The sequence below is a fragment of the Pezoporus occidentalis genome, unplaced genomic scaffold, assembly GCF_034315485.1.
Source record: "Pezoporus occidentalis ecotype Australia unplaced genomic scaffold, CSIRO_AGI_Poc_V1 ctg16, whole genome shotgun sequence".
Lineage (NCBI taxonomy): Eukaryota > Metazoa > Chordata > Aves > Psittaciformes > Psittacidae > Pezoporus > Pezoporus occidentalis.
In genome coordinates, this window is record NW_026913425.1 from 2,609,455 (window position 1) to 2,681,543 (window position 72,089).

The window sequence follows — 72,089 nt, forward strand, 5'->3', positions numbered from 1 at the left end:
GCAGATTAGGAGATTTTGTGATCACACATCAATGCATCATACTAAAGAATTAATTTAGTTTATCACAAAATGATTCTACTGTGTTAAATTTGGCCTTCCCCTCCTCCCGCCCCCCCCCCCCCTTTTTATTGTTGTTGTTATTTATTTAGTACACCAGCGCACTTTTAATCATTTGATGTTCTTCTTTATGTGCTTTCCAATAAGAAGAGAAGCACAGAGACATTTAGAGCATTTTATACTACAGTGAAAATGAATGAAGGGATGTAAATTCATTTTACGGTATAGCACTATTCCCTTTGTACCTTAAAACTCAACGGAGTAACACTTCTTTTCTGTGTGTTAACCTCTTCTTCCATCTTCCACCTACCACATACCCCTTCTTTGCTTCACAGCTGAAGTGTACCTTGAGGGAATGTTGTCCCCTGCTTGGACCATCTAAAAGATGGTAAAGAATTATAGTTAAATACCAAAGAAGACTGCTGTCACTGGAGTGCAAGCTGTCCCAAAACCATTCCTGCAGGAAAAATCGGGTTTACATATTGAAAGTGAAAATAAAACAGAAGGCATGAAAAAGATTAGCAGATCCAGATATCCTCTAAACATTCCCCAAATCCTCCATCATGGATGTGTCAAAGGCAGGGAGATGTCTCAGTTCTCCCGTTGTACCAGCTAGATTTCTTCCCACACTCCAGACTGCCCCAACTTCTACATCCACTTGTCAGCCCTCAATGCTCCCCAGTCTCTCCAGAAATCAACTTTGCACAGTGTCATGGAGTGGCAGACGCATGTGTCAGGCATCTCTGGCACTGCAGAAGCCCTTTCCATGTGTGAGCAGCCACATACTGAGAGCACACAAGAGGATGTGTTTCCCCTTCCATATTTCAGCACATTAACAGAGTCAGGCAGCAGAGAGGCTCTGTAGGAAATCAGAGTAACCACATGTAAGTGAAACCTATTCCAACCATAGCTAATGAAAAATACCTATAAACACCATTACTGAGAGAGCTTGTCAACACCACCATGAAGAAGGCGGCTCACTGGTTCTCCTAAACCAGAGCCTGGACTCTCCTGTGAGCGAGCACTTTTTGGACCTGACTAATCCTATATATTAGGCTTGGTTCCAAAGCACTTCTGAAAAATGCAATTATGATGTAACCAGATAAATATTTTGTTTTAAACCTTTTGAACATCAGACAAGCCCCTGAGACTAACTCATGGTATTGCAACACATTTGGTAACACTTACAGGTTAGCATATACCTCTAGACTATTTAAAAACATCTGTGCTTGCTCATGGGATATGATACTCAGTTCAGAAATTGTTTAAGGTGTTTAAAAGGACACTTTTGAAAGATATTAATTCTGATTAGCACTACAATAACAGGAAGGGGGTGAACTCTGAGCAAAGACCAAATGGAAGTAATAAAAGATACCTGAATGACAAACACTGTAGAAAACAAAAAACCTCATGACAGAACTCTATATTAAAGGAGTTTGCTCCTGCAGCATCATGAGAGATTACAGTTCAGCAGGGTGTCTGGATCCTCCAGGCTGTTTTGCCTGAGCTAAAGACTGAGCATTAGATGAGCATTAGGTTCAGCTGAAGAGCTGAGAGTGCTGAGCACTTAGCTTCCAATGGCAACCCCAAAATGTGGCACCCCACATCTGGAAGCAGGAAAACAGAAACAATCCTATGGCGGCATGCAAGAGATTTCTATTCCACTTGTGCCAGCTGTTCTTTACTGTCTCACCAGGCAGCAAATGTGCCACAGGGTGGCAAAGGAAAAGGCTCTGGGAAATGTAGATGACTCAATCATTTTGTGGATGCCTAATGTAGATGACTTCATCCCCCAAAATAACTGAACCCAGAAGAAACCTTTAGCAAGCAAAGAAGGCTCCTGAATTCAGTGATTACAAGACAAATGGCATTACATTTGACAGGTGAGTTATTTCTTTAATGCCTCCTTAAAATCTTTTACATTATAGTCCCTAGACTAGAAGAACTTACAGGATGTTGTAAAAGAAAACCCTTCCTTCAGGAAAGTTATACTTTCTTGGGACGATTTTCCACCAATTGTTCCCATGGTACAAAGTTATAACATTGCACTTCTTTTACTAGCTTGGGACCTTGACCAATTTTCTTTTTCTTACACTGTAGAAATCACCAGGACTCATGGGTGCATGTGTGAATAAAACACATTACTTGCAATTGAGCCTTGTCCAAATTCTTCCTCCTTAACACACTCAATGAGAAATGAAACCAAAACAAGAAGAGGAAAACATGTCCCAGAAACGGTAGGGCCACTGCTGTTACTTCACATGCCAGTGGAGCCTCAGACTACAGCCTCTCATAGCTAAACTAGCCTTCATTACTCTTCTGTGGCCTCTTCTGAATGTAAGTCTATCCTCTGGACAGCTTACACACCCTGGAAATGAAGACCCTCTCTTTGTGGTGGAAGGAGGCAAAACAGTGATCTTCTTGTAATTCTTCCATTCCTTGCCTATTTCTCATCTGAATAGCTAAGTTTGCAAACAGATTCCCACAGCATCTGGGGATCAGTCAGGGGCATAGTTATGTGCACAGAGACAGAAAGAGCTTTTTGCAGCTCCCCAGACTGTAATCTGTCTCCTTGATCTACTCCCACTGAGTACCAGATAACTGTCCTGATTTTGTTCTCTTAGGAGTCTAGAGTCTAGGGGAACTGCTATGAGTTTCCAAGACGAGTTTCTGAAACAGAAATGGTTCTGCTCTCTCTCCCTCAGAAATAAAAGAGAAGGGGAAGAAAAACAAAAATAGGAAGGAAAGAGAGACCCACAATAACAAGTACAAGGCAGGGGTCAGTATACAAGGCCCAAAGCTATCTTTCTTTGCTGTGAAAATTAGGTATCTAGCACCTCTCAGATACGAAGAACTTAACACAGTTCTGGTCAGCTCAACCAAGGAAAACACCAGTGTCCCCAAAAACATTCCCTGTTTCCTCTCTGTCTGGCTGGTGATGCTTTCCTCTGGGAAGTGCTCTGGTTTCCTGGTGCCATTCCATATACTGATACCTCCCTGGAGGCTTAACTGCTTCTGTCACCTCCATAGTCTCCTTGACCCAGCATGCTCACTCCTTGTGCTTACTGTGCAACTAACAACAGAAGTAGAAAAAAGTTGGACCCAGGAAATTCTAGAAAGCATTGGCCGAGAAAATAATCAGGAGCCCACTAGGAATCCCTAGCCATCCTGGTATTGAACTATTCCAGCTTTCCAACACACACCTTTGGCAATTTTTTTTTTTTTTTTAATCAAATGAACTAACTGAAATATTTCTTACAAAATATTTCCTAGTTTAAATATTTTAAAATTGATTAAACTACTTTCTACTTGAAGAACTGGATCTCCATGCTATTAAAAACTCCCCTTGCTCTACTCATTTCCTTTTATTTCCTTTTTAGGTCATGGGTTTAGGATTTTTTTTCTTTATTCCCCCCCATTCTTTGAAATCAAATTGAGCACTTAAGGAAAGAAAGGTGATACTGTATTCTGTACAGTCTTCCTCAGAGTTTGTCAAAGAACTTGGTTAGTCAAATCTTGGCCTTTGTCAGGAGTTAACACTCTATTGTGATAAATTATGCTAGGTTCTGGAAGCAGATATATGGGCAGTAAGATCTGACCACTGCATTTATTCTCTAACACCCCTCACAAAACCATTTATCTAAAATTGCAAACCTATCTACAGAACCTGTGGATGAAGTTCTTAGATTAAGAAAAGGAAGAAAAATGCCATGGTTTCAGAAAGGTGCAGAGGATTGTAGTCCTAATGACAGAACGAAGAACAGAGACCGGAACAACCATTTCATAATGATGGTTCACTTTTCATTAACCTCTCAAAATGATGTCAGTGGTTTCAAATAAGTATGGCCTCACAATCTTCCCTGTGGTGGAGCAGTTATGACCTGCTATTGAAAAAGTGGCCTGTTTTCTTCATCCCAAGGAACTGCCATCTCATGATTCAAGCCAGGAAGATGAATCAGATGTTTTTGCGGTCTGTTTCCGACTTTACGTGACTGAGAGAAAATCATTCAGCCCCTCTGTGAGGCAATTTCCTCATCTGTGAAAATAAGAGTATTCCTGTTCATGCAAGAGACACTGCAGATACAATTGCAAAGTGCACTGTAAGCAACGGGACAGGGAGCTGCACTGTACTGAATGTGAAGATTCATTCTGTACAACCTCTGAGTACCTTACTGCTAACCAGCCATGTCTGCCAAGCCTTCAAGTCTATCACCCCAAAACTTTGGTGTCCATAATTGCTTTTCCACAGGCTTACAAACATGGGGCATGCTTCTGGAGCTATTATCAGAGACAAACTGAACTTCAGCTGTGTGTCCAAGACCTATTTTTTTTTAAGGTCTCCTGCTGGCTTTTTTCACTTGGGGACTTTGTCTTAGGAAAGGGTTAAGCTTTAGGAAAGGCTTTTTTGTGTTGTGTATGCTGTAACCCAGAAGGACATGCTGACTTCAAAACTCTGCTTTTCAGCAGCAGAATTGTAAATACGTGTGGCTTGCACTTCAGAAATGGCTACAGGGTTGAAAGCTGGGCTGGATGCTAGGAGGTTTTTTTTTGTCATGGACAATTATATTTGCAGTTATGCATGGTCATGAAAATAAATCAGACTTTATGCTTTGTGGCAAAGGAGAAAGCTTGTGGGACTCAGTTTCAAATGACCCCTCAATGAATCAGTTACCCTGAGGGGCAATACCGGCAGTTGCTGGTGGTGCACAGTGGGCTGGGTAGAAAAGGAGGATGTCTATCATTGACATACAAAAGGAAGGCAGTCAGTTTCACATAAAATAAGCACAAAGGAGATTAACATCGTCTACTGTTTGTGTATTAAGGGCCTGCTTTAACAGCTCTTGGTTAAAGAGAATAGCTCCTCAAACAGATGAAGTTTTATCAAGCCATGCAAATAATCACTCCAAGGCCTTCTCCGTGGGAAGATACACATCAAGGGAGAGATTCACCAGTCCACCCTCTCTGCATGGTTGTGTGTGTGTATCTTGCTCACATAGGAGCAAGTATGTGATTGTCGGTGTTGTTTATTCAGCTATTTTTCCCCATCAGTACTGCAGCTTGCATCTAGCCTTAGTGCCCTCTGTCTTCTAACTGCTGATCAGCAATTGAATATTTGAAATATTATTGCTAGGACATCTTGAATCTAGAACAGCATCCTGAAAAGGAAAGCAGCCACAAAAGAGCACATGAAAGTTTTCATGCAGAAAGGAAATGAATAATTGCTCTTGCATAAAAACAAAGCAAGCTATTAATCTTACCTGCAAGCCAAAAGAGGGAAATTGCAAAACAAAAAATACCCCCTGAAACGAACAAACCAAAATCTTGTCATCATCTGAAAGTACAGCCAACTCGAAGAACACCTCGTAGTGCAGCTCCAACAGTTGCCTTGCAAGAGGCACAAGTAAGAAGTAAGTCAACCTGCTCGTAGAAACTCAGGCAGTTGCAAAGGAAACAAGAGTTGCAGAGCCACTTCAGTTTTGAGAAGTTGCATCCTTTCTCCATGTTCTGCAAGTGCAGAAGAAATCCATTACGTTTTACTTGCTTGGGTCACTGCTGTTTTTCTACAGGCTATTCTGGACACTGTAAAGTTGATAACATCTATTATATGCTCTGTAGAATATGCCTTTTAGCTCTATATAATACGCATGCACATCATAACAAAAATACAGAGGAACATATATAGCTTCAGGTGGGTTAATCTGAAATGCTGTATCTTTGTGAAAATCTGTTGAGAGAGAGGATTCAGTGTACCAAAGCACAAAATATTAGGCAACATTTCTCATCAGAGGAAAACCTACCTGGTTCCATGCAACCCTGGCAGTATGGAACTGTCTTTCTCTTTTTATTTTTTCTTGTGATTTTTTTCTGACTGTGGTGCTTTACTGACACTGGCTAACCTCCTAGCTCCCTTGTGTCCACTATGCGCTTCCACCAAACCACATTTAGTGCTGTTCTCTGGCCATAAAGACATCACAATCTGACCCTTTGTGCTTATACTTCAGTTTGAGTTTTTATTAATCTGAATAAAAGATATGTTTTACTTTCCAGTTTATTGATCGGTTGTGTACAGTTCTTAGCTTGGGATAAAAAAATGTTTAATGAAAGCTGTGCTGCCTCCTCCCACATGGAGAGGGATGGATTCTGTAATTGCACGTGACACTATATGCTTCTGCTACTCCTCGGTGACCACAGAAGTAAATCTAAACAGATACAGACAATAACACTGCAGCCTACCCATGCTAAATATTATTCAAGCAAGCCAGTATCCATCCATGTGCTTCTATTTCTCATCAGCCTGCCTGGAGAGGCAGTTTTGGGCATTATAGCCATGCTCTTCTTCCTCATGTGGAAATGATAGGCAGCTAAAGTGGGTCATGTCTTTACCACTAGGTTCATGGGAAATTTTCTTCCACAGATGGGTCATTATATAATGGCTTTACTGCAGAGTAATGTACGATTACTGTTCTTGAGATACTAAAAAAAATCAGATAATACTGCTTAGTCCTAAGCAGTTATCAGGTTTTGCTTCAGTATGTTGGAAATCCTTTGCATAGCAGAAGCCTAGTACACATGTATATATAATTTAGATTGTATCTAACATAAAAAATGGTAACAGAAATTTGCTGATGAGGGTGGTGAGTCACAAGGGATTTACAAGTAAAGTTTATGTAATTTCTTAGGAGGAAATTATTTTCCCACTCTTAAATGAGTACAGAAAGATCCCAGAGAGAAGCACATCCACATAGGTGAGACAATATAGGCTGTAAAAGGCTTCCTGGAGGCTGGGAAGGGAAGGGCACTTGCGATACAGCTAGTTTTAGGAGGGCCGTGACAGGAAGGATGCTGGAGGACTTCAGTACTTCTGTGAAAAGCCTTAGCAGCAGTGTCATTTTAGGGCTGGAAAGGAGCTGAACAAGGTGGTAGGGCAGTGTCAGGCTCTGATCCAAGGCTCTGCTGCCTCCTGCACCCCCAGAGGGCTGAGCCTGTTCTGTCAGGATTCATACCCAAAATAGGAGAAGGGGTCCACACACTTATAAACAGCCAGTTACCAATACTGCAGAAAACACTGAGCTTTAGCAGTGTGGTGCACACTCAAAGGATGTAGAGGGAGACAGGAGGCTTCTATGTTACCGCTGTTCATTGCGTGAGCCTAAAGTTTAGCTCCTCAGGCAGGAACTGTGGTTGCTGAGAGCTGGTGGAGAGCTTATCCTGGCCACAGCTGTAACACAGTCAGAAAATGGTATCTTTATCTGTGCTCAAATCCAAAGCTAATGTAATCATCAGCAGTGCATTTTTAGCACGGGGTTATATTTGACCCTGTTCTCTGCTACCATCCCTTATTTGTTTAATGTCAGAGTGTGTTTGGAGCTGTACAATGGTAAAATTAAATATAGTCCCTGTACTGATGATGTTATGTTCATAGGACTGCTTTGCAGTACCCTAAGGACCTCTACAAAAAGTTTACTTCTCAGACTGCATGTAAGAAGAACTAATTTACCCAGGAACTTTTGATGAAGTCTGCAATAAGACAACAATGCAGTCTCAGTTATCAGCCCGAGTTCTTACCCTTTGTAAGTCTGAAAAACATTCACTTTTTGAGCTGAAAATGTTCATCTCTGCTTTCTGGTCAGAAATAAATTAGTGAGCTTTATCATTTCAATTGTCATTGAGTTATAGAAGAGTATAAAACATGTATCTTTTTTTGTGTTGTAAAACAAATTCTTGCCATGCAGTTGGGGTTATTTCAAGATAAACAACAACAAAAAAAAAAACATCTGAGATCTCAGAAATAAAATCTGGCAAGGCCCCAGTTCAGCTACAGATTGATCCCTCGTGCTGTCTTTGCTCAGGAAAATAATTTAGCATGGACAACAAGTTGAGTATGGGCTCACATCCCCTTCAGGTCCATGCTAAAGTTATAGTTCAGTGTGTGACAAATTATTGTGTGGGGTAGGAATGGTCTACTGAATTGTGTCCCAGCTGTATTTCTTGTCTGGAAAAATAAAATGTTGGAACAGGAGCTGGGATAAAACTAGGTTCATAGGACAGAGAAGAGACAGGGTAAGTCTGCAGTGAAGACTTGACCCAAGTTCTTGCTGTAGCTCAGCAATTCCTAGAGCTGCAGAATCTGGGAGGCGAAGAGGGAGCATGGCTGTGTCATGTGGGGATGCTGGCCTAGCACTGCCCACAAAATAGTCTCAAAATGCAGGCAGTCCAGGACAGACAGAATTATTAGATGCTTTTTCCTCTTCGGATCTTCCAGTCTTCCTCACCCCACAATGACAGACCAGGGAGCCAGTGAGCTGCTCTGCAAGAACAATTTTACCCCAGGACTCTGCATCTGCCCAGCAACCAGTTTAACTGTGTCAGTTTAACTTCAGCTCACGCTGCTGAAAAATCACAAAACAATCCTAAATTAACAATTCGATTTTCACTGTGCAAATCTAACATTTCTGCTGCTATTATGTCCCTTATCTCTGTTTACTTTTTAACAATTAGGACCCATAAATGATGAGCTAATGTGACTCTCTTGTTCACATTTAAAAAATAGACCACATTGTTATACAATCCATAAACACCAAAATGTCCCATTTTCTACTTTTTTTCATGGAGGAAGACTCTTGAGAACTTGTAGATGCTCAGCTGTCAGGGTCTGCTTTCCCAGGCAAGCTCAGGCTTGCTCCACTCCTGTACAGGATTTGGAACTATTTTTGTCTATCTAATGTGACTTTCCAAATCACAGCACTTTCTATCAGGATGTAAATCTCTGCTTTCAGGATGGTCCTCTTCATTTGGAAACCACAAGTTGTGCTCAACAAGCTAAACATTGGACCTGATGTGAACTTGTTAACTAACGTGACCTAAGCAGAGGCAGCATCAGGTTGCCTCCTCAGCTGGAGGTCACTTTGTGAAGTCTGCAGAATCCAAAAGCAATGTGAACAAAGCTTTCCTGTAAAACAGAGACACATTAACTCAAGGTTCAGAGTACAGAGCAGCTGTATGAATGGAAACCTCTGATTAGGGGTTGCAAAAAATGGTTAACATTTAGCCAGCTTATCTGCTGACAAAACATTGCTAAAGCTGTTCCTTAGGTTCTGATTTCTAAATGGTACATAACACAAGTAGGGTATCATGGGGCAATTTCGTCTGGGTCTCTCGGAGCTGAGCAAAACCATAACATATACACTGCCAAGTATATTTTGTTTAGCTTTAGCTTGTCTGGTTTTCAATTCTGTTCCCATCTTTGGTGTTCAATAATGCATATGAGGTATCTGTTCTTTCAACATTGGAATGAAATGGGGAGGTGGAAATGGTTTAAAACCTTTTAAATTGCTGAAACCTTGTTTGTGTAAGGTTTAAAAAGGCAGCTAAATAGTTCTGAGCAAATAAATTAAAACTCTGCTGAAGACTGATTTGAGAGATGAGAGCGTGCACTGCTGCTGTTAGCCCAGCAGCCTTGCATGCAAACATTGGAGCACACTTCTGTGTTTGAAGTGTTAACAGTGCATCGGTGAGGTGCAGCACCCTAATGTCGAATTATGGCACTTCCTCACCTGTCAGGAGGAACAGAGAAAAGCTGGAGCAATGCTGAAGGAGCTCAGTGTTGTCTTCCCCCCACTCAGTGGCTCAACACTGTTATATTGACGGTGCACATATTGTGTGTTCCTGCTGGGAGCCACCATGGTACCAGGTCTGGAGAGGGGACCCCAGTGCAATGTACTTGTCCTCACTGCTCTTTACAGCTTCTGCCAGGGATTTCTTCACATCAGGGGCTGATCTGGACCAGAGCAAGAGATGCAAGGCTCAGAGCTTTCCCATGCTGTCTGCTAAGTCATAGCACTAAGCCAGGGCATTAGAAACACTGCACAAAGCCGTTCAGTGTCTATCAGGTTTTTACCGAGCCTCCAGTTACTGTCTGTTTTATTTTGTTGTCTTTCCTTCTGCCTATCTCATGTTGCAGTTTCAGTCTTCTGGGATTCTTGCAGAAATGGAGCTGGCTTAAAAACTTACCAATTTGCAAAAAATTACCTCTTGCTTCTTGATCAGCTAATTGGACATACCATGCTGGGCTGAAGCAGATTCATTCTGCTGATTTGTGGTCATGGGAAATAAATAAATGCTGAAGTAGAAGTGGATTGACTCCACCTATGTGCATTTACCCCAAATTGCATCAGTGTGAGATTTCATAGAACAAATGTCAATGAATCAGGTCCCTTTTTGAATTGCTATTTCTAGGGTCACTGGCAAAATTTGCTAGGGTATTGGTTATCCCTGGCATGCTCAGGAGGCCAGAAAAACTTTTAGTTGAACCATGGTTATTTTCTCTGGGGTATTTTTCAAGCATTTGTGGTGACAATATGGCTGGGGCTGCAGAGAGCTTAGCACATCCCTGGGTACCAGCCTTGCTCAGTTGATCCCATTTCTGCATCCATAAGTCTGGATTTAAGCAAACTTCTGGGTCTGGTTGTTGATTTTTGTGTACTCAGTTGACAGTTGGAAGAACCACATGCTGGTTTTGTGGTTGTCTGCAGGTGAAGGATGCATGGCTGTTGTTGCAGTTGTCCGTGGGCAACCTGAAAGTATTAGACTGCCTGTGTGCTGCTGTGAGTGTGAATAGGCCATCATTTTAGCAAGTGCCATCCTACTGCTTCCTGTGCTCTCCCATCTGCCCAAGCTCTTCTCTTTCTGCTATGCTGCAGTCTCCCTGAAGGCAGGGAACTCCTGTTGGCTTTGTGGCTATTCTCTCTTTGGCATGGTGGTTCCAGGGGCACAAAAAAGACTGCCAGCTCCTGCAGTAATAATACTAAATGATTACTACTGCTGCCATTGCTGCAACAAGCAAAGGTGCAACCTAGGGGTCTGAGCTGGACTAAATGGCCTGGCCTGCTGTGTCCTGTCATTAAAAGAGGCATAATGGGAGCAAAGAAATTAGGTATGGCCCTGTGGAGTTAATATGCTTATTTGTTAATATGCTTATCAGTTAATATGCTTGCTTGCTCAAGAACAAGTGTTGTGAGCCTTGGCTAAGATCTGTAGATGTTGTGCTGGGTAGGTACTATAGTAGCAGTAAGAGGGAGAGTACTGAGGACATCTACACTAGCTCAGCTCCACTGTTCATACAGATGTGGTGAGAGGGCACAACCAGAGGTGTGGCCATTTTCTTCTGGAGGGCAGTGGGAAAAAGGGAGCAGATTAAGGATGGCATACGACTTCTTCCCAAAGGCAAAATTAGAATAAAGAAGAATACATTTGAAATTGAAAGACACTTTGAACAACAAGACCCAGAAGGAAGGAAAGGAAGGAAAGCAAGTGGATTTGACTTGGCTTTCAGTATTTCAACTTTATTGCTTTGATAAGAGATACAGAAAAATTGTGAAAGCTTAAAAACTCTCACAGGTTGAGAAAACGAAACACCTGCCCCTGAGTAGTCATTAGCATCTCTGTGTTGTGAACAGAGATCAATACTTCTTGTCTGCAATGGCAGATGATTCTGGCTTTTGCACTCTTAATGTCAGCCCTAATTCCCTTCTGGTTCAAAACTTGCCTGCAAGACTTTCCTGGGAGAAGAGGCACAAGTGGAGCAGAATGGGTGGTGTGGGGAAGAATGTGCCCAGCCAGCCTCTGTACTCAGCCCAGACCCATTCTGGCTATCACTAAAGGAGGTATGTAGGCAGATTTAGGAGGGAGCTTCACATGCCTACAGATGATGAGTGGTGGCCAGCGCAAACATAAGCTAGAGTCAGGTCTTCTTAGAAAAATGCAGTGTGAGGCTCATGTTCAGGAGCACTGAAGAAATTAATGAGGAAGATATTAGTGTCATTTAATCATACATCTTGCTGAATGTAACTTTCCATTCAGTATATAAATTTTTAAAGCTATCTTTATTGGGGATAGGATCTAAATTTGAAGTGATGCTACTGGTATAATGATCTGATAAAATGAAAAATCTACAGTGTTTTATTTTTCTTGTCTTTAACAAGGACTTTTCTGTAAATTAATGTAGGTACAGACCATGAACCTTGTGCCACTTCAAGGATTTTCTTTATTTAAAAGGCTGTTTAATAACTCTCCAGATACAGGAATCAAGCAAAAGCTTAAGACATCTGGCTGTGCTCAGTGTGCAAGCATGAAACAAGAGTGAGACAAAGAAGTAACTACTGAAGGTTAACAGGGACTCAAAAAGACACTGGACAAGAAAAAAACTAGTAGACAGAGGCACATCTAAGTCAGCGTATCCCCTGAGCTGAAGTACTGAAGGATGAGAGAGTGCTTGGGGGAGTATCATATGGCCTGCCATTCTCCTATGGAGACGGATCCCACTGATTTTCTGCAGCATATCCTTAATAAAAACAGTTATTTCCTCCCCTCATTTTCCCCCCAAAATAACAGAAACATGGAGGATTAAGGGAAAAGAACTCATGAGAAAAGCCAAGTGATCTCAGAACAGAATATGTTTCTGGTCAAATATGTTCTCCTGGAATATGGAAGACCCAGCTAAAAATCCTTCTTCACTGCTGAGTAAAGAACATGAATGCTGAATCAACCACAGTCAAGAATGGGAGCCCCATCTTTGGACTGCCAATTCCCTCTTCTACATTTGTGTTTTTCTGCTGTGGTTTTCACAAGGAACATCAAATGCCTTCAGTAAATTTTGCTGCAGAAATGGCAAATTGTGGTAATCACATAACTTTGTGCTGGACATGAAAGAACGTTTCTAGCCCTCTTCCAGTATCACACAGTATGCTAGAGATTGCAAGGGACCTCGAAAGATCATCTAGTCCAATCCCCCTGCCGGAGCAGGAACACCTAGATAATGTTACACAGGAATGTGTCCAGGCGGGTTTTGAATGTCTCCAGGGAAGGAGACTCCACAACCTCCCTGGGCAGCCTGTTCCAGTGTTCCATCACCCTCACTGAGAAGAAGTTTCTTCTCAAGTTTAAGTGGAACCTCTTGTGTTCCAGTTTGTACCCATTACCCCTTGTCCTATCATTGTTTGCCACTGAGTAGAGCCTGGCTCCATCCTCATGACACTCCCCCTTTATATATTTATAGACACTTATAAGGACACCCCTCAGTCTCCTCTTCTCCAAACTATAGAGACCCAGCTCCCTCAGTCTTTCCTCATAAGGGAGATGCTCCACTCCCTTAATCATCTTCGTTGCCCTGCGCTGGACTCTCTCCGGCAGCTCCCTGTCCTTCTTGTACTGAGGGGCCCAGAACTGGACACAATATTCCAGATGGGGTCTCACCAGGGCAGAGTAGAGGGGAAGGAGGACCTCTCTCGACCTACTAACCACCCCCCTTCTAATACACCCCAGGATGCCATTGGCCTTCTTGGCCGTAAGGGCACAGTGTTGGCTCATGGTCATTCTGTCGTCCACTAGGACCCCCAGGACCCTCTCCCCTACACTGCTCTCTAACAGGTCGTTCCCCAACCTATACTGGAACCTGGGGCTGTTCCTGCCCAGATGCAGGACTCTACACTTTCCCTTGTTATATTTCATCAAGTTATTCCCTGCCCAACTCTCCAGCCTGTCCAGGTCTCGCTGGATGGCAGCACAGCCTTCTGGCGTGTCAGCTACTCCTTCCAGCTTAGCGTCATCAGCAGACTTGCTGATAGTACACTCAATTCCCTCATCTAAATCGTTGATGAATATATTAAATAATACCGGTCCCAGTACTGACCCTTGAGGCAATCTGCTAGTTACAGGCCTCCAACTAGACTCAGCCCCATAAACTACAACTCTCTGGCTTCTCTCCTTCAGCCAGTTCGCAGTCCACCTCACTACCTGATCATCCAGTCCACACTTCCTCAATTTAGCCGTGAGGATGCTGTGGGAGACTGTGTCAAATGCTTTGCTGAAGTCAAGGTAGACCACATCCACCGCTCTGCCATCATCCATCCACCGTGTTATTTCCTCATAAAAGGCTAAGAGATTGGTCAAACATGATTTCCCCTTGGTGAAGCCATGTTGACTGCCCCTCATAACCCTCTTATCCTTGATATGCCTTAAGATGGCACCAAGGATAAGGTGTTCCATCACTTTCCCAGGGATGGAGGTGAGGCTGACCGGTCTATAGTTACCCGGGTCCTCCTTCTTGCCCTTTTTGAAGACCAGAGTGACATTTGCTTTCCTCCAGTTCTCAGGCACCTCTCCCGTTTCCCAAGACTTGCTAAAGATGATGGAGAGTGGTCTAGCAATGACTTCCGCCAGTTCCCTCAGCACCCGCGGGTGCATCCCATCTGGACCCACGGATTTATGGATGTCCAGATTGCTCAACTGATCTCTAACCCATTCCTCATCGACTAAGGCAAACCGCTCCGTCGACCTGACTTCATCTGAGGTCTCAGGGGTACAGGGCTCTTCAGGACTGCCTGCAGCAGAGTAGACAGAGACAAAGAGGGCACTCAGTAACTCTGCCATCTCTGTATCTTCTGTCACCAGGCACCCATCCCGTTCATCAGTGGGCCTACATTGCCTCTGGTGTTAGTTTTGTCTGCCATGTATTTGAAAAAGCTCTTTTTGCTGTCCTTGACCCTTCTCGCCAGGTTTAATTCTAAGGATGCCTTAGTCCTCCTAGCTGCCTTCCTACATCCTCTAGCAGCAGCCTTATATTCCTCCCAAGTGGCCAGCCCCTCCTTCCATGACCTGTAAACTCTCCTCTTCCACTTGAGCATACCCAGCAATTCCCTATTTAGCCACGCAGGTCTCTTGGCCCTCTTCCTTGACTTCCTACGTGTCGGGATGCTCCGATCTTGAGCTCGGAAAAAGCAATCCTTGAATGCCAACCAACTATCTTGGGCCCCTTTACCTTCAAGCAGCCTTGCCCATGGGATTTCCCCTAGCAATTGCTTGAAAAGGCCAAAGTTTGCCCTGCTGAAGTCCAGGGTTGCAATTCTACCTGGTATTCTACTGGTCCTACCACACAAGATCCTGAACTCCACCATCTCGTGGTCGCTGCAACCAAGGCAGCCCTCAACCTTTACTGCTTTGACCAGACCCTCCTTGTTAGTGGGGATGAGATCCAGCAGCGCTCCTCTCCTGGTTGGCTCATCCACCATTTGCAGGAGGAAGTTATCATCCATACACTGGAGGAACCTGCTCGACTGTGGCTGGGTTGCTGAGTGTTCCTTCCAGCAAACATCAGGGAAGTTAAAATCCCCCACGACAACCATGGTGATCTGATATAATTGACCTCCTAGACACAGGTAACTTGGATGAAGCTTTGTGTAACCTCAATTTCACTTATGAAACCACGCCATGAGCTTACAGACCTGCCTCATCTTCCTTGCATTATTCAGAACAGCTGCTGTGCTTACATTGTCCATATCTCTGGTCCCTAGGAGTGCAAGCAGCAGTTTTTATTGGAAGCACACTAGATGATGGCAGTGAAAAGTTCCATCCCTGCAATGCTGCCAGGTCTGTTAGGAAAGTGGTTTACTTTAATTGCTTTTGAATTTTCCCACAAATATCTGCAGTGACCACAGGCTCTTATGGTCTGCTGGCTATGGCATCTCTGGTTTCCCAGCTTTTATTCCAGATTGGCACAAATGTGTCCTGGAGAAAACTTTTGCTGAGATATGCCTGCTTTTGCATATGATGTCGTCATGGTCCATTCACTCCATCTCACTAGTCTTCAGAGGCAGATCATGCCTTGCCCCAGTTGTTCACCCTCCTGACAGAACAATTGGTATGAACACTTGCAGTTTGTTGTTTTATATAGCTTGTTCTCAGACTCTTTTTAACCTCTGTCTTGAAATTATCTCATAACTACTTTGATTGATGCTTTCTGTGTCATTCAGTTGCCTGTATTTCTTTCAAGTAGATGATGTCATATTTTTGGTGAACTGCCATGCTTCATGTTATGATTCCCTTTGGAAAAGAAGCCAGCTAAGTACATCTCAGTCTCCTAAAGTGTATATTTAAATGCCAGCTCTGCAATATCAGTGGCAAGTAATGAAAGCTTCCAGAAGCTGACAATAATGGCTTTAAAAAATATATCTAGTCATTCGTGGTCACTTCTGTTTGAAGGCTTTCCACAGCTGGACATACTGGATGTATTTCCCATGTACTTTTCACATATACGTGGTCCTGCCAGCCCCTGTTTCAGTGTGGCCTTGAACACAGAAGCCACCTAATGCCACTTCTTTAGCCTCTGTCACATCTTTCTGTAGATATCGCAATATTTTGGGATGGGTAGGCAGTCACTGACATTTGGAATAGCTATGCCATGTTGAGGTAACTATATAGCACATTTGTGTAATAGTAATCATGAAAGTTTACTTAAATCTAAAGGTTCTGGGGGAAAAATGTGGAGTAAGTTTACCAGTGCTACTAGCTTGTAAACTGACTGAATCCTTCCAGTGTGGCTGTGTTTTATTACTTCTGTCTCTGCAAAGCAAGATCATGGACCTTGTATGGTCAGTGGATTCCTGCATGTGACACCGCTTCCAGCTGCAGTCCTGCACTCCTGGATGGTCCCAGAAGACAGTAAGAATTTCTGCCACAGTTTGCAGCAGCCTTCTCTAAGCTATCATTGTATCTGTGCCACCAAAACCTCATCTGCTATGATGCAACTTCCTAAGAATCTTGGTTTTGCAACTTTTTGCTAACACTGAAAGTCTTGCTCTTAGTTTTTACCCCAAATGTCATTCTTTGCCATTTCTATCAACCTGATGACATCCCAAATATGGTGAATTAGCTCTGATGACATTTACTAATATCTATCTTTGGCACTGCCTGCCAATGATGTTTTGCTGATGTCACATCAGTTTATATTTCTCCTTTTGCGTGCCTTTGATGTTGAGTCCTTTTAGTGCTTTGTTTGAAGCATAAGAGTCTCTGGCAAATAGCTTGTCTGATTTCTAAGCAAGAAGCATGCTACTCATCCATCTCTTGGCTTCTGTAACAATACAATCTCCTTTTCCATTCTCTTTGTGGCTCCCATTGTTAGTTGTTTTGCTCTTGTAATGGAACTGATTTTCTGGGAATCAGTTCCTATAATAGCCAAACTGTTTTATCTATTATCACATGTAACAAGTCTGGAAGACATCCTGGTACATCAAAAAAACCCCAAACATAATAGCAATTTACAAGCCTTCTGTCTGCCTTGATGGAGCAGAACATTCAGTTCCTCCTGCTACACCTTCAGTTTGCCATTTACCTATGAGAGAAACTTCAGGGTTGTTAGGGTCACATTTTCATAAAAGTGAAGGCTTCTTTGTTGTCTTTGTTCTCTACCTGAAATCCCAGCCGCCTTCTTTCCCTGCATCATGTTTTTAAGCTACTCTCTGTTTCTGGTTTCGTAAGCATGCTATAATACGATTATAATTTTCTTTGGTTTGTTGCCATTTCACTTTCTTTCCTTGCAAAAGGTTCAGGGTACCTTCATGACATAAAATAGGGAGCCATGTCCCACTGTCTTTTTGGCTTTTGACTTCTAGTTTATCCCAGGCTTCAGCCCTTCTCTTGCATCTGATACTCCACTGAGCTTTACAGGCATCTTCTGTTCATTTGTGGTTGGTGGTTTCCTTTGCTGTTTTGTGTTGCATATGTACATGTACTCGCTCCTTGGATGCCTACTTGTTTCTGTTTTGTTCCTTTCTTTCCCACGTCGGTACAGCTTTTCCATCATGGCACTCCTAGTGTTTTCTCTGTAGCTTGTCTCCTCTCTTGTTTGTGTATGCTTTCCTGTTTAGACCACCACATTTTCTTCGAGTGTAAAATTGCCCATTAGCCGTGCCCAAGACCATCAGTCTTGGTGGAGTTAAACAGCTGCTTGAATTGTTTTACTTTGAATACTGTTGCATTTCATGCTGATTATGAATCTAGTCAAAACTGCTTCACCTTTTCCAAGCTGCTTCTTGCTCAAGTCAGTCCTTCTGCGTGCACTGCAATTTGATCAGTCTCTCTTCTCTCTCTTTGTGAGCATTGCCACTGAAAAGATAGATTGCTGGTTTATGTCTTTGGGGAACTGAGTATGCTTTTTGAGCATTTCTAGGAATTTGGATGGAGCCTTCTAGTCTGCCACTGCTGAATGCTACTGATTCAGCAGGTGATAGCCTTTCCCACCATTCTAACGTTATAGCCAGCTCTTAATTTTGCTTTCCTTTCTAGCCAGCCCCTTGCAGTCTTCTAGTTTTACTAGCACAATCACAAAAAAAAAATAGTTTTGCCAAAATAATTGGTAAATTCATCCCTTTTCAAGAGCATCTGCTTGGGAACAGGAAATTGGTTGCTGCCACAAGAACCACTTTCTTTGTTTGAGGAGGGTTGCTTGGACTGTTGGGAGCACTTTGGATTTTTTGGGAGGTTTTTTTCATCCATGATTTGTGTACTGTATTGGGAAGTCTTCTGTCATTGTCAGCTGTATTTTCCTGAAAAATGGCTGTGTCTGAATAAAGACCACAGTCCCCTTCTGCTCCCTCAACTGAGGGACTGAGTGCAAAATTGCTATAGCTTTATAAAGAGAATGAATAATGACTGCATCAAATTCTCTCAAGACAAAACCTGCAGGGAAAATTGAAGGTGTTATTCCAAACACTACAATATTCCCCAACCTGCTCAAACTGGGCAATTCTATGCTGTCGATAATTTAACAATGCCTCATAATGAAACAGTTTGGTCGCTTTGCCTACAGAACAGTCCATGTACCAGCTATCTCTAACGTCTGTAATATAACAAATTATATAACAAACGTAACCAATGTTGCAGGAGACAACATTACACAATAGGTTTGTAGTGTTCTGCTAGAAGTGCTTAAAAAATATGATAAACATAATTAAAAAAATAGTCTAAAATGAATCTGTCTATTATGAAGGGGAGTAAAAGGCAGAGAGCCTTAAGAAGTGCTTCCCACTTTGTGGAAAACGGCTCCATTATCAAGGCAAAAATGTGTTTTACAGAAATTCTTTCCCAAATCTCTATGATAATCATGTTGTGATTAGAGCAGTGTAGTCACATTCATATAATGCAGGGAATTCCTCCTACATTTCATCTGGGTAGCAAATGAAGGCTCCCATGCTGCTATGCATGTGCTATGTGACATTCCTAAAGTGCAGGGTATGAATAGCAATCTAAGAACATATAATTCCCCTTGCTTAGGCCCTGAACTCTTGCAGGGTGCTGCTGCTCCACTGAAGGTAGCAGGCTCAGGGGTCTGAAGAAATCAGGTAAGTTCTATGGGACTCAACAGAGCATCTTAGAGAAACACTCCAGGCTTTTTGCCTGTATGAAACCCCAAGTACCAGGAACCTCCAATGTAGTCTGCACGTCACTCTGTGGTAGCACCCATTTTATTGTGTGGCTGAACTCATCAGTTTCTGACAGCAGTCCTAGCCTTTCAACTGCACTTGACTGTAATCTGGTGTAATCTTGATGGTTGCTAGTGAATCAGCCCCCTTGGGCAGGCTTCCTACACATCACCTAAACTGGTGAGCAGATAAGCATGTTTGTGAGAAACTGTAGCTTACAGCTGCCTACTCCAACAGAGAGGTTTTCTGGGTTGGTTAGTGTTTGGTTTAAAGTTAATGTTATTTTGATCATTTATGTCATGGCACTGTTGGCGCAGCTGCTCAGGAAGGAGAAGGTGGGACAACAGCTTCCCACCAACCTCCGTCATGCTTCTCAAAGTAAGAAGTACATGGTGGAACAAACCTTACCCACCTTCCAGAGACTCTTCGCCTCATGCTAGAGACTCTTGGCACTCCCTCTCTGCTTAATAGCAGAAAAAAACATTGTGATATTCAGGGCATGAACTTCTATGCCTGTAAAATTTTCTCTGTAGTCTATAGTCTGGATTACAAATGCCAGGCAAATTATAATAATATCTCTACTGCTTTTAGATATTGATCCCTCAATCTACTTTGTAAAGAAAATAACAATTACTGTAAAGAATATTGGAGATTGCAGCCTCAAGAGCCTTCCAGCTACAGCTGGAGACTGGGAGACGGGCTTATCTTCTGACTCATAACCCAAACAAGCTCCTCAATGCGCACTGTACATGGGAATAGATGAGAATGCTCTGGAGGAACAGAGCCAGGAAGAATAGTACTGAAGGTAGATAAGGTCAGACCAATTCTGGTAATAAAGCCTAATTAGTAAATCTGCAATGGAGTGTTTCAATAATGTAGGCTGCATTGCATCAGAAAAAGGAAAGACGGCGTACCACGTGTCTAAGGGGATGGAAAAACCCTGAAGGGATGAAGTCAGCATGACTGAAGAACTACCTTTACTTTACCATTGAAGGGCTGCATATAAGACCCATATCAGACACTTAGGGTTTTATTTACTCACCATTTTTCACCAAACAGATTCTGGGTGGAGTTTATCCGGAAAGGGAGACATCAAATTTTGTTCAGCATGAAAAGGATGTCTAAAGGTCTTAGACATAGGTCTAGATTGAAAGTTGATGTCCCAGCAAAAGCTTTAGCTTCACTTTAAAAAGATTTCCAAGACAAAAGTGAAAAAATATGTAAGTGTTTGAAAATGTAAGTATAATATGTTCCATTGCAATGAAGAGGAAAAATATTAATGCCATTGTCTGAAGAAAGATAAAGTATGAATTGTACAAGTCACACCAGAGATCCATATCAGATTTGGCATCAAACATTACTGAGAGTAATAACATAGCAGTATATTTCCAGCAAAAGTAAAAGTGAACAAAGGAATAATTAACGAGTGTCTGTAATTTATATTTGTGTTTGCATGTCAACAGGCCTGACTTTTCACACTATGAAGGAGTGGGAGTGAGAATAGCAACATCTCTTTTGCTTTATATTGCAGTAGTATTTTTATGAAGCCCCCCACGTGAGTCCTCCCTGTGATGGCTGAGATGCAGCTGCTCAGACCTGTGGCTGTGAAGTAAGATGAAAGACATTATTTAGTGTTAAGAGATGACTTCAGCACATATGGAGTTACAGACCTCAGTGTGGAGAGGCTGGTTGCCCTTTAGTACTATCTGCTTGCGGTACTTGCAGCACTGCAGACAGGACTGTGGTGCACAGCACCATGTAGAAACTCAGCACTGTGTGATCCCCAGCCCAGAGACAAGGGTGACCCTTCGCACTCTTCACATCATTGCCACTGGGACAGCAGCTACAGGTCATGCTTATAGATCAGGATCCCAGCGACTGAGTGAGACTCTGTCCTAATGAATAGCAAAAGACTGTCCCTTCCCCTAGGAATTTATTTTTTCCATCAGGAATGCAGGCTAGAAAACCCTGCAGACTAGGGAGATCAGGATGAGTGAAGAGCTGAAGAAATGGTGAGATTATGTAGGGCAAAAAAAGCTCAGTATGAACAGAGAGTGAAAGGATTTCATGAAGCCCTTTTCAAAGCTCTGTGTTTTCTGTTTCTTTTATTAACACCTAGGTAGCATCAATTATTAATTAACACATGAAATAGGGAAGCTTTTGTTAAAAAATCCACAGTCTTCATTCCTTTTCACTCAAACCACTAAATGCTACTGAAACTTCCCCTTTTGTTCCATCAGACCTGCAAGATCAGAATGTCACTTCTAGCATTTTTAGCTAGAGTAAACCAGAAGTCTATTTTTTAGCTACCTGCTGCCTCTCCTCCCTTTCTACCTGCCTGTAATGATGCTACAAGCATGGACTTTTCCCACAAATTTATAGGGCAGTTCAGATCAATATAAATCAAGCAGACGTGATCTGCAGCAGTCTTGGTGTGCATTTTTGTTACAAAATAGGAACTGGTCAGACCGGTGTTAAATAGAGAAACATGAATTTGGAGCAATTATTTTACCGTATTGATCTGAATGTTGATCTATAGTAGAGTTGGCAGGGAGGGTTTTTTTGATGAAAGGTTTTCAGGGAAAATTCATGACTTACTGACTCATGAGCACTGTCCTGATCCTTGCAATCTAAACTTTCTTTCAAGTAACTAGTGTTGAGAAAATATGGGACTCCTACTTGCAAGGGGACCAGCCATCTCAATGGCAGAGCCTTTCTTTCAGAACATCCAGGGAAGGGGATACTTGTCTGGGCAGCAGTTGACCCTGCCAGCTGTGATGGGTGCTCCAGCCTGGATTTCTGGGCCCTCCAGCTGCGAGCACACCCTGTCCTTGGGCCTTTCTGAGGAGGTACTCAGCAACAGGCGAAATCAGGTGATATTGCTACAGTTTCATTTCCCTCTTTCCAGGAATCCGCAGGCTCAGGGTATGAGCGTGACAATGAGCTGCAAAGTGGAATAAGTAGGAAGATGTATTTTGTGAATTCCAGGAAGACTTAGTCACGAGTTTCTCCCTGGACAGCATACCATTTGGATGTCTACCCGCCAGCAAGAAAAAAAACAGGTACAGATTTAGAAGCTTTTATTGGAAAATCAGATTCAGAAGAATTTACTCTGTCAAATGACAAGTTGTGAGTAGTAGTGTTGACTGACAGTTGAGTGCTGATGCTTACAGAGACATTTAGGCTACATCTATGCAGTCTTGATTATCCATGAAGGGAGCCTGGAGCCTCTGATCAGCTGGTGTGGGGTGACTCATGCTCATGCTCTTCATGATCCAGCCCCCCCTGGAGCAGGCCAACTGCAGCAAAACTCAGAACAAACCTTGTCACCTTCCCAGTGCCCTTCATATTCATTTGCCAGTCTGCCCCTGTGTCCTCACTGCCTGTGCTTCCTCACTGCCCGTGCTGCACTCTGCAAGGAACACATCATAAAAAGGCAGAGCACACCATAAAAAGGCAGCACACATCCATCATGACTCCCTGGCAAAGCTGCTCCCACCCTATTTGCACCCACAGCTTCTTGGAACTTGACAGAAAGAGCCTTTCACTGGAAGAGCCTCAGCCTGGGGGAGTCAGGGGAACACTTGCTTGAGGGGTACTACCCAAGAGGGTTCAACTCTGGCTCCTAGGTATGCAGACTACACTTGCTTTTAGCTTTCCCCAACACAGACTCACTTGCTAAATAACCTCAGTTTTGATTAAAACCTGCAGCAGTCCTTCCCTTTTACAGAGAAGGTTTGGGGTTATGGATACCAGTGTCTGTTGCTGCTGGAACTAACCATGTGAGGTCTTCAACCCAGGATGTAAAATGTACAAAGATGGAAGGCGACCTATAATGTGCCTGGCTGGGAACTGAGAACACCCTTTGAGCCGCATCTCCAACACTTCAAAGGCACTTCCTTGTAAAAAAAGTGTCAGACTTAATGGAGCCATTGATTTAATGGCTGAAAAAATCCATTGTGGTCACACAGGTGATAGATCATTGCAGTGCCACTCTACTGGGAATGTTTATCTACATGATTTACATTGCACAGTCAGGGTTACCCATGATGAGGGAGGAGCTGCTGGTAAGATCCATGTCCATGCTCCAGCCAGTGATGGACTCTAGAGGGCATCTGGGATGACTTTGACCACTTCAGCCCCAGCTTTCCCCTCTGTGCCCCTGCAACATGCTAGTTGTTCTTAGTACCAGTTCAAAATAAGACATATATTTAAAGAAAGAGCCTTACCAACCCATGAGCATGGTGTTTTGGTCTCAGGAAAGCAGCAGTTTGTTGTGCATGCATGGGACATAGGCGAGCCCAAGACTTACATAGATAATGTTGAAAGACTGTTGGGCTGAGGTGGTGAACCCTTGCACAGCTCACATCCTCATGGACTGCATGGAGCAAATCCTGGAGCAAAGTCCTCATCCACCAGTTCTGGGTTTCTGGGAGGGGTTAGCTGATCCATGACACAAAGCAGCTCAGAAGCAAATTAGCTTATATGCTGCCTGGGCAATCATTGTGTCAGGGCTGGAGGGACAAAGGTCCATAGGAACCCATGGTGAAGTGCCTTCTTTAGTACCCTTCATCCCCTTTGAAAACCTGGAGTCTCCAGTCCCTCACAAGCTAGAAATCCCTTAGTTGGGAAAAAGTTTAGCTATGCATGCCTTGAACACACTTGTGTGAAGAATGAGATGGAAATGTTGCTTTTAACAATGACCCCAAGATGATGTACATATATGCTCTCCTCGTCCTGGAGAGTAGCAAAACCTTCCCCCTCCCTGTCCTCTGTTCAGCTGGAGACCTCCAGGAGGAGGGAGAGCTTTCCTTTAGGTCTCTGGTGAGTCACCACAGTGAGTTCATGGTTTCCTCCAGCGTTCTTGTCACAGCGTTCTTGCCCTGCTGGGACCAGAGGGGGCCATTAGCCCCTCCGCCCCTCCAGGTGCAGCCAGGGTGCTTGGCAGGGGTACTCCTCAACTAAGCAACTGCCCAGGCTTTCTGATTGCATTCCCAATGGTCCAGGTGGCCGGCACAGCCTGACTGAGCATGCCACCAATCACAGACCCTCCCCAGGGTCGCTTCCCATCTCCCGCACCTTCCTTTCCTATAATTAAGTCCCCTGACTAATTTCTGCTCATTGTTTCGCTCACAGCATTGAGTCAAGCAGCTGTACCTGAAGACTATCCAATGCTGCACAGCAAGGTGCCTTTCTCCCATGTTAATGAAAACAGGCCCCTGTTATCAACAAGCCACTTCCTGACACTATATGTTTGGCTGTATTTGCTATACTGAAGGATATTATTCAGAAGCACATACTGTATATGCTAACCATTACAGTTTAAGACAAAGCAAGTACAAGATATTCACAAGAGCAAAACCTTTGTTACAAAAGAAAGCCTAGCTGGAAAATTGTATTTCCAATTAAAAGACTTGTAGTAAAACTCAGCTGCTGGGTGGAAGCACAGGTAGCATTTTCCGAGTCATTATTGAGCCAATTTACCAGCATGATGCGAAGGGGTCATAGCACTTTATCATGTAAAAGAGAAATAAAGCAGATCTCGATCATATGGTACTCATTAGTTTGATGCAAAAATGATAGTTATTTTTCTTAGGTGAAGTCAGTACAGTTTTTTAAATGACTTCTCCTTTGTTTCTGGAAAAAAACACACCCTAGCCTACGTTGTAATTTTGATTTCAAATGTACTAAGGTGAACTAATGTATGGATTGTCACCTGCAGCAGGCACCACTTAACACACATCTTTCACTGTGGGTAGGGCAGTAAGGGGGAATGCTGTTCTCTGGTGCACCAGGGGAGATATTGCATTACTGCAATCACTGTGAAGTGGCAAATGTTATTTTAATGATGCCCAGCTTGGTAGTTTCCCAAGGGTGAAATCAGTATCTTGATGGTTAAGCTGAAGTTACCATTATGTTACTGAGAACATATGTATAACCTCATTGACAATACTCAGAACACTGTGCTGAGAAACGGAAATCTCTCTATTGAAAGGCTACAGACATCCAATTCATCTGCAATATAGAAAAGACATGTTCATTTAGATTGGAAAGCAGCAACAAAGTAGAGGTAGCTAAATGTTCATTATAGGTTCCTTAAATGTTCATTATAAATGAACATTTAAATATGTTCATTAAATATAAATATGTTCATTTAATGTTCCTTATGCTGCATTTGAGCATAAGCAGTAAAAGGTCACTCTGTCTCTAATTGAATTTCCGTTGTGGCAATCTACCTGCTGTCCTGTTTACAAATATAGAGTCATCTTAAGCACTTTTTGCCATGTGTGCTAACATTCAAATTGTGCTTTTTATTGCACTTGTGTGTTTTGTAATTAAGTAACTGTGGTACCAGAAAACTACTGGTCAGTTTATAGCTTTACATTGCTATGAATGGACTATTTGTTACTGAATTCTTTCCTAAAGTCTTACATTTATCTCACATCTTCAGAATATTTACTTGAAAAAACCCTGTTCCATTTGAATCTGGGGGGCACCTTCTTGCAGCTGGTGCTAGGGACTTCTGAGAATAAGAGTCCAGGTTTGCTCCTTCAGCTCAAAGCAGGAATTACATTTACAAGGTGCTTTTAGAAACACACATGAGTTGCAGTGTGACTGGCTGACCCTGCTCTGCCCACAGATGTCATGTTGTGGGATGGAGAGGATTGTTTCTGATTTCTTTATCAACTTTTAAAACTATAACTTTAGGAACAGTGTTGGTTTTCCAGATTTCTATCATCTGGCTTGCTCCTTCTTGTTCTTCTTAAACTTTGCACTTCGCACTGTTGAAATTCCTTGGCACTGAGGATGTGAAGGTAGCCAGAACTTCCATAGTAAGGAAAACACTGGTTAATGTCCATATGAAAGTCAAGGTCCCACAGAAGTTCTGTCCAGGTAGAATGACATCGGCAAGAAAATCCTGCAGGAATATGCTTCTAACTATGGTGAGTGATCATCTCTGAAGAATTATTACTAATGGTTGGAAGGTATGGTGTGCTTCCCTTCTGTGAAATGCAGTCAACTTTCTTCTTAATTTGCCATTATCACATTTACAGTCTCAACATAACTTTTTCCCAAGCTTTTCCCTAAGGACTCATCAGATTTTCATCCTCACAGGGAAGAAAAGGATACATCCATCTATCCATAAGCTAACACGGTATCCTGTTCCAAGCCCATGTAAGTGAATGGCAAAGCTTCAACAGTTTGCCACCTTATGGGAAATTGGTCTGGATATGTATATTGTTAAGAAAAAGCAGGAAACCTACAACTGAGATCAGCTAATGAACATAAATTTCTGGAAACTGCTTATTCAGAACATCTTTACGTTTTCTAATATCTGTGCTGCAGTACTTAATGTTAAAATGTGGAAAATCTTTATAGTTCAGCAGAAAAAAAACTCCACTGTCCTTTGATAGCAATAGACTGTCATGTACAAACTTTGGGTAAGGACTTCCATTCTGGCATCCTTTACTCAGGTTAGATTAACTCATTAAACTGTCTTTGGCCTTACACTGATTAAGGTCATGGCTAAGTCTTAATATTTTGAAAGTATTATTTCATGGTCATTAAGAGATGCAGAAAATAACTTTGCCAGCATTTATACAGTTATTCTTGTAGGGTGGTATATCTTATCAATCAAACGTCATGTAGTGATTTGCATCTCTCACCAAAAGGTAACGTATTTGTAGGAATCCTTCATTTGCCACTAGAAATTCTGCTATTGCCAGGGACATGTTTGCTTCAGGGATGAGGAGGTAAATTTGAGCTGAACATGGACAGTATTTTTTTCAAACAAGGAGGTGAGAAGGTGATATAGACAACTGCCAAGTCACTGTTCAGACAGGTAAGAGTATCATTTTATAACCTTTTATTTTAAAAATGTGCAACTTGCATTAACAAAAAGAAAAAACAAAACAAACAAAAAAATTAAAAACCCAGCACCCAAAACCACAAAATTAACCCAAAATGCTCAGCCATGAAAGTTGCAACATACAGATCTTGCAGATTTTTAAGAACAAGCAATTTTTTTAGGAAACATGAGAAGGAACAGATTGTTTTATAGCCAACTGCTTCATAACTGCATTACTGTAACTTTTTTGGCTGAATGGTGACTGGCTGGAAATCACAGTAATGCCACTACACCAGTAAAGTACAGGACTTGGTAGGTATTTCCTTGGCTCACTGAAGATGGTAGCCTTTTCCTGCAATCCTCTTTGCCACCAGAATCATCCTCTATAGTGGTAAGTTCCAAAAAACTGGCAACAAAATCCAGTTAAGCATCCAGATGAACTTCTTTTCATACGAAAACTTTTAAAAGTAAAATCAGTAGTCCTAGGCAATAGTTAAAGTGAGAATGCAGAAGTTGAAAATAGAGCTGGTATATGAAAATACTTCTAATGTTGTTTGAACTGCAACAGCTGTTCACCCACTGGTAATATACATGAAACACAATCAAAAAAAAAACAATTTTAACAAAATTTTCTTTCACTCCCGCACCATGCTTTAAATGCATGTTTTGTAAAAAAATTTACATTGTCATCTGAAAACCACTGTCTTGTCAGGAATTTGACACATGGAAGGCGGCTCAGCCTGACTCAGAAAGAACTGAAATGCAAGTCCCAGCTCAAAGTCAAAAGCACTCCCTCTGCAAGTGTGTGTGTACCTGTTAACTGCTTATAAAATGTAAGTAGCTGTTATAATAAAAATAATAATTATGATACAGAAGTCCCATAGCAAATGCTAATGGTTCTGTGTGATGAGGAAAGCAAATGTTCAAGTAAATATTATGTGAGCAGAAACCAACTTAAATCACCTCCTGATCACAGGATGATCCCAAAAATTAGAAAAGACTGTCTTTGTGCCATCTAATAAACTCACCAGGTAATAACTGATCAGGGGATTTTGTCTAAAAGATTTTTCCATTAGAAAATGTATTTTTTTGTCATTAAATGCTTAAAGTGTAGCAAAATTCAGCAGAGAGAAAACACTTTGAACAAAGTTTGATAATCTTCCAAATAATATTTTCAATACAGAATTTGTTTGAAATGCAATTATCTTGTTAACAGAAGATTTTTAAAACCTTTTTTATTGCTTTATTTCTGTATTTCCTCACAAGTCAGTAGTTATACATAATGTTATATAAAAATGCACATGCGCAAACAATTCAGAAGATACACACTTCAGAAAAAATAAATATTGCAACAAAAATATTTAAGAGTCACATTTCAAAGGAAATTTGAAAATATTCGTATTTCTGAACAAAGAAAGTAGAAGCAGATTTTGAGAAGAAGATTAATTTCCATCACTCTTGTGCAAGCTGTTCCTGCAGTTCCCTGAGCTCTCTGTTTCTCAGCACTGCAAACCCACACAGAGGAAAAGAGCAATGTCTGAAAGCCTGTTGATGTTTGAAAACTCATGTATATTGAGTCACCTTTGACTTTCTTATTCACTTTCCATAGGCACTCGTGCATTTTGAGTGTTAGTGTCATGAATACTGGGGAACTAGATGATCACACTGCATCACTCACCTCTCTCGAAGTGTAAGAAATGTCAGCTACAGCTGAAGTACTTGTAAGCAGGGAGATCATGTGAAAAGCTATTTTTCTTAGGACTTGGGCTTTCTGTAGATGTGATGGCTTTATGCAATTGGCAGTGTTTTGTGACATGTCCAGTCCTCACATGGGGCCTGTGATTTCGTTGGCCAGTGACAAAACAATGGCTCACGTGAGCTGGGTGGGTGTGGGTGACAGACAGTAAACCTTTGTAGGGAAGTTTGGCACATGTGTACCTGGCAGGTCTACTGCAATTAATGATTAAAAAGAGTCACCATACTACTTAGTCTGTAAGGTGCGTATGAGCAGGAAAAATCTGTAAAGTCTTTTTGCCTCCCCCCCTCAGCTGAAGCCCCAGAGCATTATAGCTACCACAGGGAGAAGAAATCCTTCAATTGAAATACAATATTCACAACTTGAACAACCTGTTCTTGCTGTATATTTGAAGTTTAGATTCTTTTGTCTGAAATTACTGGATTCAGAAGTGGACCATCACATCTAAACTATTCTTGATGTGTAAGTGTGAACAGTTTTGCAAAGCTAAATAAACTTACCGATTACTCCTTGGACAAAACAGCTGAAAGTAATTTTCCATGTATTTCTGTACTTGCTGGCTGCTGTGTTATACATCGTTGCATTAAGCAACGTAACTTCTGAGATCTTGATGCGTCAATAACCACATACAAGGTAAAAAATGTACCACCACTGCAGTGGGTTGACCCTGGCCAAACTCCCAGCCATACACTCACTCACTCCCCTCTCCCACAGGATAGGAAGAAAACAGAATGTGAAGAGACTCGTGGATTGCGATAATGTTTTTTTTTATTAGGAGAGACAAAAGCCACATGCACAAGCAAACCAAGAAGAGGAATTCATTCACTGCTTTCTGCTGGCAGATGGATGTCCTGCTGCTTCCTGGAAAACGGGACCTCAGCAGGCATAAGGGTTGCTGTGGGAGACAAAAAACATGACTTCAAATATCCCTCTTTCGTCCTGTCCCTGAGTATGTGTTGGTCAGTGTGATGTCAAATGGTCTGGGATATTCCTTTCAGCAGTCGGGGTCAGCTCTTCTGGCTACGAGCCCTCTCAGCTTCTTGCCCACTCCCAGCATGCTCTCTGGATGGGAGAGGGAGCAGAGACAAAGCCTTGGTGCTGTGTTCAACCATATTCAACACATTGGTGTGTTATCAAAACAGTTTTAGCTACAAATGCAATATGGGCTGCTATGAAGAATGCTAACTCCACTCCCACCAGACCAAGTACAATCACAGCAAAGGAGCCTTGCTTACCTGCAGTGTGCACACTGCTGCTTGTAATGGTGCAACATAGATTCAAGAAAACAGGAGCCTGCTGCAGAAGCCGTCACACTGTCATATCACCATTTCTTCCCTACCATATATTACCCACTTGTAATATTACACAGTAGCACTGTGACATTTCTTCATGTAAGAAAGAAGCCTGCCTTGAAAATAGCATCCCTTACATATACTCTCTGTGTCTTCTAAAACACAGTCATTTCTTTGGCATGCTGGAACCTCGATCTTTATCTTAATACCAAGCAGCACTCTTGGGATTTCATGAACCTTTGTCAGCAGCATGTGATTAAGAAAGAAAATTTAGCTGGCATTCTGGGGAGACAGAGTATGTCTTGCAGCAGAGCAGCATCTGCAGCAGCTATGATGGCTCTGTGGGCAGGACTTAATAAAACCTAGTGTGAAACAGGCAGCTGTCCTGGCAAATGTGAAGTGGAAGGAAGATGCAGCCATCAGTCAAACTATATTTTTACAGAATACTTTTTCACGCTGCAAGCAGACACATTGGACAAGTAAAATATACCTGAACTGCTGTAGAAATCAATGCAACACTAAACATTACTATGGAAAATGCTCCCTCAAGAGTGACAAATGGTCACAGAACTGTCCATTTCAGTGTTTTATTCCTTGTAAAAATTTTGGGCAGTACAAATATAAAATGCTTACCTGCTCTGCCTTGCAGAGCACTCCCATCACAAAGGCAGAAATCATAGTCAATTACAGGACAATACACAGAAATACAATAAGTGATCCTGTTCATCTTCTCTCTTCCACCTGAAAAACAGTATATCCAGGAAGGCCCTATATGGTATGATAAAAAAAGGCTAAAACACCTCATTTGAAATGCTTTTCCAGGCTGGAGAGCTGAACTGTAAATTTTAGTGCCCCCTGTTCCTTGACACTGTCAGTCAGTGACATCCGTGCCTTGTTATTCTAAAGGAGGGTAGAGGGGTTTAAATATATTTGCTCTCCTATTCATTTTCCATACCTGTATTTTGTTTCTTACTGCACTTAACATGTGCAAGATACTAATACATTGCATCTAGGAAAGAAAGTTGAACTTTTACCTCTAAAATAACATATATACCAATTATCAGTTTTAAAAGGTTATTATGAATGGGGAATTTTGTTCACCCTTCCCTCAACACTATACCTACTAGACATGAGACCATTACAAGGGAATAAGTCACTGATCAGCCTACCTGGCTGCCCACAGTTAGCAGTGAGTTCACAACATGTCTTCAAGCCACAGACCTCATATATAACTATGTATGTTTAAGGGTCAGCTTGACCCATTGCTAGTGGTTTACTGCACACCTGCAACTCCTCAGCTGAAAACCCAAAATTAAGCTATATCAGATATTTAGAACAGTATAGATTGCAAAGAGAAAAAAGTTAAAGGAATGTTCACATTTTCTTCACCCCAAGCAAAATTCAATGGTAGGGTTAGAACTGAACTCAGAAGAAAAGCAAGGAACATTAGGTGCAGTTTGAGTGTCTGTACAGTCTAATTCTACTGTAGCAACCCAATGAGTAAAGAAGACACTGGAAAACCTCAGATCTATTGTTACAAATTTGTTTCATCTGCCACTGCAGACTTTAAGGCTTAATCTTCATCACAAGTCAAGTTTTAATAGGTGTGGAATCTCTTTATAAATGTACTTTGCTATCACTGGACTTTATACTATGTGTAGAATTGGAAATCAAAAACTATTAAGAGTTAATTTTACTATTCAGTGTCTCATGTGGCAAGAAATTACAGTGAAATTATATTCATGAAGATCATTTGTTGAAAGGAGCAGTCTCGCGTTAGTTGAAGAACTGAAGTAACAACTTACTGAAGGAATTTCAGTTGCTCTATGACAACACGAACTAAATAGCATAAGCCTTATCAGGAACCAGGAAGCATGATGAATTAAGGATCTTAATGAAAAATGGTTAACAAATAACTGCTAAGTTGGCAAAAAAAAGAACAGTACAGCCAATTAAAAAAAAAAAAGGAAAAAAAAGTGCCCAACACAAACGCCAATCCAAAAAATTAATGAAACAAGAAATTAAACTACTTGAGTAAATGCCCTGATGAAGAAAGCTATAGTAGCCATTACTCATTAACTCACTTGTAATAAAAAATAACAATAACATGCTAATAGCCTTTGCAAGGGGTGGTGATTTTGCAGTTAAGGGACCTTTGCAGGTCAGAATGGCTTTTCCTTGTGCAACTTCACACACACAATCACAGTTGGTGAAAAAGTTATTTCTGTTTTCTAGTTGTTTTCCACTCTACCAGACTTTGACATTTTTGAAGGAGGAGCCACATCCTGTGTGCCCTTGCACAGGGTTTGGCACCTCCAATGTGACTCAAGTACCTCAAAAGTGTTAGGGGCCAGAGAACACAGAACACACAGGAGGGGACAAACAGCAACAGCATTCCAATGACAGTGATCCTCCCTAAATATCTTGACACTCCTGACAGTTCTGTTCTTAAGCCAACATCATTGTCCCCTTTAGTTAGGGACAATCCAGAGAGGAATGTAATGTTAGGACAGAACAAACATATCTAATGTCTAATGGACTTTCAGAAGGAAAATAGGTCTGCCTGAAGCATCCCTGCACGACCTTTGAGGCACTTACTCGTTTCTAATTCTGAATGAACAGCACAGGTTTCTTTGAGAGGAATGGTTTGTTTTCCTGTATAAACCTAGAGGATCTAAATAATGTCTGCACTGGGTGGGCTGTACTCCTAGCCTAAATGTGAACATGTAGGTTTCCTTTCTGTTAGTTTTGACGGTTATATATCATACACATTGCAGAGCCTTTGTTTCAATACTGTGTGGAAGGGATAAAGTTAATAATAGTGTTCTGGGAGTGATACTCTAGAAAAAAACAATTAAAAGAAAAGAACTAGTTAAGGTTCTTGTCTGTCCTCCTATATGTAGCAGCACATCTGGGAGAGCAAGATGTGTTCTCTGTAGTTCACAGGTTTTTCAATGTCCTCTGGTACAGGCACCAATTACAAGTATTTTTATGTAGTGAAGCAACAGCTATGACAAACTGGAAGCTTGTAAATGCAAAACCATTTTATGAGTGGACACTAAAGCTCCTTTCCAGTTGGACTGCCTGGGGTGGGTGTCCAGCATGCAGCAGACAAAAGGAGTTTCCCATGAGCCAGTATCATCAAGACCTGTCTTTCCCTTTAGCTCCAAAGAATAGAAGGTGTTGGGGGAGGAGGCAGTGGAGGTTGGCATTCCAGACCTCAGCAGCCTGCTGGTATGTGTCTGAGGATGCAGGTTGTCCCCTCTTGCGGCAGGCAGGGATGAGGAAAAGACTTGTCTTGGTTAAATGCACATTGCTCCGGAGTTGTACTAAGGTCCCTGTTCACTAGGAGACAAGCATCCCCCAGCAGCTGACTGCTTCCCAGCTGCAGCTGAGAATGCCAGAAAAGGGTCTTAGTGTCCCCCAAAGGCAACTTCTCTGCTTTTCCTGCTGTACTATGTAGCTCCCTCCACATGGAGATGCAGCAGTGACAAGTTGACAGCTTTCTAGCTCAGTCTTTCATGTATGATCTTTTTGATGGCTGCTATAGTCATGGAGTTACCCACTAGGTGGGAAAGATATCCTCCTGTGCTGGTGAAGTTCTCCTGCACTAGCTGAAGTACAGTGTCATCATGCATACTTCAAGCCTCAAATGCACAGGGTCAAATGCCTTTCACTGATGCTTAAATCACCACCTTTTACTCTGAGAGAAAACATAGCTCGTTATTGTGGCTCAGTTGACGCACATGAACTTGCTCCTCCCAAGGACTGAGATCTGCACTGAATCCTGAGTGGGCAGAGCACAACCTCAAAGTGTCTAAATGGCTGAGATAATGTTTTATTGGTTTCCTCTTGTGCAGCGTTTGTACAACAGGAGGGAATTGACAGCACTCAGTGCAATGGGCTGCATGAGAGCTCTGGATGAAGATATGGTTGCCTCCTTCTCATAGCCAGCTGTTGTTGTTATGTTTACCCTAGACACATAACACATACTAGGTCTGTGGGCTAGCAGCAAATTTTTCTTTAAATTGCGTTGCAGGACAGAGCTGTGGGTTCACCCACTGATGCTGCTTTTGCAAATTCCTCAGCCTTTCTTGTCCTAAACTCAAACTACTGCACGTCCAACCTCTCCCTCAGAGTGCTTGGCAGCTGGTGGTTGATTCTCCAGGATTTTCTCCGTGAACCCTTCAGATGCAGGACGTGCATTGCTACACATCGGACACTTCCTCATGAGCCTTTTCTCAATTTGTGCTTGCCCCTTCTAGAGGTCTAGTCAGTAGACTCACTGGAAACCTCCCAGATGCTCAGGCACTGGGATGCAGCTAAACTTCAGTTCTTGAGGTTCCCAGTTAGCCAGGGACCACAAGTGGAGGACATAGATATGGCTCATTAGAATAAATGTTGCCTGTGAAAAATCACTTTTACCTGTACTAGCTCAGCCCAAATCACCTGGTCCCAGAAAAACACTTTCTGTACTGAAATCACTTTTTGATCGAGTGCAAGTTCGCTATTTGCGCGGTGTCACATTGTCCTGGGTTCTGCTGTAACAGATATTTTTCTCCTTCTCTGTAGCTGGTGCAGTGCTGCGTTTCAGCTTTAGTCTGAGAACAATGCTGGTAACACATCGACATTTTTAGCTGTTGCTCAGGAGCGCTTACCCTGATCAAGGACTTTTCAGTCTCTCATGCTCTGTCCATGAGGAGGGGCACAAGAAGCAGTGAGGAAGCAGAGCCAGGACACCTGACCCAAACTAGCCAAAGTGGTATTCCATATCACTGCACATCATGCCCAGTATATAAACTGGGGGAGTCATCAGGAAGGCCCAGAACGCTGTTCGCGTCAGGCTGGGTATCGGTTGGCAGCTGGTGAGCAACTGTATTGTGCATCACTTGTGTTTATTGTTTTCTTTTCCTTTTCCCCTTTCGTTTTTATATTCTCTTCCCTTGTTATTTCCCTTATCATTGTTATTATTGGTGGCAGCAGCAGTGGTTTGTGTTATACCTTAGTTACTGGACTGTTCTTATCTCAACCCATGGGAGTTGCATCCTTTCAATTCTCTTCCATATCCCTCTGTGAGCAGGAGGGAGGAAGTAGCTGGGGGAGTGAGCGAGAGGCTGCATGGTTCTGGGTTACAGGCTGGGCTTAAATCACTACACAAATCTTCTCCAATATAACCAGATAAGCCCTTTTTTTCTGGTGATACCCTGTCTTCCTTCACAGATCTTCTACACAGGCTAAACCCTGAAAGCCCTACTTTTTCTCAGTCCTGGAAGAAAGTTCCATGTCCCAGAGTCAGTGGTCTCTGATCTTTGGTCTCTAGCTGTCCATGTTTCCTGTGGTACTTCCATCTCTTCAGTTAAAAAAAATTCAGTGAAGCCCAACCAACTAGAGACATGATTATCACAGCCATAGTTTACAACTGTCTGATGGCTGTGATGGGTGTCCTCCATCACATGCCTGCATAAACAGTCAGAAAACAGTGCATTTGGAGCTGATTCTGCCTTAACTAGTACTTCATAGGAAATAGACTCAATGCAGCTGCTTCTTTTCAGGTAGGCATTAGCAGCACCCTGTGGCTATTGTTCCTAGCTATGCAGGAGGTATAAGGTGCAAGACCTGTGTGTTGTACATCAGCCTTGGATGTCACTAAGGTCCCAGCTACAGAACAGCTGTGCTACAGAATGCAGTGATCCCACTGTGTGGCTGGTACTTTCATGGGAGCATGGTGTCGGGGAAGCAGGACCTGTTCTTTGTGTCCCCTGCCTTTATAACAGGAAGTGGACCTTCTGCAATGCTTCTGCACCATTTCTTGCCCCAGGCACAGGACAATCCTCCAGCAAGTCAGCAAAGACACAACTATCCAGGTGGACCCTATCAGCAGCAGGACCTGCTCTGTGATGACATGGGCAAGACACCAATGAGTCATCTCAGAAAACAGCCGTTTGCTCAGTGGGATGCCTTCCATCCTTTGGGTTATCCAGTGTGAGGTCCCACTCCCTCTGCATGAGCTCAAATAGTTTTCCTGCACTGTGAAGGAAAGCCACAATGGGCAAGAGATGAGGAATAGGATGCATAAAGTTGTAGGATTTTGAAAGCACCTTGAATAAATAATTGTGTCTCTTCCTCTGCATCTTTATAAAGTGGAGCCCTTTATAGCATCCGAATTTGATCCACAGCTTTGGACACAAGAATATGCATAGTAGACAGAAATTATATGTAATAAATTTAGATCAGGAAAAAACATGCCCAGTTCCTTAACTTACACCCATCTGTTGCAATGTACCTTTGATATAAAACCAATTTCTTAAACACACACACACTTCCCAGCTTTCTGCTGGATTCAGCTCTTTTACTTCAAATATGACAAATACTCATTAAACTCAGATAAACTTAAAAAAGAGCCTCCAAGCAACTCTGACACTGATGGTGCATGTTCCTAATGAAGAGAAACTCAACTGAGATTGACTAAGATAAAGGGTATATGTTGATGTGACCTGACACCAGAAGCATTTCTGTCACAAAGTGAAGGCTTTTTCTGTGCATGGCAGTGTATGCTTACCTCTGTAAAGTTGTTTGTAGCAAGATCTATATGGGAGTTGTCTCATTATTTACTGTGAGAAGACCCCAGAGAAAGACTTGAAGGATAAGCCACAAACTGCTATCTTTGAAACTCCTGTACTTGACCTTTTCCTGAGATAGTCCCAACCTTAGGTCTACACACTAGATCTAGTTCCAGTCTCATGCTTAGCTCCCCATCTTATAACTTATTCTTCTGATCGTCTCATATGATTCTCAAAGATGTTTCAAGACTACACAAAACTGGTTATATTCTTTTTGAAGAAATGTACGTAAGTTCTGTCTTGAATTTCAGCTGGAGATGGAGTTCAAAGTAATGTGATTTCCATGATGCCTCTGTAAATACATGCGTGGTACATACAGGTAGGTATGATACACATGACAAACACCTATAAAACTTTCTGCTGCTAGTTAATACCTTGTGTCGAAATAAGCAGTTAGGAAAATCTGCCATTTTATTTTGTAAGTAGACAGGTTTTGGTAAGCCAGGAAACAGCTGTGATCTCCAAGATAAGGAGTTCACACCTGTGGGGTGAACCTTTCAAGGCCTGCCAGTGTAAATCTCATTAGTTCCTTCCAACTGCCTTGTTGCACATCCTTGTTTTCATGGGAAAAGCAAGAAGATGGTGTTTCTGCAGACAGTACTTTGTTGGCTCCAGCCACATAAATTAAGTGGTTCACTATAAAGAAAGAATACCTTCAGACCTGTTTTGTTCTCTGCCATTGTCAATGGCATACACACACTAGAGATCATTCTGCTCAAACCCTACTTTCATTTTCCATGCCTAACCTAGAATGGAAATGAAATAGCTCTCTTCCAGCTGATGACTGTATCATCTCAAACAAATGTTTCCAGTTCCAGATCACTGGAAGACACAAATCTCTCAAGAAAATATCTGTGGCTAGTCAATTAAACTAGTCAATCTCTATGACGGCAGGGGCTAGATTGGAGAAAACCAAGGTACCATTAGTGATGGTACTATTGCCATCTCAATGAAGGTAGATTTTCAAAGCATTACCTAGAAGGTAGTGGCTTGGTAATGAAGATTCACAGATAGATATCCATGTCTCTTAATAAAGAAAGTAGAAAGTACAGTTACATACCACAATTCAAAGGATGGTCTCGCACAAACAAAAGAAAGGAAAAAGCTTGAGACTGCAGCTGGAATGCTTTTATGTGCATGTGCGTGTCTGTTATCAAGAGCTCCTATATATGAATCTTATGTGTGGCCCAATTACACTAGGGATTTGTTCTTCCCCTGTTTAACTGGGTTTTAATGAGGAATCTCTGGAGAAAGAAAAAAGTGACAGATTGTCTGTTAGCTACTCCTTAATCATTCTTTTGGAAAGTATAGAACAGTTCTTTAGAGAGTAGGGAGCACGTTTTTTGGATGACATATTTTCCATACATAAATATTCAGGGAAGAAATTTGAGATGTAAAAGCAACAAGTGACAATGAGTTCATTAAACTGAAATGCCAGTGAGAATCAGAGTGATGACTCTATCCAAGTTAGAAGTAGGTCATTGAAATTACTCGTATCACAGGACTGAACCTGAGGGGGACCTGGATTACTGCCCTCACAAAACAAGGGACTGGAACTTCATTCCATGCCACTTGACAATATGCAGATGTAATCACGCAAAAGTCAGAAGCAACATGCACTGTAATTAATGCTGCATTTGGCAAAAACCATACAACGAAACAGTAAGATAATTTCTCTTCATTTTCCTTCTTTATTAGATTAAAAAAAAAAAGTGTACAAAACTAAATCAGATTTACAGGACATACTGTGACTGATATCAACTAGAGATCACTTTTCAGCTGTACCTGTTGGAGGAGCTGACAACCATTCTTATAGGAAGTGGTTTGATCAAACTGAAGTTAAAACTTCCTTGTCAGGCCCCTTGCCCTCTCACATAATGTAGATGTCTCCACAGTCATATTGTTGCTTCAGATGCAGACCCACACAACTATTTAATAAAAAAAGAAAAAAACCTCCTGCAAACATGAAAGAACTCCTGAAGATTAATTCATCCTTCAAGGCTAATGCTCTTTGCTAAACATCCCAATGTGTTCCTCATAATACCTGGACCATTTGTTGATCTTCGTAATTTGATGATGACTCCATGGCAAGATTATATCTGTATATGGATTATAAAACACTCAGTGACAATGAACAGATGTGTGAGAAATTTAACCACGATCAGCCCTATGCATGCTCTTTGATCCTTCCTCAGTGGGGACTTGATTGCATTTTGAGACACATCAATAGATGATTTTTAATCCACCTAGCATGATCCCCATAAATTGCATCATTCAAGTGTTTTAATCAAATTGTCATGCAGGATGTCTTGAAGATGTCAGCTGTTGTATCAGTAGAGTTACCTGTACCTATAGGTCACGAGATCAATAATCATGTCAAACAAGACTGTTGCCTTTTTTTGACAAGACCTGAATTCAGTGAAAATAGGAGTAACATAAACTTCTATAATTTGTAACATATTAATTCAGAGCTAATTAATACAAAATGAAATATGAAAATATTCTGTTCTGATAAGGTAAAAAATGAATCCAAACAATTAATTTTAATTTTTCTAAATGCAAGCTCATTGAAATAGATGCATCTCACCTGATTGCATCCAGTTTTTCATCTAAATGTATCAGAATATAATTTTTCAGTGGAAGAATGTTTACTCTGAACTTTTTTGTCCAGCTGTGAAACCAAAGTTCTTAATACTAAAAATAGCATGGAGGTAAAAGATGATTGAAACAGTTTTCTCACAAGTCTATCATCAGTATCGTCAATACACCGTGCATGGTCCCTCAAGGAAGCAACAAAGATGTTGAACAAGACCGGTCCCAACACCGATCCCTGAAGGACACCACTCTTTACATGTTTTGGTGCTCTTGCATAGCAGAGCCTGGGCATGAGAAAAGTACCCAGATTCCATATGGAGTGCTGTTATTAACATTGTCCTTTCTTGCAATTTATTTCTAGACTTGCAATGAAAAGCCTTGAATAATCCAGGCCCTAGGACAATGAGAAGAGCATGCAGCAAGCTCACTGCCCCGGACTTCAAGAAGGCAGACTTTGGCCTGTTCAGGAACCTGCTTAGTAAGGTTCTATGGGATATAGCCCTAGAGGGCAGGGGGGCCCAAGACTCTTGGTTGATATTCAAGGATCACCTGCTACAAACTCAGGAGTGTTGCATCCCAGCTAGAAGGAAGTGCAGCAGGAGGGCCAGGAGACCTCCATAGATGGATAAGGAGCTGCTGAGGAAACTTAGAGGGGAAAAAAGAGGCTTATAAAAGGTGGAAGCAAGGACAGGCAGTCTGGGAAGAACACATGGATGTTGTCCAGGAAGCTAGGGACCAGGTTAGGAAAGCTAAGGCCCAGCTAGAATTAAACTTGGCTAGGGGTATAAAGGGTAACAGGAAGGGATTCTACAGGTACATTGCAAATAAAAGGCAGACTAGGGACAATGTGGGTCCCTCTCTGGAAGCTATTGGGAGAACTGGCTACCCTGGATTTGGAGAAGGCTGAGGTTCTTAATGACTTCTCTGCCTCAGTCTTCACTGGCAAATGCTCTGACGACACCACCCAAGTCTTGGAAGGCAGGGACTGTGAGAATGAAGACCTTGGGCCCACTGTAGGGGAGGATCTGGTTGGAGACCATGTTAAGAACCTGAATGTGCACAAGTCCATGGGTCCTGATGAAATCCATCCGCGGGTCCCGAAGGAGCTGGCAAATGAAGTTGCTAAGCCACTGTCCATCATATTTGAAAGATCATGGCAGTCAGGTGAAGTTCCCAAAGACTGGAAAAAGGGAAATATAACCCCCATTTTCAAGAAAGGGGCAAATGGATGACCCAGAGAACTACAGAGCAGTCAGTCTCACCTCTGTGCCTGGCAAAATCCTGGAGCACATTCTCCTGGAAGGCATGCTAAGGCACATGAAAAACAACAAGGTGCTTGGTGACAGCCAGCATGGATTCACTAAGGGGAAATCCTGCCTGACCAATTTGGTGGCTTCCTATGATGGGGCTACGGAACTGACGAACAGGGGTAGAGCAGTTGATGTCATCTACCTGGACTTATGCAAAGCGTTCAACACTGTCCCACACAACATCCTTGTCTCTAAAGTGGAGAGACATCAATTTGATAGGTGGACCACTTGGTTGACAAAGAACTGGCTGGATGGCTGCACACAAAGAGTTGTGGTCAATGGCTCGATGTCCAGCTGGAGACCAGTAACGAGTGGTGTCCTTCAGGGATCGGTGTTGGGACCGGTCTTGTTTAACATCTTTGTCGGTGACATGGACAGTGGGATTGAGTGCGCCCTCAGCAAGTTTGCTGATGACACCAAGCTGTGTGGTTCGGTTGATACGCTGGAGGGAAGGAATGCCATCCAGAGGGACCTTGACACGCTTGTGAGGTGGGCTGATGTCAACTTCATGAAGTTTAACCATGCCAAGTGCAAGGTCCTACACCTGGGTCAGAGCAATCCCAGGCACAGCTACAGGTTGGGCAGAGAAGAGATTCAGAGCAGCCCTGCGGAGGACTTGGGGGTGTTGGCCAATGAGAAACTTAACATGAGCTGGCTGCAGTGTGCGCTCACAGCCCAGAAAGCCAACCGTATCCTGGGCTGCATTAACAGGAGCATTACCAGCAGGTCAAGCAAGGTGATCCTGCCCCTCTACTCTGCTCTTGTGAGTCCTCACTTGGAGTATTGTGTGCAGTTCTGGTGTCCTCAACATAAAAAGGACACGGAGCTGTTGGAACAAGTCCAGAGAAGGGCCACAAGGGTGATCAGGGGACTGAAGCACCTCCCGTATGAAGACAGGCTGAGGAAGTTGGGTCTGTTCATCCTGGAGAAGAGAAGGCTGCATGGAGACCTCATATCAGCCTTCCAATATCTGAAGGGGGCCTATAGGGATGCTGGGGAGGGACTCTTCATTAAGGACTGTAGTGATAGGACAAGGGGTAACGGGTTAAAACTTAAACAAGGGAAGTTTAGATTAGATATAAGGAGGAAATTCTTTCCTGTCAGGGTGGTGAGGCACTGGAGTAGGTTGCTCAGGGAGGTTGTGAATGCTCCATCCCTGGCAGTGTTCAAGACCAGGTTGGACGAAGCCTTGGGTGAGATGGTTTAGTGTGAGGTGTCCCTGCCCACGGCAGGGGGGTTGGAACTAGATGATCTTAAGGTCCTTTCCAGCCCTAACTATTCTATGATTCTACATTCAGCCTTGTTTAATAAGAATCTTGTTTATTTTTGCCCCTGAAACCTGTGCCAGGATAGGACAACAAGGCAGAGGAGGAGGAATTGAGAAAGTTACTAAAGTGGGATAACAAATCCAAATAAACAAGCACACAGCCCTCCAGACATATTTTTAAAACTTACCTGGTTTCCACACCACAACAATCTGATTTAGAAAACAGAGTTTCAATTCTACAGGCATGAAGCAGCCTGGCAAAGAGAAAGGGAAAGACTAGACAGTCCTGGGCAATAAGTGGGACGTTAGGCACGAGCATAAAGCTGCCAGCACAAGTCTGGAGCCTTAGCATACAAAATCATTCTTGCTCTTACCATCTTTCAGTCACAGCACTCAGTGCACAGAACAGTTCAGATTTCTTCAGTGTTTGAAAGAAAATCTGTTTCTTTCAGCCAGAGAAACTAATACACTAGTACACTAGCAAGCAAAAGGCTGATTCCTCCTAGATAAAGGGATTTCATATATATATTCAAAACCCCCAAACCAGATAACTGGCCTTCCTGCCTTGTGGCCAGACAGGAAATATGTAACCAAATGAATGAGATCTGTAAAGGTATTTCTGGTAGTGCCTGCCTAGGAATAACCAGCTGTCACTGGCCCCAGATCTGAGGTGCTAAACCTGTTTTGCTGGCGCTTTACTTTCAGCTCAATCACCTTCACAGGGCTGTGGAGCTCTGAACTGGTGCAGGCTTGTTTTACTCACCCACATTTGTTCAAAAACTAATCTGTGAAAGAGTAACTTGTCCTCGCAAGATTACTAGAAGCTCAGATCCATGGTGCAGGTCATGAGGGAAGTATTACTGCTGTGCTCCATGACTCTGACACTGAGTAGAAATGTGCGTTGGGTCCTCACACCTCATCTGTGTGAGATTTGTGTTGTGGGTTGAATTGATGGGGCATAGAGCCATAGGTGTTCATAACTGCGGTCTCCCCTGCCTTTCCTTCAGGCCAACCCTCTGAGGTTCTTTTCAGCATGACCATAAGCCAGCGTCCTGAGAGATGCCCACCCACTGCTTGCTGGCTCAAGCTGCTGCCAGCACTGGCACTGCACTAGTGGGAGCTTGGTGTCACTATACAGCATCTACAATATCACTGTATGGAGGGGATTAACAGAGAGTGTAAGGTGGGTGGGATTCAGCAGCAGGTATGACATCTCCCTCAAAGTGAGCATTTTTGTTGGGAGGGGTCTTCTAATACTTATATTTGTGTTGAAACTGATGCAAACACACTATTTCCCTGTTACTTGCACACATTAATCTGCATCAATTAAAACAACATTTTAGCATAATATTTTACAGGTCTAAATTAAGATTCAACTTAAACTAAACAGTCAACAGTAGTGGGCTCTTGGTCCATGCCAGTATTCCCTGGCTGAAGGGCAGCTGAATCTGGCAGTTCACTGATGGGGCACAGTTTGCCTGTTTCCCACTCTGCGCATAAGACATGGAGCTAATGAAGGGTGATAACACTTTGGCATAAAGCCAGGGACAGCCTACAGGCCCTATCTCCCATTGCAGCAGGGAGGGAGCACTGAAAAGCAGCTCCAAGAGTGGGCAGAGGTTTGCTGCCTGCTCCCGCTGGATGCAGCCCAGAGATTCCTGACACATGAGCCCACAGAGACAGCCTGCGAAGGGCTCCCCGGGAAGCTGTGCCCCACTGCACCAGGCCTCTGGGCTATTTAAGGCTCCTCTGGCTTAGCAAATCCTTTGATTCCACCTTCGAAGGCAAGCCAGGCTAGCAGTTTATTATAGTCATCATAGCCTGTGCAGGGTTACATTCTGCTCACCTTCTGTTAGCTTTGGATTTCATGGCTGCGCTAAATAAACTTTGCTGATTTTGAAATAGCTGAAATAGCTGACTTACATAAGGACATATTCATTGTCATACATCCCTGCCAATAAATAACCAACCTGCTGACCTCAAAGGAGACGGACGCAGCAGCATGAACATTGTTTCCAGTAACACTGGCTGGAAATTTTCCAGGTGATACTTTTTTTTTCCTTCAGAAAACACTGATGTGATAATATAAAAAGCCAGGAGAGAAATACTTGGTCATTGGTTATAGCTTTCAATGGAAAACTGCAGAACCAGTGGCTTCTTATACGATAGGCCTGTATGATTTATGCTGTGTTATGCCCTTACCTAAAAGTTAAAGGATAAAGAAGTCAGATCAAGGTGTCCAAGTCTAACCAAAATAAGGCACAGAGACCTTTTATACATAGAGTATTTCATTTAAAGGCATTCTTAGCATTTCCAAATTTAAATACATGAAGAACTTTATTTTGTAGTAGTAAATGCCAGTTTTTTGAGTTCTGATGTTGAGCAAGAATAAAAGGCAGGACTGAGGTGCTGAAATCTCTTCTGGTATAGAAGTTTTGCTTCTGGGTTGATTCCAGCCCATGGAGTGCAACAAAGCTGTGGAATAAATAATTGCCCGCAAAGATTTTGCAAAGATGACTAGGGTTTTCCCAGGGCTACAAGAAGTTGAGGGCAGCAGGTCATTGGTACAAAATGGCTACTTAAAACATTCTTGTTTCACTATCTAGATGACAGATAGAGCAATGGGGAGAATGATTTCTCTTCCCGTAAAGGGGACTTTTTGAGGGGTGTCACTCTCAGCACAGAAGGTCTTCATTCCAGTAATGCCCAGCTATTACAGGGGGACAGGAATACATCACAGTTCATTGTAAAACAGACCAGCAGTCTCATGTTGACCTAGCTTCCTTTTGTCCACTGACACACTAAAACATCTCTTTTACTTTTGCCTTTTTTTTTCAAGAAAGCTGAGAGGACAATCCAGTTTTGTCAGAAATAGGAATTCTTAAATAATTTAGGTATTCTTCCATTCTTTCATTTTGATTTTCTTTCTTTCTTGGATTGAGGATTTGTTGGTACATTCTTTAGGGTTGTGAAGACATGAAACACTCCTACACAGGTATCTGAAATCAATGTCTTCCCTGCATTTTCAATATCTGGTGAAATGTTTGAGATTATTACAATTATTCAGAAACAGACATTGAGGGTAATTAGGTTGCTACTACTCAGACTCTGACAAAAATTAGACCCTAATCCCTACTACTACATCTCAGAAATGGAGGCCATCTGCCCTCACTCCTTGAAAGTACACAATCATTTTAGTGAGTTTAAAAACCTGGGCCACATTTGAATGAGTTTTCTTTTGCCAGTATTACAATCAACAAAGCTGGGAGGCTCTCTTTGACTCTGCCTGCCTCCAGCCCAGTCTACCCAGAATTGGTTTTGCCTCCTCAGTGGCATTTGCTCCAGCTCTGCACCACGGTGATGGAAGTCCACGGTCTTGAGTACTCAGCCCTCAGCCATCCCTTGAAGCAGCGTAGTCCTGTTTAACAATGCCAATCTGTGGCATTGTTAATTCTCAACCACTCATGGATCAATGAGCTTAATATTTTTATTATGTAAACAGCTCATTTGCCTTTCTCCACTATCATTACCTACATCAGTGGTATCCAGCCAGCAACAGAGACCATCTCCTGGCACTTGAAGTGAAACTGAAGTGTCATCACTGTAGTTAGTCTTGCCATCCTTTCCACATTCCACACAGCCCTCAGCAGGATGAAGGTCCTAATGATGAAGCCACATGGTAAAACAAAGAAAATTCTGGATGGACTCAACAGTCAAAAGTATAAATGAGAAAAATACCTGAGGCCTATGATGTGCTGAGTGACTCTATGTGATCAAATCTACGTGTCGGTCTAAATGCCGGTACTCTCCTTAGAAAAGTGCACTAGGGAGCATGTTTAAGCCCAGCCTGTTCCTCAGCTCTTCTTCAGGTGCCCTACATTGCTGGATATGGCACAGGGGTGGCCAAGACCCCAGCTCAGCCCTTCCAAAAGGATCCTTGTGGCCTCTGTCTTTCTTATTTGTCAGTAACGTAGCAAACTGCTGTTGTGTGTACCAAACCAGACAGCAGCACAGCTAAGGCTGTGCCAACAGATGGCGAGATCCTAACCTTCCCCTCTTTCCCATCCATTCTGCTCCAGGTTTGCTAATGCCCGCTGCTATGTCATCTTACGTCCAAGTTAGTGAGCTCAGACTTATATTCAAAATACAGGATAGAATTACCTATAAAAATCTGACTTTGGGTGCCTAAAAGTTGAATATTCAATATTGTGACAACTTGTAGAAATGCTGCTTATTTTATCCAAGCTTATACTCATTATGAAAGTTAATACGTACTTGAGATTAAAGGAAATAATATATTTTAAAAAGTTAACACTTAAAAGAACTAAAAAATAGTTTTTTTTCATGCTGGTTGGTAGTTCATTTATTTCACTGTGTAAAAGTGTCACAATCCATCCACTTTCTTGTAAATGCAGAAGATGTAATAAGATGCTTCAGATTTGCATGGGCTTTTCTTTTGTAATTTGCAGTTACTGTGTTGCTCCTACAAAACTCCAGACCGATTTTTAATAACGTCTTCAATAGACTATCTATCTTCGTTAATATTTGTCTCTTTTTTCTCATAAAAGTGTAAAAGAGCTTGCAAGACAAAACATCCAATTTGCAAGACAGCAAGACAAAACCATGTTGACCCTACAGATAATTGCCAGGCTGAAAAATCCAGAAAGTATGGCAACTAAACTCAGTACCAGAGGGCTCTGATTATTCACCATAACAATCTTTGTTGTCTTGTATTTTTAAGATCTAGACGTGAAAAGCAACTCGATTTCTACCTTTATCCTCAGCTGTGTGAAATGAGTGGCTTTGCACTTGCTGAACACAGGGTCTCGTTAACTTTCACATTTCCTTTCTTTGACCCAATCCCCAATTAGCAGTGGATAATAAATATTTGCATTTGAAATTGATAACTTGGTCTGCTGTTCTGAGGAAGGGGAAAGATAATTAGTTGCATTTCTGTCTTTTAAAGGAAAAGGATTTTAGTGCAACCTCAGAGCTGGAAATCTGAAAACTTAAGGCAATACACAAATTTAGCTCCACAGGGGCAATCCCAGTTACATTGAGTGCACAAGGGGCTATACTCCAGTGGACCTTGGTGTTTCCAAGCCATGTGAAGGATGGCTCATGTTCAGTGAGGTTAGCTTCCTTGGCATCCATCTTGCCGTGCCCCACACCATCACAGGGGACTTGCCATGTCTTCTCCTTTTCTTTTTTCTTTCTTCCTCAGTTCGCCCCTGGGGAGAACAGATCAGATCTCCAACTTGTGTCACAGAGAGGAGCAAATGCATAAAAATGATTTGCACCGTGAAATCTGCTTTGATGAAAGTCTGGCCCATTAGATCTGAAGTGGCTCCTTTACGGCTTTATCTGGGCAAAATCATGAGTACCTCAAAGACAGTTTCATCATTAGGTCTCAGCTGCCTGGGTTTAAAATAAGCTCCATGTTATTACACTAATCAATTATTTTTCTCTTTTAATTCCAGTGTGTCTGCACAAAGCACACAATAAAATATGGACAGAAGGAATTGCAAGATGAGATAAGACAGAGGCTTGAACATTTTTCAAATTAACCCAATTGCTTTCTGTCATTTGAGGAGATAACATGCTTTTTCCTCTTGTGACTAATGAAACCAAGGCCTCAGAATTCCCCAGAACAGGAGGGTGTGCTTGGCCCCAGCTCTGCTCCTTTTGCGATTGCATGGGACAAGCAGAGCACCCCAAATGGGGCCACCTACACTTGCCAATAGGAAGCCGGGGCAGACATACCCATAGGCAGGTATACCTGTTTCCACTGCCCAGCCACAAAAGTAACATGCCAACTGTCTTTCCTGACCATATCCTAAGGGCAGAGGTTTCCACCCGCAAAAGTGAACATTTCTTCATCCTGGTGAAGCCCAACCAAGCACTGAGCTCAATCAGAGCCATCAGCTACATGTGGTCCCAAACCTTTCAAGCCTATAAATCTTCCAAACACCCACATTATTTTTTTCCAGGGCATATGGTACATCAGAGTTTAAACTGTATTCATACAAGTTTTCTCTCATCTGCCCAATGCCTGTATATGGCCTACAGCATTTAAGAGTGCTTTGGGGCTTACGTATTGTCAACAGCACAGTGAGCCAGGATCTGTACCACAAGGCTTAAGCTGTCATTCAGGCATCTGAGGATGGTAGAATGAGCAGAGTGACATCTTGTGAGGACCTTCAGGGGCCTAAGGAATTTAACAGGAAATGGTGAACATCTTCTGGGAGCAGAATGGAAGAAATCACGAATAGTTTAGATTTGTTTTTATAAATTAAATGGAAAAAAGAAAATAGTCCAAGATCACATTTGTTGTTATTCATGGCTATTTCACCTTCTTTCATTATAACCTTTTTTAGCTCTTTTAAGTACTTAGCAGCCTGCTGCTACTATGTGTTATGTGCTGTGGCATTAACTGTTGCTTCAGAAATCTGGAATTAGGGTCACTACATAAGGAAAACAAGGTCTTGGAAATCAGATATAATTCCACCTCAAGGCCCATTTGAAGCCAATACCTGGATGAAATTTATTTGTTGCCTATGCACAAGGCCCAAGCATCTACATATGCAGTTATCCAGACAATGTGCATAAGTGAAACAGCACAGAACACTTGTGCAAGCTGTTTCTGAAGCCACTTTCCTGTAAACAGAGCACATAAACCCTCATCCACTGGGGGCAAAGCACACTGCTTGATTCTAAGAATGTGAGTAATTCCCATTGCCTTTGCATGGTGCACCTGGGCAGATGAGCTGTCTGTGCTTTAGAAAAGCCTTCAATAAATTTTACTTGATTTCAGCAGGACCGCACATGCTCCATATTAGATCTCTGCTTTAAGTACTTTGCTAGAGTCCTTCACTCCCAAGTCTGCCTCTACTTTCTTTTTTTTTCCTAGAACTGTGAGCGATTTACACAAAAGTCTTCATCATTTTTAATTATATGTAGCTGACAAGGACAGAAGAAAAATGAACATGCTGAAGCTGCTTGTGAGAAGGACTTAAGGCAAGAGGGACAAAAAGATGGTGCTAAGTGTATAAGGCACAGTGATGTTAGACTTCCGACAGTGAACCTTCATGCCACTTTCACCCTAGCTGCTTTTGCCCTTAGAATTCAGATGCTCATAAGGTGGAGACTACAAGCACAGGGTTTGGGGAAGGACAATATGACACAGCAGGCTCAGAGACTAGGCTTGCAGCAGCAGTGACCAGCAGCAAGGGTCCCTGCTGCTTCCCTGCAGAAAGCAGCGTATTTAGGTGATGCAGAAGCAAAGCAGCTCTTTTCAAAGTGACTGGTTTAGTCCTGCTCTGCACAGACCTAGGCAGCCCTCAGCCTCCATCCTGGCAGCACAGCCTGCCAGCGGGGACCTTAGGGGCACTGAAAGATGACTTCTTTCATTATACACACATATATCATCTTGCGTTGACTGCAGATCCTAGCTCAGTGACTGCACACGAGAGGATAGTTTGCAAGGTCTCTACCAACAAGCAACACTTTCTTTAGGGCACAGATGTTGACATTTGCTTTTCAACACCTCCCTGTAACTTTACACACACGGTATGGGTTTATTTTGAATCAACCCATCACAGCATATAGTTTATAGGTCTCCTCAGACCCACTTCCAAGAAAGGACTTGGACTGTGTCACGCCACACCACTACCACCTCTACTCCACGCCTGCTAAGGTTGTTGTGCCTCAAGTCAAGCAGGAAGAGTACGTGTTGGTAGAGCTGACCCTCTGCACTGGGGTGGGCCACCATGAAAGCCAGGCACACTCCCCGCAAAATTCCCCTAAAGCACATTGACTCACTTTCCACATAGTTGCAAAAAGTATGAAATACTATTCTTGGTTCAGCCATAGTACCTTCCCCCCCACCGCACCACCTCTCTAATGAGTTTTTCAAACTAGCCAACCTGTATCGCTTTAAGACTGCTCTATTTAGGTGAAATGGGTAGATCTATACCTACCTTTGAAGACAAAGAAAAACACCTGAGGACTTCCAGGGCAGCCTGTCAATTTCCTGACTGGGAAAGGAGAGTACCCAGCTGTAGGCTTCTGCACACCTTCCTGTAATTATTTGCATGCTTTGGAGATAGGCCTCAGGCTACACATAAGGTCAAGGTTTCGGCTTGTGCTCTTGAGGGACAAGGTGTCTAGTCTTAAGGACTTGGTGGTACCCCTCAAAACACAGCAAGCAAAGTTGGTTTTCCTATGTCTGGACACAGGTTTTTGCAGTATTTTGTTATATTGAGAAAGGCACTGTATTCTGTACTCAGAGATAAAGATACCTGTGTATTTCCATGTTTCTGAGAACTGGAGGGATGAGAGAGGAGAAAAAATGTTCCAAACATGCTCTCAGAATGCACGAACTTTAAACACCAAATGATTTTTGCTGAGGTAATTTCAAAGCAAACTGCGTAATTTCGCATCTTTTAGTCATGTTCATGACTATTTAGGGCTGTTGTGCTCATAGAGAAGGTGGAACTAAAGAAAAGAACAATCACCAGTATAGAAACACACTGAAAAATAGGACCAGCCCCTTGCTTTATTTATCCTGAAACAATCCAGTCATTCATTAGAGATGCTGGACTACCTCCCCCATCATTGCCTAATCAGAGCTACCACCATACCCTCTCTCCTGCAAAAGGGGAGGCAGCCCTCTGAATTTGACTAGGCATCAACTCAGTGGGCACTTGCAGTGCTACCTACAATAAACCCCAAGGATAAAGTTGTGAGTGTCAAGGCAGAGCTCTGCAATGATTCAGGACATTTGATCTTTGGTTGGGGCAAACCGTGGTCAGTGACACTAGAGAGAGAAGATGCTTTACACGGTCTGTACATACGTCAGCCCTGGGGTCCCAGCAGGCCCCCTGCAACTCTGATGCTCCAGCTGTCATCTGCTCCCAGGCTGGCATGGAGTGATGGCAGGCTGAGCATCTGGTTCTCGACATTCATGCTGGGTTTCCATAGCTCTTTTCCGTAAACAGTATGATCTTTATTTCTATAGTGCACATGTATTCTTCTCCGAGATCCCTGTTTCCATCTCTTGTCTAGCCCCTCCACCCTTCCTCATGCTGTACCACAGTCTTTTTCTCCACCATCTGGTACAAGGAGCTCATTTGTCAAAGGGACAAGATCTTTGAGAATGTAAAGGAAGAAACCCATCAACACTGCTTTCATCTCACCATGTTCGTTGGAGGTGAGCCAGGTGTCGGCCAGCCATGGTGAACTTTGCAGGGCCGGTTTGTTTAAGTACATTATAAAATAGATGTTCGTCAAGGGCACAGTGCCCTCACGTCAATGGAAAAAGAACCACCCTGTAACGAAACCAGATATTTCAGAATGCCACTTCTGCCAGCCAAGGCAGCCACCTGCCTGGGGCACTCCAGGTGCGAGGGGACCACACTCAACCCCTGGCTACCACTGAGAGCAGGGACAGTGCCAAATTGCTGCTGGTGTATATAGCTGAAGCAGAACACAGAGAGAGGCAGCACCAGGTTGACCACGCTGGAGTTGACCCCAGCTACCGCAGCATCTGCACTTGCTACCACACCAGCTCCCTCGTCCTGCAGCCTTGCTCTGCATCTGGACTGATAATTTTGAGGGGCGCTGAAAGAAGTGCAAGTCTTTGTTCCTCTTGATGATATAAGGCCTGGGTGCGTTGTGGAGTTAAACCCCACACTCCCTACCCTGAGCACAGAACCCCACACAGGAGGCATCACAGATGAGCACTTGAAAATTTCAACCCAACCACCCCCAAGGGCACTGCATGCAGTGGGGAAGCAGGGGATTGTTTTATAACTGCAAACCACTGTAATGGTCTGCTCAGGAAGAGCAGAGCACTCACTTCGTCACTGCGTGCTCTGATGCAACGATTTACTTTCTTGGTTTTCCCCCAGATTCCTTGTGTGTCCTGTGCCTTTCCCTGGCCGCAAGGCAAGGCCAAAGGACCAGAAAAAGGTACATTTTAAGGAAGCACAGAACTGCATCTGGCAGACCACACCAGAAGAGACTGCACTGAGGAAAGCAAAGGACTGCAGTGCACATTGCTCATCAGCATGCACTGGCCAGGTGATTCACTGCTCTGGCCAAATGACAGCCAGAACTACAGTCAAACTATCATGGAATGACATGGACTGTGCTTGCACCACACCTTCAGAAAAGTTATATATCAGCATAAGTATTCTCCCCATATCTTTGCATTCACCCAAAGCTGAACTGTTTCAGCACTAACGGATTCTTAGTAGAAGCATGAGGGAGGAGGAGAGATTTGGGAAAATGTAGGAGCTCTAGAAGTGATATAAACCAGCCTTCCTATAAAGTAAGGTAGTGAAAATCTAGGCAAAACTTTAAATAAAAGCCTTACATTAATCAAGAGAGAAGGCAGGGAGGCTTCCAGCTCTCCATCAAGAAAAGCCATGAGTTTCCAGTCCACATGGTGTCTGTAAATGTTTAATGCTCTGCTGTTTAGAACTGATTATTCCAGACACAGACATCAGATCAATGCACTTTCTCATGTTTTATGGTAAGCAGAAAATACTGTGACAAATTTCACAGCTCTGAGTCAGCAGGGAATGGATAAATGGAGAATGGAGGGAATTTGTTATAGGGTTGATGGTGGTCATATTGCCCCTTTAGAGTTTGGGGGATCCCATGTGGGAAGACCTGGCTGGTACTTTGGCAGCAACAAGGAGTCAGTGCATCAGCAGCCACTGTCCCATGCTGTGTCCCACTCCTGTATGCAATGACAGCTGTGCCACTGCCCGGAAACTTTAAAAGAGGGCCTTTCCCCATCCTCTCTATGCAGTGCCGAACACAGCATGCATTGCCTATTCTTTGCCCTCCCGACCTCTGAAGAAGGATTATTCAGTTCTTATTGTCAATGGCTGAATGGAAGAGCTATGCAGTAGGTCTGAGTCACAGAGACGTGATGAAAACAAGCTGGAGAATTTAAATGCCAGCTGCTGTCTGATGCCAAGTCAAAATTAATCAGGCTGCTTGATCACTGTTGTGATTGCTAACAGAGAAGTGTATGTATATTAACTTGGTTTCCTCTCTATTGTCCAACCTGCCCTGGGGTTGTCTAATTTACAGGTAATTAAGTTCAGCAAAGGTTATTGAAAAACAGAAAAGGATGCCAACCTAACTCTCTTTTATTCATCTGCCAATGAGACTATGGTATAATTTACCATTTAGCTTTGGAAATCTCTCCTATAGATTCATGATAAAGGGAATTTTAACAGTGCCTAAACCAAAGAGATCCTTCCCATCCCTTGGAAGGAATTGTATCAGACTAAAAATCACTTAGGAAAATTACTTCTGCCAGTAACAGGCCATTTAATTCTAAGACTTCACAACATAAGTCTTTACAGAGCTCTAACTCCCATAGAAGCCAAGTAGGAGTATGCAATTTTGGGTGCACAGAAAATTTGCCTAGATAGGGCACTAGAGGGAGAGAGAAGGAATAATCTTCTTCCTGCTGTTAAATATTAATCTTTATGCTACACAGATTCTGGGCTAACGTTTAGATCCACACTGATCTGCAAGAGCTCTCTCCAAAGATGTTATGATGCAGCATATTTACGGAGTAAGGCTACTTGGGCATTAGGTGGCTTTCTGGCCAGAAAGTTTTCAAAGTTAGAATAGTTGTTTTCTTAACAAACCAAAACCAAACAAACAAAAAGATAATTTAAAACATATTCTTTTGCAAGAAAAATGTATTCCAAACTCTGTAAGAAACATAACCATGAATGTCCTCCTGGATTTTGAAGTTAGACAGCTAACTGATTTTTTGTGTGACTGTAAAAATCGCTGATGTTTGGTTCGCAAAATTAACTAAATATTCAAAACAGGTGTAATAAGGTAAAGATATTAGTTAGGTGCTCTGATACTGACAAAGAGTACCACAATGCATAAAGGAAGACCAGCTTTCCATCTGAATCTCCATCTCTTTTTCAGGAGAATGTAAAGCACCCACACTTACAACATTAGAGTTTCATCCTCCCCAGTATCCTTTCTGTCAGTGACTGTTGGCAGCTGCTAATGGAAAACATGATCCTTGTTGAGTTTTTTACCTCAGTCCAGCCATCAGTGGTTTGATGATTTCCTGAGCCAGATGTCACACCAAGGCCATCAGCTTCAATAGCTCTTGATGGAACCTTCCACCTTATTAGGTGTTTTGGGTTTTTTACCTTTTATACACCTGGGCCATAAGACATCCTGCGGCAATGAGTTCTGCTCATGTGCTGCATGAAAAAGTACTGCCTTGCCATCAATTTCATAAGTTTGTTTTGGGGTTTTGTTCTTTGTGTTTTTTTTTCACAGTGATTTCATTGACCTTGTTTTTCAAGTGGTGCAAAAATTTTAACTAGAAATGTGTACTAAAGATTCTTCTTAGCAACATCAAGGCCTGATTGAGATAAATTAGAAAATGTTCACATAAGATGGGGTTCTGCCAATTTAAAAAATATTTTCTTCATTACTTCCACAATTCTTCTTTTGTTTAATTCGCCTTGTGCACAGAAAGACTACAGGCTTACTGCCTCTCAAGCTATTCCTCATAGCCCAGTGCAGTTGCACAGACCTCCCGTGCTGGGCAAGTTGCACCTTTGTGAACAAGAATGTCACTTCTAGGGCCTGAAGTACACCTCAAAAAAAATATTTTTCATTCCACTGAAGATAAATAATTTTAGAATGATGCCGTGAAAACCAATGGAGTTAGACGAGATTCTGTTTAGGTCAGAATCTGCACTAAATACCCCCAGGGAGCCCATCTCATGTTAAAAAAATGCATTATATTTACTCTCGTTGCCTGCTGCGTCTTGCCAGTGAGTGGCATGAAGCCATCATGAGGGTTAGTACCAGGACAGAGTAGCATTTTAAAATGTTCTGAACATAATTGACTCAGTAGTCAGCTTTCCAGTCCTAATAGGCTGGCTGTTTCAAATTAAATTGAGTTATAGCAGGGCCCCTAGTCCACATCAGAGGATAAGAGCAGGCAAAATGAAATTGGAAAAATGGAGCCAGTTTGCATTCCTACTTACGAACATGAAGACAAATCAGCTACTCAGAAATCATCAGCTATTAGTTTATTGGTAATTCATGCAGCTTAAAAATAGCCATGGAAATTTGTACCCAGACCACTATGCAGCTATCCCCATCCCCAAAATCAGCTAGCTATGATTGCAGTAACAAGAGAGCCCAACTGCTAGATTCCTGAGTCAGCTCTTAAGCTGGGGCTGGAGAGGGAGTGAAAGGCAAGAGGTGGAGGGCACAGAAAGAGGCTTGCATACATCATCAGCCCCTGATATCTAGACCTTGTGAGTCAGAATCATGAAGCTGACTTGAAAATTCTCATAAATTCGATGTTTTGTCTTACAGATTTTGAACCTTTAGTTTTGTACCTTTTTCATACATAGTAGGATTAACAAAGAAATGTTTTCTTAACGAATTTGGCAGCTTACTAATTGCACATCCAAGGAGGCTTTGGGGAAAAAAATAAACACCAAAAGCTGAAAACATGTCCTCATCTAAAGGGAAAATGGGTGTCATATCAAAATAGGAGAGGTTCCACCACTGACATGGAGTAATGGCACAAAACCAGCATCAGGGTGATGGCCTGCTAGCTTTCACCTCAGAGCTGTGAGCTGTGGTGGAGGAAAGCAGAGATGACTGAGCTGGCTGCATGTAGTTAGGTAAGATCAGTAGGACAGATATGCCTATGTGGTGCTGCACCAGAGTTAACAGGGCTATGATCTGTCCAAACCCCTGTACTGAGTTTGAGACCTTGGTGCGGCTCGCAGGACATTACACTGTGTGTGGGTATCGGGGAAGTAGGTGCACACCAGCCTAGAGATCTTGAAGTGAAATAGCTAACCGTGCACTTGCTTGTGCGTCTTGTTTGTGGCTTTGGATTGCCTTTTTTAGTGTCATGCCCAGTGAAAAGAACCATCAGGTTTCCTGTGTTTTTTTGCTATAGGTCCTGAGGCTGAGCTGCCAATCTTGCTACAACACAGAAAAAGAAAGGAGAGGAAAAATGTCTCTTGTATTAGCTGTAGTTAAGCCTGGTTAGGGAATTCAGAATATTACTATGTCTCCCAGCTAGAGAATTACTACTTTTACAGGTAAAGTACTGACTTGAACAGAGAGATGGACATCGACCAAAGAGGAAAAAGCAAAATGATTTAAGATCCTCTAGATGACCTTATTCTAGAAATGTTACTATTTTTATAAATAAGTGGCATGGCATTTTCACAATTCTGGACAAATACTGATCGATTTCACACCTTTGAAGGGCTGAGGCTTCCATATTTCAAAGTTCCAATGAGCTTTTCCAGATGGACTGTGAAATTGAAAGGATTCCATCTCAAACCTCTTGTCAAAGAGCTGAGCTTCAGCCATTGCAGTGAGGAAAACTGGCACAGGCATCACAACACAGTAAAAGAGCACCAAACTCATTCCTGAGCCCCTTACCCAGTCCTGTTCTTAGGACTTACAGTGTACCCACATGCACATTTTTTGCCAGGCTTTGAGGGACTATTGGCCTTCTGGAAGTTACAGTGGTGATGCATTGAAAGACTTCAAGGCCATTTATAATTTCCTTAGAGGTATACGATCCTCTTGATGCAAACACTTGCAATTCCTGTTAATAGTATGTGAGCAGTGCGTTCATACAAGGAAACAATATACCCCCTAGTGACTAGATCAGAAAGGGTCTATCAAGCAGACTGAAGTTCATCCATTTAATGGGGAAAAACACTTCTTCATGCTTGCAAGGTGCTGTTTGCATGTTGCCTGGGGACATTTCTTCCTGGGGTGCTGCTGAGTGCTCCAAGGGTCCAGCCCCAATCAAAGAATGACCCGGGTGAGTGCACAAGGTTTATGTTGTTTGCGTGTTACACCACATAGTCTGAACACAGCTCCAATACACCATCTCATCAGCCTTAGGATTAAGCTAATATTATCTAGCTGTGAAAGTAATTTTCTTCCCCTATTTCAGGCACCCCCTGATCTTCATTGCACTGTGGCACACCATAATGACCATACACACACGAAGAAACCCTGACCAACCCAGCTTAGGTCTTTACTCTGCAGTTTATCTCCAGATACATCTTCAAAATTCTTCTGTACTTCATTCTAGAAAAAGACAGTGAAAAAAAAACACCCTGTTCCCTGGGGGCACCAATCTGAATTTATTCCCTGACAAAGCACTGGTGCCTGGGAGCCGCAAGAACATTCCTGGTCACATGGATTCATATGCCAAAATGTTCTGTGTTCATACTGGGTTTGATCTGCAAGAAGTGCAAAGGGCTGGGATCCTCCTGCTTTAACAGAGCGGGTGGGAGTTTAATCTTTTACACTAATGTCTTGCACGGGAAGAAGTCCTTGGCTACTGACTAGTTTTCTTGTTCGCAGCTGGCCCAGAGGTACGTTAGCAACCAAAATTTGGTGCCCTGAGGAGGCAGGTTGTGACCACAGGGGTCAAACTGCAGCAGAGTAATTACACAGAGGAAATCAGATGCAGGGACGCCCACGTGGACAGGGCTTTCTGGATACCAGGAAGAGCCACTGCCTCAGACATGAGCCATGTGAGGACTGAAACTAGTGCAGAAGTATGCCAGCTGTGTTGACCCCTTGTATGGCTGATGGTCAAGAAGCCATGTTGACCAGGGCACAGAGAAGTTCTTCATCACCTTCACAGCTTACCTAAGCATCTCATTTTCATCACATAAAGAATGGAGGGCATCAGAAAGTCAGATAAGAACTCTGCATATGTGGGGTTTAGGTGTACCACTGCAGTCCGTCTACCCTGTCCTCTACTTTAGAAGCAGCCAAATCATGGTGCACAGTGGTCAAACTACTAAGTATTTGGGTTTGTTTTTTCTCAAGACTGTGGGCAGGCTGTACCCAGGTAGGACTCAAAGGCAACAGAAGACGGCTTGGGGGAGGTCTACTGAACAGGACAGGGCCCTGAACTGCTTCCACCTGCCTAATCCTACAACATCTGAGGAGGCATCTGTGGGCAAAAGCAAGGCCATGAGAAGGGGCTGCTGCTGCTCTCCATCTTTTCCCTACTCACTGCAGAGGACATAAGGAGAACCACTCTGAATAACAGATACAGTCTCTGCAATAATGTGGTGGATCCTACTGGGAAAAGGGGTTTTCCCCTAAGCACAGAGAAACTACATGGTTTGTGGCTCATAATGCCTTTTAAGTTGCTGTCTTTGAAGTGTTATGTTTTTGAAAGCAACATCTGCCATTGACAGAATACGGGTTTTTTAAACACGACTGGAAGACGTAGATCCAGGTCCTCACATATTCTTCACTCCAAATCACCTCAAGTCACCACTCTCCACACATTTTCCAGAAGGATTTTCAGAGGCATGTAGCAGGCCCTATACAACCCTGAATAAGCTGCTCTGGAAACTTGGTCCCTCACCTGAGTACCTCAAATGGCAGCAAAGCACTCCTGAGTATTGAACCCCGGGTGAGGGATGATGGGAAAAAGGAGAAGTAAGGATCATCTTCCCAGATGCATTAGCTGTAACAAGCAGCCTGAATGATGTTAATCCTAACCCAAAATCTGTGTGCTATTTTGGGCCACTGGCACTTGGGCAATTGCATAGTCTCTCTGCTTTGATCTGTCTGCAAGGGAATTAAAATGGCTTGCCATTGGTAGATCTTAATCTTCCAAATACTGGTGGCAACCACTCACCTTGAAGGAGGGAGATTCTCAGTCACATTTGGGAATCCTTGAGACAGGCAGAAAACAATGTTGTATGATGCTGATTGTCAGACCATCTTGGGTATTGCTAGTCATTGCAACCCTACAGTTGCCAATATCCCATCTGGAGACTTTAATTTGAAACAATGCCCTGCTTTGCTATAATCTGTCCCAAAGAGGGATTTCTCAGTGTTTTGCCTCTTCAGCAGACTGGCTTATCTGCACCAGTCTGATTATCAGACAGTGCAATTGCCAATAATAACAAGACAGCAGTTAACCCAATTTGACATGTCTTTAGGCAGTCACAAGCAACAAGCTTCCCCAGCATAGGGGAAGGCATTTAAACAAGTTGTCCTTGATTGGTGAGGATGAAATAGGGCTGCAGCTCCTTTGTTGAAGCCTGAATGTTCTGTTGAGCGGGTGAGGTACATAAACCACATCATGTCATGAAAGGGGCAAAGATTCCCTTTCAAGTGGAACAAACAACTTATGATACAAACAGTGACTTTTTTTTTCCACTCTTCTTTTTTTCTTCTTTTTCTTTTCTTTTTCCAGCAAATCTAACCACACAGTGCACTGCAAGGATGAAACGGAACAAAGTTCGATGGAAAGGATAAACAGGAAGATCTTTAACTCCAGGAATGGGCTGCTCCATCAGAGGTGAAAAGTTAAATGCAACCTGCAGCAGTTGTTCTACTTTTAAAGATTAAAATGAATGCCTTGGTAAGATATACTTTCAGGAGTATTATGGAGAGTGATTAATGCACTGTCTTCTTTAGCCATTATTACCTCCCCCACTCACCCCCAAAACCTTGATCATCTTCATTTCTTCCTTTTATTTTTATTATTTTAAGATTTCTATCGCCACACTGATTTGACTCCAATTTCTGATCAGAGAGAGAGCACAGCTATCATTCCTGCATTCAGGCAGAGCTGCCAGTTATGCAGTAATGGATCAGCATGAGCAAAGCAGAGAGGACTGGAGTCAGGACATGCTGTGCAATTAAGGTAACTATCTGCTCAAGACAAAAAACAAGCTTTACAGGCTTACATTTCCTTCTTGCACTCTCATTAGAACACGCGGCAGCAATAATACTCACAATATGGGAGCTTTGTGGCTGCTTGTTACTTAAAAATAAGGGGGGAAGGGGGTGGCATTTCTTTCCTTAGGGAAAGTACCCTTTCTGTTTCAAGCAGTAAGGGTTAAGCACACCAGCAATGGGCATAGTCTAAATGGAGCCCATGGGCAATTTCACAATGGCTTTTAGGCTTTTTGTTTATGAAACTTCCTCAAAAGCTTCACATATAGGACCAAACCCTTTAGTCTCCCACCACTCTGAGAGTGCTTGGTTGCCTCAAAGGGCTGTAGAAAGGCTCTGGTGGCCCATCCTGGAGACATGAAAGCAGGTCTGAATGTCCCTATGAGGAGTCTCGCCAACCCTTCCTGTGTTGGGAGCCAAGCAGACTCCTTACTGGCCACCTGCAGGAGACCTAGACCATGTCCGCACAGCTTTGTTTGCTCTGTGCAGCTTGGAGGAAACCTTCAGCTACCTCTCCATAAAATCCTTCTGTGCCAATGAAGTGCTGTTTAGCGCAGGGCAGGTGCCGTCTCAGAACCTTTGTCACCACTGTAAACTTGCTGGACCAGACTGCATTCACATGTATAGGCAGCCCTATCAGGCTTTGGAAACAAAACTTTTGTGCTAAGGTTATGTCATTTTTTATACATATAACACCAGAAAAGAGGCTCTTGTTCCAGCCAGTATTAACTTTAAATTTAGCGTTTTGCTTTCTACATCAATACAAAATCATTGGTCCATATATTCAATTTACTCTTACCCATTCAGTCCCATTGATATCAGTGGCAATGTATAGGTAAGAATCAGCCGTATGGTACTGTAATAATCGCAGTATATTCAGATTTAAAGTGTTATTTTTCATGTGGGTAAAGTTTCAGCCTGGAAAGGACTTTGGTAACTATTACAGGAGGGTTTCATGCTTTATCTAGTTATAACGAAATAGGACAAAAAAAAAAAAAAAAACAACCCTCACCTTGCAACAATCTGAACAAAATATTAATTGTTCTATTGATAAATCTACTAAATACAGTGTGTTGTTTTGTCCTCAGTCCAGCCAGGACATCTGTTTTCTTGGCTTTACAGTACTTAGCACAATGAATCATTTGCCTCCAGTTATTTGCTGTCCCAGCGTGTCATGCTGCCTAAATCTTAGGAAAATTCCACACGGTCTCCTCCAGACAATCCAGCCATGCCGCATGCCTTGCACCCACAGCAACGGCAGTGGGATCTGCCCACCTCTTTCTCTTTCGACGTAAAATCCCCAAGATTTGTAATTTTCAAAGGCTCCCTTCCTCCCTGCACAAATTGCCCCTTCCCAGACACATGCAGCCTGCTTAGAAATGCCTTCATGGGGCTTTTCTAGTCCCTGCAGCTATGGTTATGTCTTAAGTAATAAATAGAATTAATAATTAATAATTAATAAATACATAAACAGAATTAACAAATAAAACAGGTTGTTCTCTCATCCTCATGTAACAGCCCAAAAACACCCTTCTCTGCAAAACAGACTGGTCCAACTCAAACCCTCTTTTGAAAACAAGCCTGGCTCAGGCTACACCTAGGGACAAGCCCCAGGATTGTGCTTGCTGGAGAATGGGCACACAGTCATTTAAGGGGTATCAAATCAGGTGGGAGCCACTGCCTGAGCCTTCTTGGGTTTTCTACTCCAGGCAGAGCAGTGTCTGACAGGATGTAGCCAATGCACATCCTGGCAGGGCCTGCTGCCTGCAGGAAGGGTGACTGGCTGAAGATGCTGCCAGCAAGTTAGCCTGGCCTGAAGCAAGGTGGAAGAGCATGACCAAAATGCATCTCCATACATGGCTTGCTTTCTGCTGAATAACTCTCATAAAAGATGTCTTTATTTAAATTATCCAAAGCTTTTCGATGGAGTGTCAGTGAGTGATGAGATAGTGACCTATGCGTCTGGAAAACGCGTTTTTATATACTGCATGGGGGCCAAGGATGGGACTGGGGCTCCAGGTGCTGGGAATAGCAATGCCAAGTGGTTAGAGCAGCAATATCCTCCTGACTTCCCCGGAGGGAAGTTTTCTGTACATTTGTACAGCACAGGCAAGAGAAGTAGAAAGCAATGGTAATGGGAGACCACAACACCTGGGAACAGAGCAGACATCTTCTGGTGGGGATAGCACAGGGGCTTGCAATTATTTGGATACAGACCGCACTGATGCTTTACCCTGAGAAAAGGGTCCTTTTCTCTTCACATCTTCCCACATGGGTCTGGGAAATGAACAGTACTACCCCAGCTGAAGGACACCTGCCCTGCCTGGGAGTCTCCTGCCATCTGTGAGCAAGGGAGGGAAAAGGACTCAACAAAGACTAAGTTTGAAGCCACACACACATCCATCCCAGCAAGATAAGTATCTTACTAGGTCTCCCTGTCCCACATTTGCATCCCAAGCTACAGACCACTGTAGTTTGATTTACAAGCATTCCAGAGAGAGTGCAGCAGGACAGAGGCAACTGCCTGCCAGGAGGGGGGCTGCTGCCCATTCTGGACTGCCCATCCTCCAACCTTGGCAGGAGGAACCCATACCAAAAGAGCTGTAGAGGCTTGGTGAGCTCCTCTACCCATGCACAGTCTATAGTTTTGGCTTTCTGTAGGAGAGGTTTTTAGAGATCTTAGCCATAAGCTCCCAGAGACTTTCCAGCTGTATGTTAGGCTGATGATCACAGTACAAGATGCTATTTATAATCTACAGTACTAAGCACTAGTGCAGAACAAGGGTAAATATTACAGCTCTGCTCAAGCAGTATTCTTGTATCAGCTGGCCTTCGATGGTCAGGAAAACCAGCCTTCAGACCCTCAGCATGTATCCAAGGACCAGAAAATAAGGAGGGAATCTCAGGAACAAAAGGTCTTTGGCAGGATTGCTACTGCTTTCTGGCTCTAGCTGCATTTTCTTCTTCACACAAGCCAGGAACTTGAAAACTTAGGCAGAAAATATCAAATACCTGATGACAAAGAAAAACAGTAAATCTAACAGTTCTGCAGCTTTTCTCGAGAAGTTTGGGAGTTTAATTCATTAAGTGATAGAAATAGTGCAGTATCTAGAACGGTATGAAAGCTTGGGGTACCACCAACCAGAAATTGGAGAGGAAAACTAAGAGAGCTTTTTCACAGTCCCACTTAAAAACAGTCTGAACTTCAGACGAAAGTTCTCTTCAGCTTTAGAAAAGCCAGTTCTCCCATCACTAGAAACCAAACTTCAGATAACTTGTACTTTAAACAGCTAAGTGGCAATAATTTGTCTACAGTTTCCCAGAGACCACTCCATTTTGATCTATTGATTATAGGATTAAAATATTCACATTAGAGATGAAAAGGAGAAAACTGGATCCCTGGGGACAAATTCTGCTCTTTCCAGCTTGCATAGCTGAGGATAGGAGTGTTTGACCAAGGGGACATATAACGTTTTAAAAACTGCTCCAGGTCTCCTGACAGCCCTTGTTCTTGGGAAAGCATCTTTGGCTGCCACGCAGTTGCGTAAGTACTGTGCATTACATGAGGGAGGTGTGTCATTGTTTATTTAATAGCTAAATAAACAGTCCCATAAACCCACTGTGAATGGTCAGGGGAAAAAAATGAGATTTTTGCCCTTGGGCCTTTCCACATGTACCTCTCATTTGACAGTTGTGTTTTTCTGTGTGTTTTCCAAAATATCCTTGCATATTTAAATCATGATGGGATTTCCTGAATTCATCTATATCAAGGCATTCATGTGTCCCTTCTCCCAGTTAATGTTCATAGAAAACACATGTAAAACATGCTATTAAATGGGAAACTTATTTCAAACATATTAATAATTCCTTGCTTGGTCAGTTCTCTTCCTCCAAGTAAAGTGTGCTCAGTCCTCAGCCACTGCTCTGCCCTAGGCTGTGGACATCAGGGCAGTAATCTGATATACTGTTTCCTATTTAAACTAGAAATTTTTAGCCATTGCCCAGTTTTCCAAATGCTATATTTCTAGGGAGTTTTATGTTGGAGCAAAGGCTTGGAAAAGTCCTTCTGTCCTGCAGAGTATGGTCCTCCTGCACCAGAGGCAATGGCAGTATGGCAATGTCAGTCTTTCATAAAACCCAGAAGCAGTCAGGACTTTCTCTTTATATTCCTATTGACAGGCTATTCCAGACCACCACAACCTGGGAGCTGGAAATAAGGGGCTAAAAGAGACGGAAAAAAAAAATAAAATCATAGCATATCAATGTTACTGCTTAAAGCAGTGTAGTGTTCCCAGACAGCTTTCCCAGGTCACCATTTCTAATTCTCCCAGCTCAGTAGGGTATAGCTAAATGATTATCCCAAATGCTTGACCTCAATTCTAGGTGCTGCAGATTGGTTCTATGAGGAGGAGAAATTGATATTTTAGTCAAGGCTTTCTCTAACACTGATTTTTCTGAAAGGCACTGCCAAATGTCCTGCTTCCCTCATTGCCATGAGGCACCTCCCTGCTCACCTGTCTAAGCCTCTTGCTGGCCAAAAATGCTCAAAAATCTTACTGCCCCTTGGCCTTTTCCTTCATCTGACACCCTTTTTTATTCTGTGAGTGGCACCTATCAGATCTATTATCATTTAACTTGGGGGGAGAGGGGGGAATTGAACTCTTCTCTCATTTAATCCTTAGATACAGGATCTGCCATCTTCAGTGAAGTATATGATTTCTCACAGATATAAGACATATTAAAAGAGTTGCCTGTTTTTCAGCATAAATACATTAAATCTCGTAAGCTCCAAAAAGCCATACCTTCCTGTATAGTCCCACACCTGAAATATTTGACCACAAACCCTGGGATCTTTTCTTTCCCCATTGCTTACCCAGATGTTGATTGCCAAAGGACTTTACCCTTTATCCCATGACTTCCAAGTATTCTTTGTTGGGGATCTAACCAAAACCTTAGTGAGAACAATGATATTTTTCAAACCCCAACAGCTTTCTGCTTTGTAGAATGTGTTGGTCAGGTAACGTGCATTTGTCTTAACAAAGCATAATGCAAGTGAGATTTTGGTAGTTTCTCCACAGATAATTTATGCTGGCATGCAGGACTGCCTACCATCGTGCTGCAGGCATGCCACACTGCCCTCCCTCAGAGGCAAGCCATGCATCTGATCCCATCTACAAGAACGTAGCCTGACAGCATGCTGTCAGAGTAAAAGAATTTAAAAATAATGTACAACCATCCTGGGGTCCTGTTACAGAGACAAAGCAGGACCAGTGAATATGAGAATTTATATTTCTTACATTCAGCGTATGATCTATTTCACTTATTTTAGGGCTGCTGGATGAGTAACGCCTTGTCCCCGTGGAAGCCTCTAGAGGAGATCTGGAGGATCTACCGCCCACTGCATTTTTCAAGTAGCTCAGTGATACATCAGCTGGTATCAGTCATCTGATCTCCTGTAAAAGAGCCTTGAAAGATGACTTTCCATATTGTCTTCCTCAGTTCATCATCATGATACAGCTCTCTTCTCCATTTACTAAGCTTCTTAAATCGTCTTGGCAGGGGTGACACACACTGCCTCTTGGTCCTGAGAGACTGAAGTAATTTGTAGCTATTATTTACCCTAATGTCTCTGGCTCTCTAACACTCATACAGTTTAACCTTTTGATTTCATCTTTATGCTTAATGTGGCAATGTTTGCTCTTCTCCAAGGTACTTGTGCTGGGATGAGTGTTTCTCTTTACAAGGAGATCTGTGGGGAAGAGGGAGGTTCAGGGCTCAAATGAACTTTGGGTTGCTCCTTGAACATGCAAATTTTGCTTTTTTTATCACTGCCTAGATTGAGCAGGGCAACTGTGAAAGCTCTGGAGCCCTCAGCATAGGAAAGACACAGACTTGGAGCAAGTCCAGAGGGACACAAAAAAGATCAGAGGGATGGAACACCTCTCCTACGAAGACAGGCTGAATGAGTTGGGGTTGTTCAGTCTGGAGAAGAAAAGGATCTGGGGAGACGCTATTGCAGTCTTTCAGTACTTACAGGGGTCTTACAAGAAATATGGGGACAGAACTTTTAGCAGGACCTATTGCGATAGGACAAGGGGTAATGGCTTTGATCTAAAAGAGGGAAGAGTTAGACAAAATATAAGGAAGATATTTTTCACAATGAGGGTGGTAAAGCACTGGAACTGGTTGCCCTGGGAAGTGGTAGATGACCCTGTCAAGGTCAAGTTGGATGGGGCTCTGAACATCCTAAAGTAGATGAAAATGTCCCTGCTAATTGCAGGGGTTTTGGGCTAGATTATTTTTAAAGGTCCCAACCCAAACTATTTTGGGATTTTGTGATTCTATTATTCTATGAAAAGAAAGCCATATACACAGTAAAAGATTGTGCCAGTTTATCTCTGTTTTTCACCAGAAAAGTCACTGCCCAGTTTGAGGAGGAAGTTGAAAAAGGCTGAGCTCTGGAGGAAGAGGAGACATAAAACCAGGTAACTAGTGAGCCTACACACTGCATGCTCTCATCCTCCCCATGGGAAAGAAAAGCAAAGCAGAGAGGTACCTATTTTAGGATGTGCTTCTCACATTCCCAACACAGAGTGAGATGCTGCTGGAATGCCAGCCATAGGACAGGGGGGGGCACTGCAGAGACAGAAGCATTGTATAAATTAGGGCAATTCAAAGCCCACAAATCATCAGGACAAGCAAAGGAATTAATCCTGATTATTAGCGGAGACTAGAAACCAAATGTCAAAGCCAAGGGCATACAGTCTCATTCAGAGCTGGAGATTTTCCAGCTGACTGTAAAAGCAAAGAAAATATGGTACAATCTCTGGCCTCCAGATGGAGAATGGGGTTAATCCACTAGAAAAAATGTACATAAGTATCCAAAATCAGGAAAAGGAGAAATCAGATTTCTGCCACCCAATCAGAATAGAGAATAAATGATACGGAATTAAAATCTGAAGCCTCATAAGGCCTGTTTCAGATGCATTGCATATGAAGCAATTTTTTTTTGCTGGCTTCTACTGACTTTAATATTCTAATTATTTGGTGAAATGGAGAGTTGTAGCAGAGGAACTGTAGCTCTGTAGCTGCCTTATGTCATATAATAGAATACCTTGTTAGAAAGTGGCAGCTACATCACTAACTGCTACAATTCTGTCCACTGGTGCTGAGTATTCTGCTGGAGATTTCTGTTTCTGGCAGCCCCTCCGTGCTTCTGCCTTCTCTTTCTGTGGTCTCCTTGACTGCACACAGGTTGTAATGTGAGTCAGTGCATTAGCAGCACAAAAACCAGGTTGGTGTGCACAGAAGGTGGTTGAAAATGAGCACAGGGGGTTTTAGACCAAGGTCAGCTCTTATCTTGGCTTGCACAACAGCTTGAGGAAAAAATCAAGAGTAAATAAACGATAGCTTATTTTTCTTTAAAGTCAAAAAGCAGGCAAGTGGGCCAGTATCTGAATAGCTAGGCTGTGCACAACCTCACGTGTGCTCTCCCACAGACATGCACAAACAGAGGTTTATGAGTGGTGTAATGGGGTGTCTCTGCCAGTGAATTGAGAGTGAAAATTAATCTGCTTTGATGGCGAAACTACGAGCATATTAAGAACAAAACTGAATAGAGAAAAAAATCAGGCCATTGTCATAAAATGTTGGCCTGTGCTATTACTTAGATAGAAGATCACCAAAATAAAAATCAGTTGTTCCAGAAAATAGTTTTGGTGATTTACTGTATAGTATTCTTCTAAGTCAGTGCTGAAATCCAGCTCCAGCAGATGGTTAGAGGCTGTTAGAGGCTCTGTAAAAGCAAGTGGTCTTTAAAAGGTCCCATGGCACTATGCAAGAGTGGGAGGTATTAATCAAGGTGTCCAGAACAAAATCCGTACCTTGGCTATTATATTCAGAGGATGCTTAAGAGTTCCCTGCAGTTCGTCATCTTTATTTTCTTCCCTGAATAAGTGGGTGCTTTTGCTGTGCTTTGTTCAGTGCTTTCCTAGTTTTCACCCCATAAGTGGCTGTGTTCATTAATGAAAGAAAGCACATTAAAGCAGGCCTTCCCAATACTTCGGAGTGACTTACTCCAAAGGGTTACTTTAATTCCACAAGACTGAGGACATTTATGTTGACTAGAAAAGTTACTTTTCCAAGCTTTATCAAGTTTATGTAAAATGTCATTGGAATTCAATCTGCATTCATCTTCTTACAAAGTCTTAGCTCCTAACTCAGCAAAGCACTTCAAACAGGTTAATGATTGCACTGATTTCAACCCACAAGTAAAATTAAGACTGTATTTCATTAATTGGTTACATCAGCACTTTATTTGTCTGAGCTCCAACTAAGTGTGTTACAGAGGAGCCACCGGAATCTTTAAATGACTCATGTCAGTCTGAGCGAAGACTGAAAACTGCATTTGTTCTGTTTATTCATTAGAGACTTGCAAAAAATCCCAGCCTCAGCACTGTCAGTGAATGATTTGACTGTAGAAATGTCAAAATTTTGCTCCAGCAAAAGTTCCAGTGTTCCTGGGTGTTCCCTTTTGATTTATAATGTTGCCCATGTAATCATTTATTTCAAATGCAGAGGATGGAAGCCAGGCTTTGTCGGGCACCTTCATGCAGGTTCCTGTTTGTTAGATGTTGTTCCCCATTGAAACAGTATATTGCATGTGAAAATACTGTTTAAACAAACCTGTCTTTTTTGATCTGTGACATTATCTCAGGCTGTCTTTACGTCACTTTGAAAGGTAATAAGGAACCCTGTGATAGTTCACAAGATCTGGCACTGGCAACAGGAAGTTTGTACCAACTGTAAGAGTTAAAATAGCTTCCATTGCATCAGCCTGGGAGAGTGGTTTAGGAGGACGCAGGTTTTTTTATCCTTCATCATCACTCATCACTACCTATTCCATACAGGTGCACTGACCTCTCTGGTGTCCGTGGTGCTTGCCTTAATCATCTGCCTTGCAAGGGTTCAAACACACCTTCCCATGCTCTCCTGCTGCACTTAATCTTGGAAGGAACACTCCATAAATATACCCAAATATCACTTATTATCCTTTAAACCTTCATTGAAGTTTTCCTTTGTGATGCTAAAAAGAAAACTGAGCTCTTCAGCCCCAATCTGCAGCTGCCACAGCTGCACAGGCTGGCTGTGCCATTTCATTACTCCCTCCAGTCCCTGACAGTGTCCCTAGCTTTACTCCTTTGTAGGTCCCCACTCTGCGTATGGTCTAGCCGGGGCTTCATCTGCACCTGGATGGTATGTGGGGCAGTACAACCGTGTTCAGTGACTGTGTTTGTGTGTTCACATAGTACCTTTGCCTGTAATGCCCTCCACCAGAGGGGAAATGTGGGGCTATCCTTGCACTGAGCTGACCAGCCCCCATGCCTTGGGAGGGTGCATTTCCTCAGCATAGCTGCTGCAAGAAGTCTCAGGAGGAAGGGCATGAAGCTCTCACACCTGTCTTCCTGGTACTGTGTCACCTTGGTTTATGGACACAGCATCACTAAGCCTAGCCTGGCTGGTTGCATGAACACAAGATGCTTGGGTGGTTTCCAGACACCCCGTGCGAGTGCAGTGGCAGGGAGGAACGCCGGGCAAGTCGATGCACCTGCACTCTCAGTGGGTTCACTGCTATTCAGTCACAGCATCCCTTTGCCTTTTCATTGCAGCTGGACCCTGGAGAAGCATAGGAAGGGTTTCCTCCTGCACTGGGGAAGCAGAGCTGTTTCTCGCCCTGGCAGCATACAGTCACTTTCAAGCATGGAAAGTGGCCACATCCTAAACCTCCTTCTTTCCCATGAAATGCTTCTCCCCAGAACAGGGAGACATGTAGTTTGTGGCTGGTATGAAATGCACATGCCAGCTGCCACCAGGCAAGATGTAGTGGTTACCTGCCCTGTATCAGTAACCAAGGTGCAGGGCAGGGTGCTAGCAAGGGAGAAATAGAAAGTGAAGTTTAGCTACTCACCAAATTAAATGCAATAACAACAATAAGAATGCCATCTATATGGCAATCATTTCATGGTCCTGAAGCTGTAACCATGCTTAAAAAGAAGACATAAATGGAAGATCAATTCCAGGTTCATCACAGAAGGGAATTAAGCGTATTCCTTAGCTATAATGGCTTATGAGGTCATCATAACTTGTACTACATTCTCCATTTTCGTCTTTCTTGAAAAGATGCTTTATTGTAAAAGAAAAGTAGCTAATGTGCAGAATTGTATGTGATTATGATTGTGTGTTTTTTGAGATAGAGGAAATAATGAACCACTATTCTGTCTATTCCCACTATACACCTTGCAGGATAGGGTGGCTGGTGACATACACACACAGAGTGTTACTTAAAAAAATATTATGGAGGGGGCTTTTTACTGCTTTAATCACCTCTCACTTGTGCTGGAAATAGCTCAGCTGGGACTTCCCAGGCAGTGTCCATCTATCAGGGCTGCTTTACATCAGGCCAAGTGGAGGTCAGGCTCCTCAGAAGACCAGATAAAAGCATGGTCTGTGTTTCCTTGCTGCTGTTAGTTTTCTGAATATTCCAGCTTGGATTCCCCTCCACACTGGAATTATCACCTTTTAAAAGTTGGGGATTGCTAATGCTTTCATTTTTTTAAAGGAGAGGACTGCTACAAACCTAAATCCCAACTGCAGCATAGCCTGACTTTGCATTGTCTAAAAAACCCACAATTGTAACCAACAATTGAAAAACAACTGCACTCAGTGTGCCAGTTAGCAAGGTGATTGTACCTACCACATGCACTCAGGCACCTAATTCCAAGGGAAAGGATTGGTTACATGCACAAATCGGGTGAACGTTTACCACAGAGATTTTCATCCTCACCAGAGCACAACAAGGCTGTAGAGGGCCGCAGGGGTGCAGAGGGGCAGGGTAGGGAGATGCAGGGGCTCAGCGCCTTGTGCACTGCCCCAGATCCATCTCTGCGAGGGTGGGAAGCATTGCTGGAAAACCGAGCAGCTGGTAGTATCTGCCAGGGCACAGCAGGTTTGGAAATCTGATGTGCATGGTGTAGTAGAACTACTCTCACAAAAGGTTCCCCACTGCACAAAAGAGTCTCTCTCAATACCTAACTTACTCCCTGCTTTGCTACATTAATTTGTATTAGTGGATTACTGGGGCCCAAGGCACAAACCGTCCCTGATTTCTGATCACATATGAGGACTACTTCGTGGCCATTTTTTTCTGGCCCCTTTTTGTGCAGATTTTCTTTTTTTAAAAAACAAAATTGCTGTGCTGTTAAAAGTAAAAATAATCGGGGCAGGATGCCCAGTGAGAAAGACTTGTCCTGCTGATAGTCCCGCAGGCAGATGTTTTGCTTTCCTGGCTGCAGCAGGTGGGAGTGAGCAGGCCTCTGCAATGGTAAGGGCAGGAGCAAGAAGCAGTTGCTTCCTCAGAGGAAAGTTAGGACCAACATAACAACAACAGTGCAAATTTCCAAACACGAAACACATCTAATTCCTTTGCAATAATAATTTCTTGTTCAGCCATCAAGCACATGAAAGGTAATCCACATGATTTTTTACTGGGGAGCTACCCAGAAGTGGTGAAGGCAGTGAAAAGAAATCTGCTTGCTACAGATTTCAGAGGGCAGCACTGCACACATTCTCCCTTTAGACAAAGATTCCTACGTACAAAAATATCATGTCTGCCTGAGAAATGGATTAGCTTAACATCGGTGCTCAGACCCTAGAGCTGGCTGGAGGTGGCTGAAAAGTCCCGCTTTGTGGAAGGGCTCTCCACCTTTGGCCGGTTATCTGTTCCAACTTATTGCATTGAAACAGGTCCCATTTTGTACCAAGGCAAAGCCTGTGTTATCCCAGAACTGGACGCTCTTCCAAATCTCACTTACTATCAGAGAGAGGTTAAACAAACAAACTAAACCCCAGGGGGAGCCTGGCAATCTGGTCAGAAGCAGCAGCATTCTGTCTTCCAGAAGAAATCACATGCCAGCCATGCCATTTCATCCCTGCTCACGCCACTGAGAAGCATCACACGTCCCTCCCATGTGTTCATATGTGGTGCCCTGGCATGCAGCTCTTTATGCCAGCCACCACAGACCTGACCCTCACCTTCTGACACGCAAAAACTAATTACATATGAATTTAGTTGATGTCCATGCCATCAGAAACCCCATGGGAATCTTTCCCTTCCAACTTCTCAATCCACAAATGATTTCTCATTGAGGTTTAGGCTGCAGCCCCATTAGCAATTGTCATGGAAGGTGAAGTTTGTAAGGAAGAGTGAGGGCTTTACTTTAGAAGAAGAATTCAAAACCACTTGTACCTGAACAC

The 72,089-nt window shown here is 42.8% G+C and overlaps 1 long non-coding RNA gene across 1 annotated transcript; it reads left to right on the forward strand.

Moving 5' to 3' along the window:
* The first annotated feature begins 1,739 nt into the window (after nucleotides 1-1,739).
* LOC134160342 (uncharacterized) lies at nucleotides 1,740-59,416 on the forward strand. The gene is made up of 3 exons (XR_009963516.1): nucleotides 1,740-1,940; nucleotides 51,914-52,085; nucleotides 59,293-59,416. It is a non-coding gene; the product is annotated as an uncharacterized LOC134160342 (long non-coding RNA).
* Nucleotides 59,417-72,089: the final 12,673 nt, after the last annotated feature.